The sequence below is a fragment of the Oryx dammah genome, unplaced genomic scaffold (assembly GCF_014754425.2).
Source record: "Oryx dammah isolate SB20612 unplaced genomic scaffold, SCBI_Odam_1.1 HiC_scaffold_23, whole genome shotgun sequence".
In the NCBI taxonomy this organism is placed as follows: domain Eukaryota; kingdom Metazoa; phylum Chordata; class Mammalia; order Artiodactyla; family Bovidae; genus Oryx; species Oryx dammah.
Window position 1 is genome coordinate 69,392,443 of NW_024070207.1, and position 72,089 is coordinate 69,464,531.

The 72,089-nt window shown below is 38.5% G+C and overlaps 1 protein-coding gene across 3 annotated transcripts; it reads left to right on the forward strand.

Moving 5' to 3' along the window:
* The first annotated feature begins 26,232 nt into the window (after positions 1-26,232).
* RLIM (ring finger protein, LIM domain interacting) lies at positions 26,233-51,887 on the forward strand. 3 transcript variants are annotated; one of them, XM_040265666.1, is made up of 5 exons: positions 26,233-26,460; positions 28,260-28,322; positions 41,967-42,159; positions 43,094-43,177; positions 44,695-51,887. In XM_040265666.1, the coding sequence occupies exons 3-5, from the start codon at positions 41,991-41,993 to the stop codon at positions 46,275-46,277; spliced, it is 1,836 nt and encodes a 611-aa protein (XP_040121600.1). In that variant the 5' UTR covers positions 26,233-26,460; positions 28,260-28,322; positions 41,967-41,990; the 3' UTR covers positions 46,278-51,887. The 3 variants fall into 3 exon arrangements, with proteins under 3 accessions (XP_040121600.1, XP_040121602.1, XP_040121601.1); XM_040265668.1 differs by lacking the exon at positions 28,260-28,322 and having other exon boundaries at positions 26,236-26,460; XM_040265667.1 differs by lacking the exon at positions 26,233-26,460 and having other exon boundaries at positions 26,487-28,322.
* Positions 51,888-72,089: the final 20,202 nt, after the last annotated feature.

Consider the following 72,089-nt stretch of genomic DNA (forward strand, 5'->3'; position numbering starts at 1 on the left):
TGGATACATGTATATGTATGGCTGAGTCCCTTCATTGTTCACCTGAAACTATCACAACATTGTTAATCAGTTATACCCCAGTATAAAATGTTTTTTGTGCTTAAAGAAAAGTAAAAATAAAATTAGGATACATGATAAAGTGCTGATGCATGCTACAAAATGGATGGACCTGGAAAACATGCTAAGTGAAAGAAAGACCATGTATTGTAGGATTCCATGTACATTAAATGAGCAAGCAAATCCATGAAAAGAGAAAGCAGATTAATGTTTGCCTAAAACGAAGATCATGGCATCCAGTCCCATCGCTTCATGGAAAATAGATGGAGAAACAGTGGAAACAGTGTTAGACTTTATTTTGGGGGGCTCCAAAATCACTGCAGATGGTGACTGCAGCCATGAAATTAAAAGACGCTTACTCCTTGGAAGAAAAGCTATGACCAACCTAAATAGCATATTCAAAAGCAGAGAGATTACTTTGCCGACTAAGGTCCGTCTAGTCAAGGCTATGGTTTTTCCAGTAGTCATGTATGGATGTGAGAGTTGGACTGTGAAGAAGGCTCAGCGCTGAAGAATTGATGCTTTTGAACTGTGGTGTTGGAGAAGATTCTTGAGAGTCCCTTGGACTGCAAGGGGATCCAACCAGTCCATTCTGAAGGAGATCAGCCCTGGGATTTCTTTGGAAGGAATGATGCTAAAACTGAAACTCCAGTACTTTGGCCAGCTCATGTGAAGAGTTGACTCATTGGAAAAGACTTTGATGCTGGGAGGGATTGGGGGCAGGAGGAGAAGGGGACGACAGAGGATGAGATGGCTAGATGGCATCACGGACTCGATGGACATGAGTCTGAGTGAACTCCGGGAGTTGGTGATGGACAGGGAGGCCTGGCGTGCTGCGATTCATGGGGTCGCAAAGAGTCGGACACGACTGAGCGACTGAACTGAACTGAACTGAAGGCTGGAAAAAGGGAATGAGAGGAAAGTAGGAGGGAACATGCTAATTGGTATGAGGGTATTTTATTAGGGTGATAAAAATGTTCTGGAATTAGTGATGAAGGTTGCACAACTTTGTTAATATACTAAAAACTACTGAAACTAATAACTACTAAAAGGGTGAATTTTATCTCAAGCTATTAAGAACACACACATAAAATGAAGTGTCAATTGTGGTAGGCTAAATAATGCTTCCTCTCCCCCAATTTGCCTACATCATAATCCCTGAAACCTGTGACTGTTACCTAACATTGTAAAAGGTGCTTTCCAGATACAAGCAGGTCAAGGATCTTGAGCTGGGGAGATCATCCAACATTATCTGTATGGACCCAAAATAACCACCAGAATCCTGTTTATGGAGAAGCTGGAGTATCTATTGAAAGAAAAGGATGTGAAAACAGAAACAAAGATTGGAGTGATATGCTTTGGAGATGGAGAAAAAAACCAGGCATGAGCCAAGGAATGTATGTGGCCTCTAGAAGATGGAAAAGGTAAGGGAAAGGAGTTTCTCTTGCAGTTTCCAGAAGGAATACAGTCTGTCTTGTGCTTTGATTTTAGTCTTATGATACTCATTTCAAACTTCAGGCTTTCAGAATTGTACAATAAATAAATTTCTGCTGTTTTAAGGCATTAAATTCATGTTAGTTTGTACAGCAGCAATAGGAAACTAATATAACATTTCATAGCCAATAGATAAATAAATGGCTAAAACAAAAAATGTTAACCACACTAAATGTTTTTTCTTGAAGAATAGCTGATGTACAATGTTATGTTTCAGGTGTACAACATAGTAATTTACAATTTTTAAAGGTTATACTCCATTTATAGTTATTATAAAATATTGCCTATATTTCCCATGTTGTACAATATATCCTTGTAGCTAAATTATTTTATCATAGTAGTTTGCACCTTTTAATCCCCTACCCCTAACTGGCCCCTCCCACCTTCCTTCTCTCCACTTGTAACCCCTAGTTTGTTCTCTGTATCTGTGAGTCTGCTTCATTTTTGTTATATTCAATAGTTTCTTTTAGTTTTAAAATTTCATATATAAGTGATATCACACAGTATTTTCTTTCTGTGTCTGATTTATTTCACTTAGTGTAATACCCTCCAAGTCCTCAATGTTGTTGCAAATGCAAAATTTCATCCTTTTTATGACTGAGTAGTATTCCATATATACTGAGTTGGCCAATATACATATCACATTTTTTTTGTACTGAGGTGGTTTTTAAAACAAAAAATACAATTGTTTTACAATGCTGTGTTAGTTTTAGCAAAGTGATCAGTTACACATACATATATATCTATTTTTTTGAGATTCTTTTTCCATGGAGTTTATTACAAACTATTAAGCATAGTACCCTGTACTATACAGTAAGTTCTTGTTGGTTATCTGTTTTATATATAATAAAGTGTATAAGTCAATCCAAAACTCCTTATTTATCCCTCTCCCTTCCCCAACTTTTATAAATTTTATTTATTTATCTGTGCTGGGTATTCGTTGCTGTGAGTGAGTTTTTTTTTAGTTGAAGCAAGTGGGGGATATTCTCTATTTGCTGTGCATGGGCTTCTCTTTGCAGTGACTTTTCTTATTGTGGAACATGGGCTCTAGGGCACGTGGGCTTCAATAGTTGTGGTGCATAGGCTCAGCAGTTGTGGTTCATGGGTTCTAGAGCACAGGCTCAATGGTTATGGTGCACAGGCTCAGTTCCTCCATAGTATGTGGAATCTTTCCAGACCAGGGATTGAACCTGTGTCCCCTGAATTGGCAGATAGATTCTTAACCACTGGACCCCAGAGAAGTTCCCCTCTTCCCCTTTGATAAACATATTTGTTTTCTATGTTTATGAGTCTGTTTCCACTTTGTATAGAAATTCATTCCTATCAAATTTTTTTTTACATTCTATATATAGGTGATATAATATGATATTTGTCTTTCTCTGGCTTACTTCACCTAGTATGATAATCTCTAGATCTATCCATATTGCTGCAAATGGCATTATTTCATTCTTTTTCTAGCTGAATAATATTCCATTAAATGAATACACCACACCTTCTTTACCCATTCCTGTTGATGGATATTTAGGTTGCTTCCATGTCTTGGCTATTATAAATAGTATTGCAATGAACACTGAGGTGCATGTATCTTTTCTAATTATAGTGTTGTCTGGATATATGCCCAGGAGTGGGATTGCAGGATCATATAGCAGCTCTGTTTTAAGTTTTTTAAAGAACCTCCACTCTGTTCTCTGGGGCTTCCCTGGTGGCTCAGCAGTAAAGAATCTGCCTGCAATGCAGGAGACGCAGGAGGAATGGACTAGATCTCTAGGTCGAGTTAGATGCCTTAGAGTTAGATGGGTTAGATGCCCTGGAGGAAGGAATGCCAATCCACTCCAGTATTCTTGCCAGGAAAATCCCACGGACAGAGAAGCCTGGCAGGCTACAGTCCATGGGGTTGCAAAGAGTCAGACACAACTGAAACAACTGAGCACAAACACAGCACACACACAAACACAGTTCTTTATAGGATATCACATCTTCTTTATCCATTCATCTGTTGATGGACATTTAGGTTGTTTCCATAAATTGGCAATAGTGAATAATTAATGCTGCTATGAACATTTGGGTGCATTTATCTTTTCAAACTAGTGTTTTTTGTTGCTGTTGTTTTTTAAGATATATACTCAGGGGTGGAATTGATTGTTGGGTTAAATGGTAGTTCTGGGCTTCCCTGGTAGCTCAGCTGGTAAAGAATTCACCTACAATGCAGAAGACCTTAGTTCAATTCCTGGGTCAGGAAGATACCCTGGAGGAGGACATGGCAACCCACTCCAGCATTCTTGCTTGGAGAATCCCCATGGACAGAGCAGCCTGGTGGGCTACATACAGTCCACGGAGTCACAAAGAGTTGGACACGACTGAGTGACTAAGCACCACACAGCATGTAGTTCTATTTTTAGTTTTTGAGAAACCTTCATACTGCTTTCCACAATGGCTGTACCAATTTACATTCCCTCCAACTGTGAATGAAGGTATCCTTTGCTCCACATTTTTGTTCTTTTTGATGATAGCCACTCTGACAGGTATAAGGTGATAGCTCGCATTATTTTGATTTGCATTTCCCTGATAATTAGTGATGTTGAGCATCTTTTCATGTGCTTATTAGCCTATTTCCTCTTTGGAAAAATGTCTATTTGGGTCTCTGCTCATTTTTAAATTGGGTTTGTTTTTTGATATTGAATTGTATGATGGATGTATGCTGGATGTTAACCTCTTATATATCATATACTTTGCATAAGTCTCCCATTCAGTAGATTGTCTCTTTTTTTGGCAATAGTTTCTTTTGCTGTGCAAAAGCTTTAAGTTCTCCCACACTCTGGGAGATAGTGAAGAACAGAGAAGCCTGGTGTGCTGCAGTCCATGGGGTCACAAAGAATCAGACATGTTCAGTCGGTCAGTCGTGTCCGACTCTTTGCGACCCCATTGACTGCAGCATGCCAGGCTTCCCTGTCCAACACTAACTCCCGAAGCTTGCTCAAACTCATGTCCATCAAGTCAGTGATGCCATCCAACCATCTCATCTTCTATCTTCCCCTTCTCCACCTGTTGTCAATCTTTCCCAGCATCACGGTCTTTTCCAGTGAGTCAGCTCTTTGCATCAGGTGGCCAAAATATTGGAACTTCAACTTCAGCATCAGTCCTTCCAATGAATATGCAGGATTGACTTCTTTTAGGATTGACTGGTTAGATCTCCTTGAAGTCCAAGGGACTCTCAAGAGTCTTCTTCAACACCACAGTTCAAAAGCATCAACTTCTCGATGCTCAGCTTTCTTTATGGTCTAACTCTCACACCCACACATGACTACCAGAAAAACCATAGCTTTGACTGGATGGATCTCTGTTGGCAAACGAATGTCTCTGCTTTTTAATATGCTGTCTAGATTGATCATAGCTTTTCTTTCTTTTTTTTTAATACATTGAAGTAGTATCCATATTTGATCATAGCTTTTCTTCCAAGGAGCAAGCGTCTTTTAATTTCATGGCTGCAATCACCATCTGCAGTGATTTTGGAGCCCCCCAAAATAAAGTCTGACACTGTTTCCATTGTTTCCCCATCTATTTGCCATAAAGTGATGGGACCAGATGCCATGATCTTAGTTTTCTGAATGTTGAGTTTCAAGCCAACTTTTCCACTCTCCTCTTTCACTTTCATCAAGAGGCTCTTTAGTTCTTCACTTTCTGCCATAAGGGTGGTGTCATCTGCTTATCTGAGGTTATTGATATTTCTCCTGGCAATCTTGATTCCAGCTTGTGCTTCATCCACCCTGGCATTTGGCATGATATATACTCTGCATATAAGTTAAATAAGCAGGGTGACAATATACAACCTTGGCATACTCCTTTCCCTATTTGGAACCAGTCTATTGTTTCATGTCCAGTTCTAACTGTTGCTTCTTGACCTGCATACAGATTTCTCAGAAGGCAGGTAAGGTGGTTTGGTATTCCCATCTCTTGGAGAATTTTCCACAATTTGTTGTGATCTACACAGTCAAATGTTTGGTGCAGTCAACAAAGCAGAAGCAGATGTTTTTCTGGAACTCTCTTGCTTTTTCAATGATCCAACAAATGTTGGCCATTTGATCTCTGGTTTCTCTGCCTTTTCTAAATCCAGCTTGAACATCTGGAAGTTCTCAATTCACATACTGTTGAAGCCTGGCTTGGAGAATCTTGATCATTACTTTGCTACCATGTGAGATGAGTGCAATTGTGTGGTAGTTTGAATTCTTTGGCATTGCCTTCTGTGGGATTGGAATGAAAACTGACCTTTTTCATTCCTGTGGCCACTGCTGAGTTTTCCAAATTTGCTGGCATATTGAGCGCAGCACTTTCACAGCATCATCTTTTAGTATTTGAAATAGCTCAACTGGAATGCCATCACTTCCACTAGCTTTGTTTGTAGCAGTGCTTCCTAAGGCCCACTTGACTTTGCATTCCAGGATGTCTGGCTCTAGGTGAGTGATCACACCATCGTGGTTATCTGACTCATCAAGATCTTTTTTGTATGGTTTTTCTGTGTATTCTTGCCACCTCTTGTTAATATCTTCTGCTGAAAAACAACGTATTAACATAGTAATCCTTGTGTCAATCTTTTCTCAACAAAATATTTTTAAGAAAATAAATTTAAATGACTGATATAACATAGCTCTACCTCTGGACCATTCTCAGGATTACGAGAATGACCTGCTTACTTTTTATTTTGCACCCAATGAACAGCAGTTATATCAGGGTAACTGCCTGTTTGTGTTAACTCCTCCTCGTCCTCCTAATATTTAATTCTTATTTAAGTTAGCCTTACGTTTCTCAAGCTGAACTCCAGGTTCCCTAAGAAGAATTATTTGTTTCTCTGAATTTAGAGTGGAAACAATATCCTAATAATCAAAACATAAGGCAAATCTTTGATAAATTCAAATATGTTAAGATTAAGGATTTCTATTCAATATGAAGTTCCATGCAGAAAACTAATAGAGAGACGATAAGTTAGAGAAAAAATTTCAGTGTCTGAAACTGATGAAGGAATACCTGAAGTATACAAGAACTGGCAAATCAACAAAAAGTCAGCAACTTCATGTTATATATCTTGACTGTGCTATTGGTTACATGACAGTGTACATTGACAAAACTCTATACACTGAAAAGTGCAAATTTCATTGTGTGTAAATTATAACTAAATAAGCTTATTTTTAAAATAAAAAGATCAGCAACTTTAGTAGAAAAATAGGCAAGTGATATTTATAAGCAATTTACATAACAGAAAGCCCAGAAGACTAATAAAGCATATGTAGATATGCTGAAGCTCATTCATAATCAGAGAGATGTACATTTTAAAAACAATGAAATATCACTTTCTACCTATTAAACTGATAAAAATGAGAAAGTAGGGTCATGCCAAATGCTGGGGGAGACCTTCTCATGAAGGTAAGAGTGTAGATTTATACTGTCACTCTGAAGAATTAACTGAGAGGCAGTTAAATTTGCATGTCCCATGCCCTAGCATTTTTGCTCCTGAGTTCGTATCCCAGATTCTTACATGGGTTCATGCAGAGTTATGTTCACTGTAGTATGGTTTGTGGTAGTGGGAAGTTGAAGATGCTAGGAGAGTGAATACAGCAGATAAAAGCTATATGTTAGATGTGCACATAGAAACATGAATGGAACTTTTAAATAATGTTAAGGAAGAAATGAGATAAACAGAATGCCACTAACATCAGCTGAAAAAATATTCATATACACATTTTACAAGAATACCTATAAGTGAAAAGATACACACTAAACTAAAGATACACACTAAACAAGACTGGGGCCTGACTGTGGCTCAGATCATGAACTCCTTATTGCCAAATTCAGACTTAAATTGAAGAAAGTAGGGAAAACCACTAGACCATTCAGGTATGACCTAAATCAAATCCCTTATGATTATACAGTGGAAGTGAGAAATAGATTTAAGGGACTAGATCTGATAGATAGAGTGCCTGATGAACTATGGACAGAGGTTCATGACATTGTACAGGAGACAGGGATCAAGACCGTCCCCATGGAACAGAAATTAAAAAAAGCAAAATGGCTATCTGGGGAGGCCTTACAAATAGCTGAGAAAAGCAGAGAAGTGAAAAACAAAGGAGAAAAGGAAAGGTATAAGCATCTGAATGCAGAGTTTCAAAGAATAGCAAGAAGAGGTAAGAAAGCCTTCCTCAGCGATCAATGCAAAGAAATAGAGGAAAAGAACCGATTGGGAAAGACTAGAGATCTCTTCAAGAAAATTAGAGATACCAAGGGAACATTTCATGCAAAGATGGGCTCGATAAAGGACAGAAATGGTCTGGACCTAACAGAAGCACAAGATATTAAGAAGAGGCAGCAAGAATACACAGAAGAACTGTACAAAAAAGATCTTCATGACCAAGATAATCATGATGGTGTGATCACTCACCTAAGAGCCAGACATCCTAGAATGTGAAGTCAAGTGAGCCTTAGAAAGCATCACTATGAACAAAGCTAGTGGAGGTGATGGAATTCCAGTTGAGCTATTTTAAATCCTAAAAGATGGTGCTGTGAAAGTGCCGCACTCAATATGCCAGCAAATTTGGAAATCTCAGCAGTGGCCACAGGACTGGAGAAAGTCAGTTTTCATTCCAATCCCAAAGAAAAGCAATGCCAAAGAATGCTCAAACTCCTGCACAATTGCACTAATCTCACACACTAGTAAAGTAATGCTCAAAATTCTCCAAGCCAGGCTTCAGCAATACATGAACCATGAATTTCCAGATGTTCAAGCTGGTTGTAGAAAAGGCAGAGGAACTAGAGATCAAATAGCCAACATCTGCTGGATCATTGAAAAAGCAAGAGAGTTCCAGAAAAACATCTATTTCTGCTTTCTTGAATATGCCAAAACCTTTGACTGTGTGGATCACAATAAACTGTGGAAAATCATGAAAGAGATGAGAATACCAGACCACCTGACCTGCCTCTTGAGAAATCTGTATGCAGGTCAGGAAGCAACAGTTAGAACTGGACATGGAACAACAGACTGGTTCCAAATAGGAAAGGAGTAGTACGTCAAGGCTGTATATTGTCACCCTGCTTATTTAACTTATATGCAGAGTACATCATGAGAAATGCTGGGCTGGAAGAAGCACAGGCTGGGATCAAGATTGCCGGGAGAAATATCAATAACCTCAGATATGCAGATGACACCACCCTTATGGCAGAAAGTGAAGAGGAACTAAAAAGCCTCTTGATGAAAGTCAAAGAGGAGAGTGAAAAAGTTGGCTTAAAGCTCAACATTCAGAAAACAAGATCATGGCATCTGGTCCCATCACTTCATGGGAAGTAGATGGAGAAACAGTGGAAACAGTGTCAGACTTTATTTTTGGGGGGCTCCAAAATCACTGCAGATGGTGATTGTAGCCATGAAATTAAAAGATGCTTACTCCTTGGAAGGAACGTTATGACCAACCTAGATAGTATATTGAAAAGCAGAGACATTACTTTGCCAACAAATGTCCGTCTAGTCAAGGCTATGGTTTTTCCAGTAGTCATGTATGGTTGTGAGAGTTGGACTGTGAAGAAAGCTGAGTGCCAAAGAATTGATGCTTTTGAAGTGTGGTGTTGGAGAAGACTCTTGAGAGTCCCTTGGACTGCAAGGAGATCCAACCAGTCCATTCTAAAAGAGATCAGTCCTGGGTGTTCGTTGGAAGGAATGATGCTAAAGCTGAAACTCCAGTACTTTGGCCACCTCATGCGAAGAGCTGACTCACTGAAAAAGACTCTGATGCTGGGAGGGATTAGGGACAGGAGGAGAAAGGGGCAACAGAAGATGAGAGGGCTGGATGGCATCACCGACTCGATGGACGTGAGTCTGAGTTAACTCCAGGAGTTGGTGATGGACAGGGAGGCCTGGCGTGCTGTGATTCATGGGGTCACAAAGAGTCGGACATGACTGAACTGAAGTGAACTGAAACTAAAGTTAGGATAATTGTATATGGAGAGTGGGAAAGTGAGACAGGAGTCTTATATGAGGATGAAGAGGAATAAACAAGGAATGAGCATTGGCTAGACCAATGACAACATGGAAACACAATAACAGAATTTAAAAATATTCAGCCAGGAGGCAATAAAAGTAGCCAGTGTGCAGATTTCTACAAAGAACTGAAAAGGCCAGATTTCTGACTCTTCCAAAATCTGTAGGATAAGTAACAAAAAAGGCAAAGTGCATGGCTCAGCCTAGAAACTGAACTGCTTTATAAAAATATCTAGAACTGATGCTCAGTGGTCACTTTTAGTCAATCTCTCTTTTCAAGTGTCCACTCCCTACAACTGGTCACACATTTTATGATGGACTATATTTTGAAAGTGAAAGTGAAGTTGCTCAGTCGTGTCCAACTCGTTGAGACCCATGGACTATAGCCCATCAAGCTTCTCTGTCCATGGGATTCTCCAGGCAAGAATACTGGAGTGGGTTGCCATTTCCTTCTCCAGGGGATCTTCCCGACCCAGGGATCGAACTCAGGTCTCCCACATTGCAGGCAGACGCTTTAACCTCTGCACCACCAGGGAAGCCCATATTTTGAAAGTTCATTTATACACAATTTAACACTACTGGGCACTTTAAAAATACCACTTCTCTAGAGTCACTTATTTATTCATTGGGTGAAACTGAGGATGAGTCACTGAATTAGAGGCTGTGAGTATATTCTATAAGGGTACAGACCTTGCTGTGGTACAGAAGTTTCACAGGACAAGGGTGCGAGTGGGACCATAGCATCCTGCATTAGGAATGTTTCGCTTATAAACCTGTAATTCTCACTGACTCCTGTGCCAGTTCTCATGTTTTCATCAAAAGGGTATCCTCTGTATCTCCCCACAAAATGTCTGGTTGAGGGGCCTCAAAGTGGGTTAGAGTTTTAATTATTCACAAATTAACACTTCCTGGTTAATCTGAAAAAGGAGTACATCTGGGTCACATGAGACCTCACTAGTGCTCTCTGCTATTACATCTTTGCTGAGTGTAGGTATCCTACTGCCAGGTTTTGGGTGTGTGAGACTTAGAGGCAGTGGTATCCCACTCCAGTACTCTTGCTGGAAAATCCCATGGATGGAGAAGCCTGGTGGGCTGCAGTCCATGGGGTCGCTAAGTGTCAGACATGACTGAGAGACTTCACTTTCACTTTTTACTTTCATGCATTGGAGAAGCAAATGGCAGCTCACTCCAGTGTTCTTGCCTGGAGAACCCCAGGGATGGGGCAGCCTGGTGGGCTGCCGTCTATGGGGTCGCACAGAGTCGGACATGACTGAAGCAACTTAGCAGCAGCAGCAGCAGCAACAGCAGACTTATAGGGCTTGCTGATGAACAGAAAGAATATAAGGTCTGCTGAGTAGCATTTTGGATTTTCATAGGGACATTTTATACCTTGACAATGCATTAAATATGTAAGAAGACAGTGGTATTAGGGTGTCCTCCAGATACAGCCTCCAATGGGTTAACGTTGTTGTTCAGCTGCCCAGTCATGTCCGACTCTCTGTGACCCCATGGACTGCAGCACACCAGGCCACCATCTCCTGAAGTTTGCTCAAGTTCATATCCATTGCATCGGTGATGCCATCCAGCCTTCTCACCCTCTGACGACCTCTTCTTCTGCCCTCAATCTTCCCCAGCATCAGGGACTTTTCTAATGAGTCAGCTGTTCACATCAGGTGACCAAAATACTGGAGCTTCAGCTTCAGCATCAGTACTTCCAATGAGTAATCAGGGTTGATTTCCCTTAAGACCGACTGGTTTGATCTCCCTGCTGTCCAGGGGACTCTCAAGAGTCTTCTCCAGCATCACAGTTCGAAGGCATCAATTCTTCGGCACTCTGCCATCTTTGCAGTCCAGCTCTCACAACCATATGTGACCACTGGAAAGACCACAGCCTTGACTATACGGACCTTTGTCAGCAGAGTAATGTCTCTGCTAGGCAACACACTGTCTAGGTTTGTTATAGCTTTCCTGCCAAGAAGCAATCGTCTTCTGATTTCATGGCTGCTATCACCCTCCGCAGTGATTTTAGAGCCCAAGAAGAGGAAATCTGTCACTTTGTCAAATCCCTATTTGCCATGAAGTAATGGGGCCAGATGCCATGATGTTAGTTTTTTTAATATTTAGTTTTAAGCCAGCTCTTTCACTCTCTTCCTTCACCCTCATCAGAGGCTCTTTATTTCCTTTTCACTTTCTGCCATGAGAGTGATATCATCTGCATTATCTGAAGCTGTTGATGTTTCTCCCGCCTATCTTGATTCCAGCTTGTAACTCACCCAGCCCTGCATTTCTTATGATGTGCTCAGTGTATAGGTTAAATAAACGGGGTGACAGCAGACTGCCCTGTCGTACTCCTTTCTCAGTCCTGAACCAATCAGTTGGTTCCATACAGGGTTCTAACTGTTGCTTCTTTACCCACATACAGGTTTCACAGGGGACAGGTAAGATGGTCTGGTATTGCCATCTCTTTAAGAGCTTTCCACAGTTTGTTATGATCCACACAGTCAAAGGCTTTAGTGTAGTCCATGAAACCGAGGTAGATGTATCTGGGCTGTAACTCAGATATAGCCTCTAATGGGTTAACGTAATGAGGCAGTATAAATTCACAGATGGTCCATCTGCCCAGATTTCTAAACTCCCACCTCCGTAGTCACCACTTCCCTGTGTACAAACATCCTACAGGAGATTTTAGAATCAATAATTCTCTATCAGAGCATTAAAGAAAGCAGAACTACTACCCAGTTACCAGCTGTGTCTCTGAGGAAAGGCCTGAGCCATAATTAGGCCCCAACCCAAGTACTAGGCTCAGCTACAGCTATAATTAAGGATAAACCACAATCTACCTTTAAAATGTCCGTCACATTCCAAGCCTTCCTTGCATAGCCATAACTATTTTAAAAAAATCAAATCATCAAGGACTCAAATTGGGTCTTTATTCTGTCCTATTTCTAAGGTTAAATGTACAAATCCTTAAGCTCTGCTATCTGATTCTGCAGAACTTTAAGAAATCTTTTAAAATAATTTAGTGGTTTTAGGGATTTTAATATTAATTCTCTCTTGGGCACCTGCTGATAACCTAAAGCACAAACTTTTGTACTCTTGTCTCAGTTTTGATATGGAATATGAAGTTTTGGCGATGAGAAATGAAATGTGATTAAAGACATATACACCTGCTGCTTACCAGCCTCCCAACAGCTCAAAGCCCATATCACTTCAGCTGATTTAACACTTGCTTATAACTTGGAGCCCAGAGTGGGTACAGATCACCCATTTACCAGTTGGAGTTTTATTTAAATATTACAAATAAAATGCCCTGCTGCTGCTGCTGCTAAGTCGCTTCAGTCGTGTCTGACTCTGTGCGACCCCATAGATGGCAGCCCACTAGGCTCCCCCATCCCTGGGATTCTCTAGGCAAGAATACTGGAGTGGGTTGCCATTTCCTTCTCCAATGCATGAAAGTGAAAAGTCAAAGTGAAGGGACTGAGCGACCTCATGGACTGCAGCCTACCAGGCTCCTCCGTCCATGGGATTTTCCAGGCAAGAGTACTGGAGTGGGGTGCCATTGCCTTCTCCAAATAAAATGCCCAGATAAACTAATTAGTAGAATTATAGAAAACTGGAACTAGAGCAAATATTATCCAAAGTGAGATAGCACATGCTAAAAAATAACTGTTTGGGCTAAAACTGACAAGCTTCACTGGTATGCCCCCCAAATCTTTAATGGTCACTTTGTACTCTTAGCTTGGCAAGTATTTTCTTTTCCTAACATATGGCGAAACGTCAATAGAACTATGGCACTTAACAAACAAACAAACAAACAAACAAAAAAAACCTGTCACTATTTTTCTCATTATTGATGAGAAAGAAGTTGGCATATTTATGCATGCCTACATAGGTACACAGGCTTATATGTATGCACATGCATGAATGCAGTTAGTCAACATTTATTGAATGCAGAACTCTATATAGCAGGAAGAACCAAGGGAAATTAAAACAAAAAACACACCTAATCTCTGCCCACATGATAGTTATACTCTAATAGACAATTTGAGATGCACAGGAAGATGAACAAAAATTGATTACTCTAGAGATAAAAACCTCTTTCTCTTCCATAACATTTACTTTTTTTCCCTTCTGAGTACAAAAGTAATACATGTTTCTTTCAAAAACTTGGAGAAATAATCACCCGTAATGCCAGTATCCAGAAATATGTATGTATACATTTAAATATATATCCTTCCAGGCTTATTTTTCCTGTGCTTATAAAATGTCTTTAAAGGCTACATATGGTATGAGTCCAACTATATTACATTCTGGAAAAGGAAAAACTATGGAGATAATAACAGGATAAGTGGTTTCCAGAGGTTGAGGGAGAAGGATGGAGGGATGAATAGAGCACAAAGAAGTCAGAGCACAGAGAATTTCAGGGAGTGAAAACACTTTTTATAATGCTATAACAATGGATATATGTCATTATACATTTGCCCAAAACCACAGATTGTACAACATGAGAAGTGAATCCTAATGTAAACAATGCACTTTAGGTGATAATGATGCCAGTTCATCATTTATAACAAAAGTACCACTCTGGTGAGTGATGTTGAAGTGGGAAAGGTTAGCCATGTGTGCAGACAAGGGGGTATATGGGAAAGATCTATATCTTCTCCTAATTTTCCTATGAAACTAAAACTAAAACCAAAATGTAAACTTTTTTAAAAGCTTGTTTTACAGAAACAAAATCACAGACATAGAAAGCAGACTGGTGGTTGACAAGGGGGAGGGTGTTATGGGAGGGTTGGAGTGGGAAGCTGGAGTTAGTAGATATAGGCTTTTATATGTAGAATGGATAAGCAGCAAGGTCCTACTGTATGGCACAGAGAACTATGTTCATATCTTATGATAAAGCATAATGGAAAATAATTTTTTTTTAATGTATAGGACTTCCCTGGTGGTCCAGTAGTTAAGACTTCATGTTACCAATGCAGGGGGCATGGGTTCGAATCCTGGTTGGGAAAGATCCCGCACATCATGTGGCATGGCCAAAAAGAAGAAAAAAGAATATGTGTGTGTGTGTGTGTGTATGTGTGTCTGTGTCTAACTGAATCATTTTGTTGTATAGCAGTAATTAACATAACATTGTTAAATACTTCAATAATACTTCAATAAAAAATTGTTTTAAATGTCTTTAAAACAAAATAGAATCATATTATGCATACCTTGCTATGAAATAATTTTTTAACCTGACATTATGTCACAGCTTTCCATGTCAATAATATTTCATCATAAAGTGTGCCATAATTTATTAACAAATATCATAATTCACAACAATGTGAACATACTTAACACTACTAAACTATATACTTAAAAATAGTTAAGATGGTTAAAATAACTTTAAAAACAAACCAAAAAACCCTAATTATTGAAGAGAGGGTATTTTAACTTTTCAATATTATGAATAATTCCATAGTGAACAATCTTTGAGTGTTATTTTTGTGCATGTGCGTATATCTCTGATTATTTCTATAGGAAAAATTCCTAGATTAGAACTGCTAAGCTAAAGGGAATGTGAAAAAATAGAAATATCTTTATTGTTTTTCCTAATTTTAAAAATAATTTGTGCTTGTCATTTTTTTTCAGAAAATGTCCAAAAATATTTAAAAAAAACCAAAACTTACTTTTAACTGCACTATCCAGAGACAAAGACTATTAATATTTTAGAGACTATCCAGGCTTTTTCTTTGAATATATAACTATATATATTTTAAAATAAGCATATTGTATTTGGTAACCTGGATTTTCATATTAGAACATATCATGTGTCTTTCCATACCAATAAATAGGCATAATCATATTTCATTCTTGAAATACATTTCACTGTACAAGTGTACCATAAGTTTTGTAACCAAGCCATATCTCTGAATATTTTGTTTCTAGTTTTGCATTATTATTAACAGTGTTTTCTGAGAATTCTACAACTTTGTGCACTTATGTGATTATTTCCTCAAGATAAATTTCTAAATGCAGAATTGCTAAGTAAAAGTATTTGTAAGGTTTGGGGGATATAATGTCGAATATTACTTCAAAAAAGATGGACAAATGTATACTTTCACTAATTGCGTGTTTCACTTTTCAGGAATTTCATTTTTTATACATAAAATGGTTTCATCCATACAGATATTATTTTTCTAACATTTTGTTCAAAGTTAATTATCTCAAAATCACTGATTAAAAAGTAGTCTATCATTCAGTTGATTTGAAATTCCATCTTTATCAGATATTTACTCGGAATATTTGCATATGGCTCAGGCTGTCTATACCCCCTACCTCAAACTTGTATCTGGCACTACTTTGAAATTCTCTTAATAAAATATTGTAATAAGAATATACCTCATTTGATTCCAATTAAATTCTTCCTTAGGTACTGAAGTCTACAGAATTAACCTTGTCTGTAGTCACTGTGATTTGACAAATATCATCAAGCACTCCCATAAGAAAATATCTTCCCCATCAACTTGTTATTTCTCCCCCAAAAGGCTTCTCTTTCGGTTATTCCAAATTTCCCAAACAGGTTGCACATTCAAATTACTTGGGGAGGTTTAATTGATTGTTTTTTAAGTACAGATATCTGGACTCCACCTTAGTTCTACTGGAATCAGACTCAACAGGGTAGGCTCTGGCCCCAGTGATTTGGAGGTTTGGCAATCATAGGTTTCTAGAAAAAAGATAACAGTTATTTCAAGAAGGCAAGAGTTAAAACCCATATGTATTATCTGGAGAGAATCTCTTCTGATCCTTCTCCTATGTTATAAATTGGTTTATTCAATTTGAGCTAATTATCCCCTTGGAATACACCACTAGAGGCTTAAGCCCTGAAAGGAAAAATATAGAACTGGCTTAATTTGGAAGGGAAGGAAGGAACATAATGCAGTAATAGCATCTGGACAGCACTGGGTTCCAGGCTAGGAATACCAGTCCATAGACAAAGTTTCTCTTGCTTATGTTAGTCAGCATATTAAGTGCAATCAGCATGATCTTAGGTGATATTCTGGTGAACACTGTTTTACTAATTATGTACTGATTTTTCTGATTTTCTTCCATTTATAACAAGTGACACTGGTTTTCCATTTATAATAGTGATACAAAATATCTTTTAAATAAACATGCATTTTATTTATTTATTTTAATTTAATTTAATTTTATTTTTTTATTTTTTTTACTTTACAATCCTGTATTGGTTTTGGCATACATTGACATGAATCCACCATGGGTGTACATGCGTTCCCAAACATGAACCCCCCTCCCACCCCCCTCCCCACAACATCTCTCTGGGTCATCCCCGCGTACCAGCCCGAAGCGTGCCATATCCTGCATTGGACATAGACTGGCAATTCGATTCTTACATGATATTATACATATAAACATACATTTTAAAAGGTGGATAAGTTTAAAGGAAAACATCACTGATAGTAAGGGGATATAATAAACTTTTGACTATGATTAGAAATAACTGAAGTTCACTAAACTCTGACAATGAGATTCCTGGTATAGATGGTTGGAAATTTAGTTAGGGAGGAATGCCAAAGGGAAAACTAAAATGAACTTGTTTGTCTGGCAAGCTTTGCTCAGGGTTAGAGCTAATACCAACTGTATTGGTGTCTTTTAGGTTCCTCACCTCATCTTGTGCTGACTTCTACTACATTTACTCAATGGGCAACATGAACCAGTCAAACTGTACAATTCCAACTCTACACCAATGGAAAGTGACCAGTCAAGCTACACTGCTGCCTAAGTCTGATATTCTGTTTATGACTTTAGGATTCTTGCTCAACCAAGCCCTGGACCAAAGACGCAAGTGAGCACTGTTCAGGCCTTCTTGAAGTCAAAAACTGCACCCTTTCTGTAGGTATTTCCAAGTGCTTTATGTCCTGCCAAAAAAATAAAAAACAAACAAACAAAACCCACAAACACACACAAAACAAGGAATTAACCTAAGCCAAGAAATATGTGACTTTACCTGATTTCTGTAATTATCTGTGAGGGCGGGGTGGAGGGAGGTGAAACTTTTATTTGAAAAGACCATTCCCATTCAATATCTTTAGCATTGTAAGATATATAGACCTTCTGGGGAATATGATTTCCAGCAAAGTTACGTTTTCTGTCTTTCAATCATCTTTAAGAACACATTTTTAAATGTATTATTCACTTGATCTCTGGTTTAGGAGCTTGGAGGTCTGGGTTGTTAGAAGCAGCATGCACTTACATAATACAAATCTATCTTCATTATTTACCAGCTGTGTGATCTCATGCAAATTTTGGTTTTGCTGCTTTAAGCTTCATTTCCCTCAACTATAAAATGCTCGTAACATCTCTTAAGATTTTTTTGGTAAAAGTTAAATGAGATAATGTGCATAATGTTCTTGGCACATATTAGGGACACAGTATTGTTTTAACTAAAGCCCATCTTCCAAACACTTCTCTGCAGATAACCTGCATCTGAATTTCCTAGAGAGTTTCTTTAAAATGAAGATTCCTTGGATAAAGATGTGATATATATATATATATACACACACACACACACACACACATATACATATAATGGAATATTACTCAGCCATAAAAAAGAATGAAATTGTGCCATTTGCAGAGATGTGGATGGACCCAGAGACTGTCATACAGAGTGAAGTAAGTCAGAAAAAGAAAAACAAATATCATATAATATCACTTATATGTGAAATCTAGAAAAATGATATAGATGAACTTATTTGCAAAACAGAAATAAAGACACAGATGTAGGGAACAAACATATGGATATCAAGGGGGAAGGTGGGGTAGGATGAATTGGAAGATTGGGATTGACATATATACACTGCTGCTGCTGCTAAGTCACCTCAGTCATGTCCGACTCTGTGCGACCCCATAGACGGCAGCCCACCAGGCTCCTCCATCCCTGGGATTCTCCAGGCAAGAACACTGGAGTGGGTATATACACTACTATGTATTAATATAAGATGATAACTAATGAGAACCTACTGTATAGCATAGGGAACTCCACTTAATGCTCTGTGGTGACCTAAATGGGAAGGAAATTTAAAAAAAGAGGGGATATATGTATATATAGTTGATTCACTTTGCCGTATAGCAGTAACTAACACAATTATTGGAGTATAGTTGTAAATTCCAATAAAAATTAATAATAAATAAATAAAATGCAAAATAAAATAAAATGAAGATTCTTGGGTTCTATCCTAAAATTTCTGAATCAGATTATTAGAGTGAGGCCTAGGAATCTGTATTTTATCTAAGTGCCCTTCCCAACTCTCCTTCTGGGTTTGAGATATAAAGGCTTTGTGAGGAAAAACAAGTCTGCACTTGGTTTTTTATTTCTCAGTGAGTCTGGAGGGAAGAGGAGGTCTTTTGGAAGCTGGCACTTTTCAAAGTGCTGAGAAGGAGAGATCTTTCTATGAATAGACTGAGAAAGCAGGGGAGTGTGTTAGTATTGAGTGTGCAGTCCCAGAGGGCTCCGTGGAAAGTGTTGCTGCTGCTGCTGCTAAGTCGCTTCAGTCTTGTCCGACTCTGTGTGACCACATAGATGGCAGCCCACCAGGCTACCTGTCCCTGAGATTCTCCAGGCAAGAACAATGGAGTGGGTTGCCATTTCCTTCTCCAATGCATGAAACTGAAAAGTGAAAGTGAAGTCACTCAGTCATGTCCGACTGAGCGACCTCATGGACTGCAGCCTACCAGGCTCCTCCATCCATGGGATTTTCCAGGCAAGAGTACTGGAGTGGGTTGCCATTGCCTTCTCCAGCGGAAAGTGTTGAGAGGCTGTAAAACTGGACAGGTGGTAGTAGAAGTGTATTTACAGCTGATCTCTATGGAAATGAAAGTTTAAATGGGTGTAGGACCAGATGAGCTTGAAGCTTTCATGATGACTGAAGAGGACAGAGATAAGCATGGACAGAGTCATCTCTCTAAACAGAAACTTGGTATAAAGTTGCTTGATGCCAGGGAAAGTGCATAGTCAGCTTAATCTATTTAAAACATTTAGTTATTTGTCATTTTAAATAAGTGACAAAGTATTTATTAAAATACATTAATAATTGGAGATAAGATGAGTATTTCTTCTTTAAATCCAAGCTTTCTGTCTTCTCTCTGCTATACTGCACTTGATTTGTTACAGGAAGATCACTTCCTGGTTGTTTCTGGCATGAGCTGGAAAATTGCCCTGTGCTTTCTAAACCAGACATCTGAAACATTGATGTTTCAGTACATAAGGTGCTTGATATTGCTTCCTTAGGCAGGTTATTTTTTATACCCCCCAAAAGCATAGAATGGAAAGGGAACTCTTTGTTGCTGTAATAGCTGGGGAAAAAAGATATGACAGTGAATCTACTGAGTTACCCCACTACTAATGTAATTAACCAGGCATCAGTACATATTTTATTTCTACTATGTTTGAATATTTGCAATAACACTTATTTTTTTCTAGAGTATATTTTACTGGAGGAGAGCAACCTCAGTTAATTAACTTACAGGGCATTGGTTGGAGAAATCATACATATTACTATATACCTTTTCAAAGAGATGAACTGAGTTTTAGAGCAACTAGGCCTTAAATAGCAGTGCTGGTATAAACATGGCATTGTGCTGCTAGGAATGAAACCAATTGTAATCTTTTAACTAGTCTAAGGCGAATATACAAGATGTTCTTAAGGTTTTTAGGTTAAAAATATCTTCCACAGATGGTAAGGAATAAAGGGGATTTACTCTTACACTTTTTTTTACTCTCTTTCATTTATTTTTAAGACCTCAAACACTCTATAAATACAAACTTGTGGCTCACTTCCTAAAAAGTGTTGCTGGGGCCCCTATAATGGAACCAACAGATAAGCTTTAGCTTCCATATATTGGCACAAAATGGCTGCAGGTGAAATATATCCTCCCAGGATGCCTTTCTTCTAGATTGTGAACTTCCTCAAGACAGAGACTATATCTTTTATATCTGTAGCCCCAAGACCTAGCACAGTGCCATGGCACACAACAAATACTGTTGAATGAAAGACTTAACTGAATCAATGAATAAATGAATGAATGAGCTCAGCTTCCTATCCTGTTGCCCCTTTCTCAGGGCAAACTGAAGAGAACATTTAAAATCCATTCATGTTTTGAATATTATTATGAACTCCTAAAGGAATGAACTTAAGCAAAATGGAAGTGCTAAGAAGCAGATATTGGTTTTCTGGTTAACTGATTTTGTTTAGTAATTCCTGTGCAAAAAATTTTAACAAAGACATTAGAGGCAGTATCCAAACTAAATAAACAGATATTTGGGAGGATGCCACAAAGCCTGTTGAATTTCTTAAAAATAAAGGAGTTTGGACTCTTTAAATAGTAAATAAATCCACTATAAAGAAAATGCAAAAAAAAAATGAACACATAGCAGCCATAAAGATTGCTTTTAAGTAATCCTTTTAACGGAGAAGGCAATGGCACTCCACTCCAGTACTCTTGCCTGGAAAATCCCATGGACGGAGGGCTTGGTGGGCTGTAGTCCATGGGGTCTTGAAGAGTAGGACACGACTGAGTGACTTCACTTTCACTTTTCAGTTTCACACATTGGAGAAGGAAATGGCAACCCACTCCAGTGTTCTTGCCTGGAGAATCCCAGGGATGGAGGAGGGTGGTGGGCTGCCGTCTATGGGGTCACATAGAGTCAGACATGACTGAAGCGACTTAGCAGCAGCAGCAATCCTTTTAAAACTCTTCAACAACTAACTTCCCATTGCTCTGAGGATAAGATCCGAAATCTCTAATTTGAACTACAAGCTAATTCATTGATTTGGGCTTCCCTGGTGGCTTCGACTGTAAAGAATCTGCTTGCAATGTGGGAGACATGGGTTCAATCCTTGGGTTGGGAAGATCCCCTGAAGGAGGGGATGGCAACCCACTCAGCTGGACACAACTGAGCAACTAAGCACAGCACAGCAATTCATTGATTCAGTCCAGAAATACTGATGAATGTCTATTATGTATTTCCGGCTTGGAAAATACAGTGGTGAAGGAGTGGGACTAAGCCTCAGTTCCCACAGAACTTTACACTGGGAGCGGGCCAGTGGGAAAACTGACAGACTATAAACATAGAAATACAATCAGTAAACATCATAAGCAAATAGACAAAATAAACTCCAGTGTGATGAGTGCTATGAAGAAAATAGAATGATTTTCTAGAGAAAACAAGCTATTCTTTCAGTTTCCTAGTCTCCATTTTCTGACCCCAGGTAATTTGTATAGGTTATTCCCTCCCTTGGGGCTCCTCCCTTATCTTCCTTCCCTCTTTAACCATCATTTTTCCTTCAGCTCAAGTCGCAGCTAAAAATGGCAACTTCTCTGGGTTAAATGTTCCTTTTATATATCCCTCCTACTGTACCCATGTCTCCTTTGTAATGTTCATTACATTTATAAGTATCTGGTCAATGTCTGTCTTGCCACAAGTGCAGGGACTTGTGGTTTGTGATTCACTGATCTATTCCCAGCCACCATTTTATATCTGGGAGATATAGCAGATGGTCAATCTACTGTAGATGATCATCCTATAGTAGATGATCAAAACATTTTGTTGAATAAATGAACAAAAGGAAAATTGGAATATTCTTTTATTTTTCTCTGTTAAGGAAGTGATAAAAATTATGTGAACATCACACATATGTAAAAAGCACATGAGAGAGATGTAATTAGGCTGAAGAGAAACTCAATGAGAATTATTCAGTGGTTGCTTCCTTGGGTTCTAGTGTGGCACTGAATGCCATCATGGGATAAACTGTTGAGAATTCATTTCCTAGATGTTGGAAGTAAGCACTCTCTGGCTTATAAAAAGCTTGAAAGAATACACGGGGGAGAGAGAAGAAAGAAAGAAGAGAGTAGACTTGTTGAAACAGGGAAGGAATAAGTAGTTGGGGAGATATTCGTTTTTGTTTTTTTTCTGGATTCAAACAAACTTTCCTTTCAAAATAAAAATCGCCCCTCTCCCAATACCAAGTAATATATGCATATTGTAAATATTCAAGACAAAACAGAAAGAGGTAAAGAAGTCAAAATGTCTAATAATTCTTTCATTTTATTTGCATGCATACTCTAGACTTTTTTCTATGTATATATACAGGTATCTTAACATAAAAATAGAATATGTACTATTTTATAGATTGCCTATTTAAAAACATATTTCCAGATCTACCCATTTTTTTAGCTACTCATTTCTAATGGCTATGTAGTAGTCCATTATGTGGATGTACTGTATTTAACTAATTATTGTTGAATAGTTATTTTTCTGATTTTTCAGTATTTCAATACTATATAATTAATCAAGATTAACATCTTTATATATTTAGTAGGTACATTTTTACAAACTTGTCCACTTATTTTCCTTAAAATAAATTTCTATATGTGGACTTGGTCAAACAATATGGATGTTGAGGCTTCTGATACATGTTGCCAGATTACCTTAAAATGGTTATATCAATTTGTACCAGTTGCATACAAGTGTGCCCATTTCACACCATCTTCATCCACACTTAATATTATAAAATGTTTAATCTTTGACATTCTGCTAGGCAAAAAAGGAGGTATCATTGTTTTTATTTCTGATTACTCATGAGGTTGATTACTCACTCTGATTACTATTATTGTTATGTTTATCAGCCAAATGTTTTCTCCTTCTTTGAATGGAATTCATGTCTTTTGCATATTTTTTAATTGGGGCACTTACCTTTAAAAACATTTATAATAGCACTTCATAGACTACCAATCTTCCTCAATTGATGATGGATTATGTCCCAAAAAAATCCATCCTAAGTAGAAAATATCCTAAGTGTAAAATGCATCTGAGGCACATAACCTACCAAACAGCACAGTTTAACCTAGACTACCTCAAACATGCTCAGAGGATTTACATTAGCCTACAATTAGGCAAAATAATCTAACAAAAAGTCTGTTTTATCATAAAGTGATGAATATCTCATGTCATTTATTGAATACTGAAATACACAATGATTGTGTGGGTACAGAATTGTTACCAGTATCTGGGTTATTTACCCTCAAGATGTGGTTGACTGGGAACTGCAGCTCACTGCTGCTGCCCAGCATTACCAGCGTATCACTGCCCAGCATATCGCTAACCCAGAAAAAGATCAAAATTCAAAATTTGAAGTACTGAATAAGTATCACTTTATACTATCTTAAAGTGAAAAAAATTAAGTCAAACCATTATAAATTGGGCCCTATCCGTAGTAATATTAGCCATACATGCTTATATTTATCATATATGCAGCATTTTTGCCAATTCCCCTTTTTATTATAAACCAGTACTAATCCTTAGCTATCATATTGAAATTATTTTTCTCAATGTATCATTTGTCTTTTAATTTTATTAACATTGTTTGTTGATATTCAGAAGCTTTCATTTATGAAGTTGTATTTAACAATTATTGCTTTTGTGGATTTTGTGTCATATTTAGAAAGTCCTTCCACATCCTCAAAGCTATGGACATATACACTTACGTTTTCTACTTCTTTTATGATTTTATATTTTACATTAAGCCATGTTTGTCTCAAGAATATGTCAAGGAGTGGCTAATGTTATTGCCATAATCTCAATATCAAGCTTAACAGCAATTGCTGGCCACTGAATAATTCACTTTACACTAGGTAAAAGTTCTAGTATATGACTATGTAATATAAGACAAAAGCTGAGTAGAGACACAGTATCTAATCCACATTCCCATACTGTCAAAAATGGTAATATTAATATGCTTAAAAGTTGAGCAGGTAAGTATGAGGGATATTGTTGTAACTGCTTGGAGTGAAATACATGTCTGGCTGATGTAATGGCCATCATGCTGAGGCTGGCACTCTCTCAAATACTATTTGAGGGCCTACTATGAGCTTGTTGGGGGTTTAACAGTGAACAAGAGGCTTACTGTTAAGGGGGTGGGCGTAAACAAATATTTTCAGATGAATTTCTTTAAAGAAAATTAAGCTGGGAAGGGGATGTTGTTGTTGAGTTGCGAAGTCGTGTCCAGCTCTTTGAGACCCCATGGACTGGAGCCCACCAGAGTCCCCCGTCCATGAGATTTCCCCAGAAAGAATACTGGAGTCAGTTGCCATTTTCTTCTCCAGGGGAATCTTTCTGACCCAGGGATGGAACATGTGTCTCCTGCGTCGGCAGGTGGATTCTTTGCCATTAAGCCACCAGGGAAGCCCAGTAAGGGCATGGGGGAAGTTGTGATTTGATAGCGTGGTTAGGGAAGTGTTTTCTGGGGAGATGACAATTGAGAAAAGGTTTGGGTGATGAGAGCAAAGATATGAAGAAGAAAATGCCAGCCTAAGTAAAGTTGTAGAGGTGGGAACAAGTTTAGTTCGCTGAAGAATACTAAGAAAGCCAGTGTAGCTGGACTGTTACCTGAAAACACAGAAAGCAGAAAAATGAGAAAAGAAACGAGATAACACCCTAAAACTGTGGTTTTCTTAACTGTGAAAACGAGAGTTGTTGCTTGATAGCTCATACTGTACCTTCTTTCACGCATTACTATCTAAGAAAGGCCTTCCTTGGTGGTGGTGGTGGTTTAGTCGCTAAGTCGCGTCTGATTCTTGGGACTCCGTGGACTGTAGCCCGCCAGGCTCCTCTGTCTATGGGATTTTCCAGGCAAGGATTCTAGAGTGGATTGCAATTTCCTTCTCCAGGGGATCTTCCTGACCCAGGAATTGAACCCAGGTCTCCTGCATTGCAGAAAGATTATTTACCGACTGAGCTACAAGGGAAGCTCATGTGGTTGTTTTTCTTAACTGTGAAAACGAGAGTTGTTGCTTGCTAGCTCGTACTGTATCTTCTTTCATGCATTACTATCTACGAAAGGCCTTCCTTAACCGCCCTTAAATTCCAACGTTATCAGATTTTCCCACCCTTTTACAAACACTGCCCCTTCTCAAGAATTTCAGAATTACCGTCTGAGAGAGGCCACCTCGGACCACTCTTTTTAAAAACTGCAATTCCCATTTGCCGCCACCGAGCTCTCTCCCACCCACCTTCCCTCGCCTTATTTTTCTCCCTAGCATTTATCATTAATTTTATGTACTATATATATAAATTATTGTCCCTCCCCCCAAGAATATAAAGATACACAAGAACTGGGATTTTGGTCTGCTTTAATTTGCGCTGTATCCCCAACATCTATACTAGTGTCTGACACCTACAGTTGGCACTCGATAAATGTATTCGAATAAAAGTAGGATGCTGTATTAACCGGTCCTGACTGTGTGAATCGACGTCAGGTTAGACTAATATCGCGTTTCTCACTCTCTGAAAAGGGCTTCCAGCAGTGGTACGGTGACGTCCTCCAGTTTTCAAAATGGGAAAGGTTCTCACAGTTCTCAGAATTTCTCGCCACAATTCAAAATGGCGGAGGAGGGTGGGGCCTGTCACATGGTGGGCGGCACAGCAGCTTTCCTTTTCCAGGCCGCGGCCCGCCCTGCCGCGTCGTCAGCCGGCCACCTCCTCCTCTCACCGAGGGTTTTTCGAGGAATCGCTTGGGATTGGATAATCGGCTGGGACTGGATAATCGGCGGCGGCTGCGGCGCCAGGACGCGGCATCATCACTTCCTGTTGTGGGCAGGCATTTCCTGTCGCTGCTTGGTAACAATGGGGAAGGTAATGGCTGCCTGAGCAACGTCTCCGAGCAGGCGCTGGGCTAGAGGCGGGTCTCGACCAGCGACTCATCCCGGAGGCGGGCTTGAGAGCTGCGGCAGGGGAGGCGCGCAGGAGCCCCGGCGGCGGTGGCGGCGGCGGCGGCGGCGGCGGCGGCGGCGGCCGAACCGACCGAGTCGGATACCGACACCAAAACCGAGTAAGTGAAGCCTTGGGAAACGGATGGAGAGCGAGAGGAAGACAGCGAAGCCGCATCTGCTGCTTTCTCTCAAAATGGCCTGACTGGTGCATCGTGGCGGAGGCTCAACGCCGCCTCCGGACCCCAGGCACCGGTTGCTGCGGGGGGCTCCGTGGCGTAATCTCCGCTGCCATTTTAGCTGGGTGTATAGTCGACAGGCTTTTTGAAGAAGGGGAAGGAGGTAGGTAGTACTTCCTCTCCGTGGCCGCGCGAGCCGCAGCTGGGCCCCTCCAGAACCTTAAGAATTTGGGGGAGGCGATTTTCGAGTTTTGGCCTCAGGCATGAGAATCTTTGATCGTCTCAGGTTTTCCTCTCCTCTCTGGAGACTTCCTTCGCCTCCTCCTTCTCCCCCTCTCTTTTACATGGCGGGCTTGGGTTTAGGAAATGGGGAAAAAATCAGGCTGCTCTAAGTTAGATGCTGGGAACTCTTGGGCCTTTAGATTTCCCAGGATTTGCAAAACCCCATTTTGAGCCTTCTGCTTCTGCAGGGCACTATCAATTAGGTGCCCCCTGAGGCCACCATGACATCTTCCCGGAGGATCTAAGACAAATGTGGTTTACTCCTTTGCTTGAATAACCCTGGCGTATCCTTTGCCGGATACCACTGCACGGATTCCCCCCAAAAGGGAGGGAAAAGCCGTTGCGTGTTTGTTGTTTTTCCCTGGCTGAGGGTGGGAATTGGGCCAAATGATTTTGAAGTTAATTTCCGTTCAATCCGTGCACAACCCAACCCCTCCCCCCTCAAAAAATGCCTAAGGGTCTCGGCTTCTGCGGGCGGTACCTGCCACGTACGCCATAGCTTTAGTAACTAGTATTAACCGGTTGGGCTTCTGCTTCCTGAATACTCCGTCCCTTTTTCCCTTATGCTGATTAATTTCAAGATGGAGGAGACAGCCACGTTCCTTCCCTAGACAGTTTCACCATACTTATTCCACAGGTTAGTCCGGGAATCTGAGGCCTAGCAGGCTTGTCTATTTAGGTCGTTCTTTCGTTTTGCAGAAAGAGGAAGCATTTATATTAGGTTGTCATTCAGTCTTAGCAAGGCCCCACAGTAATTATTTTTTTGCTGGAAATAAGGAGTCCGCATTTCCTGAATCAGAATTAACCGCAGTGGCTTTGGATGATTGAAAGGAGGAAGAAATAAACTACTACTAATCATTTTCTTAAAATTCTTGTCATTATTGAAGACAAAATACACTTATCACCCCATCAGGTACATTATGTCTGTCCTGGATGACTTGCGAGCAGGCTGGCACAGTTATCGCTGCCCCAGAATCAGTTTTCTAAGTTGTAGAAATAAAATACCCAGGAAGACCAATCTAAATATTTTTAAAATTTTATTTTAGGATACTCTTTTGTTACTGAAAAAGTGTTTTTCTTTAGCCTAAGATGTCCTGATGATTTTTCATACTTTAGTTCCTGCCTTAGGCTAGTGTAGTACCAAATAAGTTCTTGAAAGTAACTGTGAGAATCTGAAAATAATCACTGATCTGATGCGTAAAAGCCCATTTTAAGTAAGTTTATATTAAAAGGTAGATGGGTTGTTAGCCTTTAAAAGATCTTCTATCTAACATATAAGATTGTTGGTTCCCTCTGACCTTAGTCTCCCCAAATATCCTAATACTAATGTGGAATTAGGTTGAATTATGGTGGGTGTGTAGCTAAAATACATAGGATATGTAATTTTTAGGATGTGTCTGTTTCGAAGAAAATGTCTATCTTATAAAAGAGGAAGAATAATGGATTCTTTTTTTTTCTAGAGCAGAGAGTGAAGAAAACTAAAATCCAGTTTATTGTATACAATACTATGTCATAACAGTCAGGTAATTTTATTTTTTGTTGCGTCTCCTGATGATTTATGTGTAGAATGCATGTTTTAAAATATTTATTCTGTTTTGGGGTCCCTGTAATTGAATGGGCTTCTTTGATATATGTTAGTTGGTGTCGGGCATTCTTAATGGTCAGAATGGGTGTTTTTCACTGGGAATTCAAAGGGTAGTGTTTCTGAGTAGCTGGAACCTCATTAGTGCTCTGTCAATTTTCTTCTTTTAAAATAATGTCTGAAATTTACCAGTACCTGTATAGAATGGAAAGAACAAATAGAAATTTGCTTCCTTTAATCACTGTTGGAATGGGATGAGTATAAATAAATAGTATTTAAATGTTTATTGAATAACTAAATGAACTAACAGTAGACTATATTACAGGAATATAATCTCAAGTTATTTTGTGTGACATTTGAAATTTTTGCTTCAAGATCCGAAAAGTCATAATATATAATACTCTAATTGATATCAACCTCTTTCATCATCATTGTTAAGGTAACCACATAATTTATTGCCCTAGCTAGGATGCTTTTAAGAGAAAAAGGAACATTATTTTCCTGGACAACAGGTGGAAACCAGGATTGTCCCATGCAAATTAGGATGGATAATTAGCCCAAATTCATAATTAATCTGTATTGAATACTTATGTGCTTCACATGTGTGATTTTGTAATCCTTACAGCCAAGCTTCATGAGGATGTTACCTGTTTTACAGAGTAACTGAGACTCAGAGGAGAGATTAGGCAATTTGTTCTCTATTAGATAATTTGTTCTCAAAAAGCTAATAAGTGGTGGGAGCCCCCATTTTAACCCAGGTCTGTCTGATGCCAAAGTCAATAAACTTTTATGTCCTTAGACTTGTTATTAGAAATGCAAAGAAAATGAAAGGTTGTAATGAAAAAAATCTATAGGTTAAGTTGCATCTAAAACTTCTGTTAACACTCGAAGGAAATTTGCTTCATGAAGCAAGTGAGACTTATCTAACGATTGCACTCTCTTTTTCAGTCTGTCAGGGTTCTTGTTTCAGCTGTTACTGCCTGTAATATAATTTGATAAACAATTTAACATTAAAAGTGGTTTTAAGAAGTAGCTTAATAATGAAGTGATATCTAGAAGTGTTAGGCTGGTTGGATATATTTTTCATGTTAGTGAACATGTAGTGAGGCCTTATATACAGTAGATCAAATGGGACATTTGCATTTATCAAATTACAGTGCGTGTATTTCTTTTTCTGTAGCTCTAGTGGATTGGGAAATAGCAAACCACTCACCAACCTCCTGGTCCCTTGATTTACCATAGAGTGGATAACAAATTAGAACATGAAAAGTCCTCTGTCAAAACCAGACCAATGAGATGGTAGAATTTTGGGCCAGTGCCTAGGACTGCGACATGTTTTTCTTTTGTAAATCTATTTCCATAACATTTCTTTGTTATACAGACATTTCCAAACCTTATAGCTCATTGATTTTTAAAAGTATCCAGTTTACATGATCCTTTGACATTTTGTGTAAGAAAGCAATAACACTTCTATTTTTTTCTTTCATTTTTTTGAAATAGAAGTTTCCCAGATAATAAAGCAATTTATTTTAGAGGTAAAAATCTTGACAGTCTTAAACAGTTTGGGAGTATATTTGTGAACTTGAGGCTTTGCTGTACATAGTCTTATATTTTGGGTTTCCCTGGTGGCTCAGTGGTAAAAAAAAAAAAAAAATCTGCCTGCCAGTGAAGAAGTAGTTCAGTGTGTGGGGTCGGGAAGATCCCCTGGAGAAGGAAGTGCCCACTCCAGTATTCTTGCCTTGGAAGTCCCATGGACAGAGGATCCTGGCAGGCTGCAGTCCGTGGGGTTGCAAAAGAGTCGGACATGACTTAGAGACTGAACAACAAATTCTTGTATTTTAGTGCTTCAACTCAAGGGTTTAATTTCATTAGTCAAAATATCACATACATAAGTTTGGAAGACTAATATCTTTAGATAGTACATGTGTGTATATAGATTTGTGGACTTACTGCAGTAATTTCACAGCAGCAGTTTGGACTGCTATTACAGCATTTGCATGATGATGAACATGATCCATTCTGTGGTGGGAAGGAGATATTTGTGTTCAGTGTTTTCAGATTTTTCTGAAATGAAAAATGCTCTCTCTCCTCTTGCTCTACATTTGATTGTGTGAAGAAAGGGTTTAACTCGTAATTACATTTTTCATTTTGTATTGACCAAAGTTCCTGTTTGTGTCAGTTACCATTTGAGGTCACCTTATAATTTATCCAAACTGGAACACTTTTAAGAGTGAAAGAAGGCCATATTAATAATCACTATAAGACAGCAGTTGTAGACTGCTGCTCATATGGACAAACTGGGTATATATGGTCACCTTTGTCATCATTTCTCTGTAGGAGCTCTGGTTCAGAAATCACAGTTGTCAGTGTGTTTGGTTCTGTAACAATTATTTTCCTCAGACAGTATAGGAGTCATTTGTGTAGATATTTTTCAGTCACGTGATTTTAAAATAGTTCATTTTTGGTGGAAAACTTCTATCTTAAAAATAGTACTTATTTACTAACACCAGAAGTGCCAGTAATCAATGACTTTTGCATTAAAACATTTTAAAAATAAGCACATGAGCCTTTTGGGTTTTTGAGTCATTGACTTCTTGCAAATAATGAGAAATCAGAATTGAGTTAGTGTGCATAAGACCAAATGCTAATTTAGTGGCATAGCTTGATACTAAAAGAACATGAACTGGGTAATCGAAGATTAAATTCCGTCTTAAGTACTTGAGTGAATTGAAATGTCATAATGGGTTCCTTTTTAAACTAACTTGTTCCTGTGAATTGGCAGTATTTGGCTTGGTCTCCATCCTTTGATTTGTTGACGTTCTTAATATTCTTTTGATTTAGCTGTTTTAGAAGGTTGTTGTCATTAGAATTGTTTGTGAGCTGCAGAATTCCTGCCTAGAGATTAAACACATGCTGAATCCTTTTTTTTCCTGATGTCCTTTTCAAGTGATAAAGATAGAATACAAGTGAGGCTAAGCTAACATTGCTATGCAGGTATTTTATGATCTCATACTGCTCTAGTAGTATCAGCAGTGGCAGAAGTTTTAGTACCATCCTCCAATAGGCCAATAATGGAAATAAATTGTGTAGGTGGTGAGAGGTACTGTGCAGTAAGGCAGTGAAATGTAAACCCTACCTTATTTTTTAAAGAGGAATGCTTTGTATTTGTTTTTTAAAAATAGATAGTCATAGAGAGAGAGAGAAGTGTACAAGTGAAATAGCAGTGAGAAAAGCACAGCTTTTAAGCTTACATCCTAGTTATTCATGTTTCTTGACCTTTATTTTTCCAACCTATATTGTAATGTGATGTGGGTTATATCATCGTCTGGATTCTTAGAATTGGAAAGGTATCTTGTAGATAGCTTAATCCAGTACACTAATACTGATGGAGATCCTGAGATGCAAAAGGTTAAATAATTGGCCAAATTCACATAGTTAATTTTACAGCCAAGACTAGAACCTAGTGTCTCTTTTTTCATTTTCACAGAGCTGAATTCCACCCTGCTACTCAGTCAACCTTTGATTTGTTGGCTGCAAATGCTATAAAGTTTTAATCATTCTGTATAGGAAAAATTCCCAACACTTCTGCTAACTACATATACAATGGTATTTTATATCCAGACCTCAAAATCAGTAGTTCTTTGTGACTTGGCTTTTTTTGTTGTTTTTAACTATATTAAGTATTTTTCATTTTGATGATGGTATTATTGACCTGACATTTTCTTTATACACAAGACTTGGGTGTCATTAATTCTCATAGGCTCTATGAGGTTCTTAATGAAGAAAGAAACTGTTGCAAACAGAATAATGCCTGCCCTTTTTTCAGTATGACACATTTTTATGTTGATACCTATGATTTTTTTTTTTTTTGGTGTGTTGTACTTTAGGACACTGTTGAATTTTGGAGCTTGTTTGAACACATCCAAAAGGTGACAATGCCCAAGATAACTTCAGTAGTTGGTTGACATTAGTTATCTTGATTCCTCCTTCCTGTACTTCCTGATTTTTAAAAAGAAGTGATTTCTTCCAGACTTAATAGATGTGGTTTATTTTAAAATTGATACTCATACAACCTTTTGAATTTCAGAATTCATTTTTTAATGTCTGTTGTTTCTTTCACTCTATATTTTGGTGCTTTAAATCTTAATTGATGGAGTATGTCCATTGAATACAGTATGTGTGCTTATATTTAGCACCAGGTCTCCTGACCCATTAATACTGAACAGTATGTTTTAAGTGACTTTTTGCCCTAACATCATAACAGAAATACATGTTTTAAAGATTAGTGTATGTGGGTTTGGAGAATTAAATACTTATAGCAGTGGTCAGAAACATAGTAATGTGCATAGTTTATATTAATATATGATAATTACTATAGAAGAATTGAAATCATTAAAAATGCTTTAAAATTCTCAAGGTGAATAAAATCTGCTTTAAACTCCCTAATTATAGAATAAATCTCAAGTTTGGTTTTCTTGCTAGCTTTTCCTCCCCGGAATTAAATTTACCTGACACAGTCATACAGTTACTGACCAGATGAGTAGTTTTTGAAATGACTGGGCAAATTTTCTAATTTGGCTACTTACTTTCCAGGAATGGATTTGGCTGTATTGGCACACAGTACCCTGACAGAAATAAGGTTAATAAAATATGCTATGCATCTGAGGGGCAACTGTATTTAAAACAAAAATACTAAAAGTTGACTTGTTTAAAAAGAAGCCCTGCTGGGTTCATACTGCTTATAAAAGATGTTTTGTCTTTGGAAGTTTTCATACCAGAAGTGAACATGAACTAAGTAAAAGTAATGAAGTTGGTCAGTCATGTCCAACTCTTTGTGACCCTATGGACTGTAGCCTGCCAGGCTCCTCTGTCCATGCCTCAAGCAAGAATACTGGAGTGGGTTCCCATTTCCTTCTCCAGAGGATCTTCCCAACCTAGGGATCGAACCCGGGTCTCACATCGCGCAGAGAGACGCGCAGAGAGACTCTCTACCCTCTGAGCCACCAGGGAAGCCCCAAACATCAACTAAAAAGCTGATAGTGAGGTTGAATACATTGGACATGCCTGTGAGGATTGAAGGAATGTATTTTTAAGGTATATGGTCTTAGGATATATTGGGAGGCAGTTGACCATTTATTGAAAAGTTGACTGGATTTGGAATCAGGAGACCTGGATTTAATTGCTGGCTCTTACCATTTACTAGCTTCATGGCCTTTGGTAAATCACTTCCTCTCTCTGTGCTTCTGTTTCCTATCTGTAAAATAGAGTTTGTGATTCCTACTTCATAGAATTGTTGGAAGGCTTAAATGAAATATAGGTGAAAGGGCTGTATGAATAGGGCAATGGATATTGCTTTTAACTAGGAAGAGACCTAAGTGATTTAAAAACAGTTACACAGTTTTTCTCTTAAGTTTTATTGGTTAAGTTTTCATAAAAATATTTAAGTTTAAAGTTGACTGATAACTGTATATTTAATCCAAAATTTCTGACTGTGCGCATGAATATTATAACTCAGTATAAGGCAACTGAATGAAAAGATTTAAAATTTTCTCATTTATGATGATAGAAGGAGCCCAGAGGGTATGGGAATTCTTTTTTTCTCATACCTAATTTAGACTGGAAGTGTACCACAATGTTGTTCATCACAGAGTGGAATCTATAAATGGTAGACCCATTTTATTAACATGATCTTTTCACACCAAAATGGAAACAGATCTGTATTTGATCATTTGAACTGCAGTCTCCTGACATCTTTGGCATGTTTTAACTTTCTGAACTTGTGATTTAGAATTATTACATTTTTTCATTTTTTTACCGCTTAGGTAGTGAAGGCACTGCTTAAAATGAGACCAGACTCACTGGGTATATGTTCATAAGATGATTTTACAAAGCATTTGAAGGGATTACTTACATTCAAGATTTCCTTTTTTTTTTCCAAAATGTAATTAATTTCTAGTCCAGTGGACCTTGACAGGTGTTAAAGCTATAACTCTCTAAAGCTGTAACATCTGTCTTGCCAGTGCTGGAATCTCTTGACCTCTACTCCCAACCCAGGCAAATGCAGAATAAAGCAGAAAGAATGAATGCTTTGGGCAAAAGTAGGGAAGCAAATAGGCTTTTTCTCTCCCTGTGCCTTAATCAACTGCAAGAAACGAACAGCATTTTAAATGGAAATCTATACCTTAGCAAAAAACATGGTGTGTTCTGTTTAATGAAGCCTTGCCAGTTTGATTGCAGTTTTGAAATAAATGAGTGTGTTGCAAGGATGCCATGAGGGGAAAATAATTTCCTTTATTTTCTCTGGTGTAGGCAGGGGGAAGGGAGAGCAGCATGTTACTATGGAAGTAATAGTAATTTGGATTTGTTTACATGTTACTTTGTGTGTCTCATTGTTGAAATTTTGAATTAAAAAATAAACCAAAATAAAAATCCCTCTTGAATAACCCAACTTCTAAACTCATCAGGCAGGAGCTATTTAGGATTTAGCAGTCTCCAAAATCACAGTGTTGAGACGGTTTTGAATAGAGGTATGATTTTTTTTTTTTTTTTGGTCCCTAGTTTCCATGTAGGAAATATTAGAATTTCTAGGTCAAGGGTGATTGTAATTAAAAATCATCTATTCCGTGTGTTTTTGTAGAGTATTCACCATTATCTTCCCTAGTGACTCAGATGGTAAAGAGAGTCTGTTTGCAATGAAGGAGACCCATGTTCGATCCCTGGGTGGGGAAGATCCCCTGGAGAAGGGAATGGCAACCCACTCTAGTATTCTTGCCTGGAAAATCCCGTGGACTGAGGAGCCTGGCGGGCCCCAATCCATGGGGTCACAGAGAGTCAGATATGACTGACTGACCAACACTCACCTCACCCTCACCGTTATTATTTTACTTTTGAAAAGTGTAAAGGGGATTCATAAATAGTGGGTTTATAGAGCAGAAACAATATATTGGGAACACTTTAGAGCTGTTTCCATATGTGGAGTTTCTCTAGCTTATGAACAAGTTCTTTAAAGCAGCATGCATTGTCCAATGTGGTAACCTCTAAGCACATGTGGCTCCTGGACACTTGAAATGTCATTAACTGGAACTGAACTTTTAATTTTCTTTTTTTCATTTTAATTAAGCTAATAATGTAAATTTTTTCCATTAAACATGACTTTTGTTTCATTAGGACTACATTTCACCTTAACCATTGAAAATTTAACATCCAATTTGAGATGTGCTGTAAGTATAAAATACATACCAAATTTCTGAGACTTAGAATTTTAAAGAATATAATACATCTCAATATTTTTTATATTGATAATATGTTGAAATGATCTTTTGGATCTGTTGGGTAAATAAGATATTGAAAGTGAAAGTAGAGACTGAAAAAGTTGGCTTAAAGCTTCAGAAAACAAAGATCATGGCGTCCGGTCCCATCACCTCATGGGAAATAGATCGGGAAACAGTGTCAGACTTTATTGTTTTGGGCTCCAAAATCACTGCAGATGGTGACTGCAGCCATGAAATTAAAAGATGCTTACTCCTTGGAAGAAAAGTTATGACCAACCTAGATAGCATATTCAAAAGCAGAGACATTACTTTGCTGACTAAGGTCCGTCTAGTCAAGGCTATGGTTTTTCCTTTGGTCATGTATGGATGTGAGTGTTGGACTGTGAAGAAGGCTGAGCACCGAAGAATTGATGCTTTTGAACTGTGGTGTTGGAGAAGACTCTTGAGAGTCTCTTGGACTGCAAGGAGATCCAGCCAGTCCATTCTGAAGGAGATCAGCCCTGGGATTTCTTTGGAGGGAATGATGCTAAAGCTGAAACTCCAGTACTTTGGCCAGCTCATGTGAAGAGTTGACTCATTGGAAAAGACTCTGATGCTGGGGGGATTGGGGGCAGGAGGAGAAGGGGACGACAGAGGATGAGATGGCTGGATGGCATCAGGGACTCGATGGACGTGAGTCTGAGTGAACTCCGGGAGACGGGGATGGACAGGGAGGCCTGGCGTGCTGTGATTCATGGGGTCGCAAAGAGTTGGACATGACTGAGCGACTGAACTAAACTGAAAATCAGTATTTTAAAAATGTAAAAGACGTTGTGAGGCAGGAAGTGACACTAGTGGCACAGGCAAATGCTGTGTGCAGAGACAGTTGAAAAAAATTGCTACCTGAGGTAGTCAGTAATAGCTTCTTAGGTGGTAAGATTTCATTGAACCTTGAGGGGTGAGTGAAACTGGGGAGAGATTAAACGGAGGGCTGAAGGGAGAGCATTAGAAGTGTGAAGGTAGTAAAGTATAAGATGTGTTGGAGGGAAAGGATGGGGCAATATAAGTGGATTGGTCTTGTTAAGAAAATGTTATAACAAAATTGTGTCACTGGGAATATGTGGCTTAGTATGACCCTAGACCCAGAATTGGAGAAGGCAGTGGCACCCCACTCCAGTGCTCTTGCCTGGAAAATCCCATGGATGGAGGAGCCTGGTAGGCTGCAGTCCAAAGGGTCACAAAGTTGGGCACGACTGAGCAACTTCACTTTCACTTTTTCCTTTCATGCATTGGAGAAGGAAATGGCAATCCACTCCAGTGTTCTTGCCTGGAGAATCCCAGGGATGAGGGAGCCTGGTGGGCTGCCGTCTGTGGGGTCGCACAGAGTTGGACACAACTGAAGTGACTTAGCAGCAGCAGCAGCCCCAGAATAAGGAAACCAAGGGACTGTCTATCCTTAATGACATTTTAGTCCAAAGGGTCTTTTGAAATCAGTCTGTTCAAACTCCTACCTAATATCTAGCCTCTACTTGAATACTTCCAGAAATTGGTAGTAGCTTACTTCAAGAGACTGGTTGCATCTCTACTTTTGGACAGTCTTATTTGTTTGACGATTAAAAGACAGAATTATTTGCTTTATATTTCTTCCAACTCTTGGCTCTAATTTGACCCTGTGGTTTGCTCTCTTATATGTTATAACTCCAAATATTTGAAGGTGGTAATCATGTCCATTTTTAGTGTTGTCTTTGGGGTAGACATTTTCAAGTAATTCAGCCATTTATTTTATGGTATTCCCTGGCTTCTCACCATCTTAGTCACTCTAGATATTTTCTTGTGTTTGTCAGTGCCCTTTTGGATGTATTTTTAATGTTTCCAATACTCTACATATAGTCTGAACAGCAAGTAGCATTGACACTACTACCTATTTTTATCTGAATACTGTGACCTAGGAAAGGTTTGTCAACCTGTGACTCCAAGGTTTCTTAACGGTCAAGTCAAACATGCTTTTAACTGAGCTTTTGTTAACTAAAAATTTCAGGTCATCTTCATGTTGCCAGGACAGGTCCCCCTCTCCCCATCAGCTTGATAACCTTTAAAGTGTTTAAAGTAGCACATTTACCATCATTTTTGTTGATTTCCACTCATCCTCACAGCCCACTGAGAATTCAGGATTTTTTTTTTTTTATTATATACATCTTCATTACTAACTCTCAGCGTTGAGTTGTCTGTAGATTTGGCTGGCATGTCTTTGACTTGGTTCTTTTCAAAATGCTTAAGACTGGGCTCAGTCTTTGAGAGTGGTATTCAGCAACTGTGAATCTGTTAAATTGTATTGTCATCAAGCTCCTTGCTGCTCAAACTGATTCTAGGATTAGCAGCGTCAGCATTACGTGAAGGCTTACTTAAAATGCATGCTCTCAGGCCTCACCCCCAATCTACTGAATCAGAACCTGTATTTTTACAAGATTTCCAGGTGTTTCGTTTGTATGTTGAAGTTTGAGAAGCATGGATCTAGCCTATATTTCTCCATAAAATAGGATGCAGAAACTTTGCAGACTCTGTACAAAAACCAAGCCAGACGTTTCAGCAGTATTATCCTGATGCCTATATCAAAAAGTTTCTCAACCTTGACTGTGCAGTGGAATTACCTGCGGAATTTTTAAAATGTCGCTGTCTGATTGGCCCCAGAGAAAGCTCCTCAGGTGATTTTAATGTGAGAATCTTGTAAAGCAAGTTGTGTGTGAAAGAAGACTATGTAATGCAAATGAGTCCACTTCTGGTGAACATGTTTTTCTACATGTTTGCAATATATCTGATAGTCTATAGCAGAATTCCATGTGCCACCCCCCCCCCCAGGTTTTGTGCCAGATTTTGCTGTGTTATAGTTTATAGACGTCACTTTCTTTGCAGATTAGATCATCTGGTATCCCCTGTTCTCTGATTTCTCAAAGATTGGGAATTTTGCAGTTTGGATTTTGATTTTTTTTTTTTTCTTTGAGAAACTTGTTTTTTTCCACTACTTGCAGTTGGAAGATGATTCTCCTTGCTGAATAAGATAGAAGTTGAGTGCCTCTACCTACCATCTTCTATTAATATACCATCTGTACCAAAGGCTTAGTAAAAGATCTCATTCTTATTTCAGGTTTGTTTTTCAAAGCCATTTAAACGCTCTTTCCCATACTTTTGAAAGTTTCTGTTCCTTGTGGGCTTTAACCTCTGACGCTATTTTTAAGACTTTGTGCCATTCCTGTAACAGTCCTTGGTATGTGATTTTTCTGTTATCTTTGGTTCCTGTCCTTCAGATGTCAGAACTTATCAGAAATTTTTGCCTTCTTTGAAAGCTTTACATTCTTAAAGCCTTTCAACTCTACTGAGTTTTCAGTTTTTAGAAATTATTTTCAGAACTATTTATTGATCTATTCCTTCATAAGTGGACTTGGTCCTTTCATGTTACTACTATTCAGAATATTAACTGCTTAATAGCCAAGTGTGATTTTCTTTGGTTTGGGAAATTATGGCTGAACTTTCTTTGTGCTTTTCTGTATTTTTTTTAATTAACTGTGTGCTATTTATTACGAATACTAAGTTGTAGAAAATTTTGGCTTCTTGTTGTTTTTCATTGCCTGGTCCATATAGCGTTAATGGGTGTTTTATTTAACCTGTTGGCTTCTAGTCTTACAGTAAAAAACAGCATCTTTCAGAAATTTATATAGTTTAGTCTTACCAAAATTAAGAAATCTTAGTTATGAAATTAGGAAACTCCAAAAATATTAAGGTCTCTCTCCCTTTCCCTTTCCTTGAGATAATTCATCTTGTTTCTTTAAAGAATGATGGACCTAAGAATAATGATAAGAAAAACAGTGGAGAGCCAGATGTGCCCATGTATAGACTAAAATTTGTTTAGACTCATCAGACAGGTAGACAGTCTTCTTTATTTTTTTAATATCTGAAAGATGGCTTGTTTTTTTCTCAAGTATTGACATAAACATCCAGATACTTCGTGTTTTGTGTGTTGGATTAAATCGTAGTACCAACATAGATTACTGCTTTTCCACAAGTCAGATTTTCACATGTTTCTGAGTTAACTTTTATTTTGTCATTGTGAACTTGAGTCAATCTGGGGTTGGAAGGAAAAGAATATTCTATATATATATATTTCCTAGGGCTGTACAAATAGTGAGTGACAATTAAGTTTTGGCTAATTTTGTGTACTATCCAGAGTAGGGGTTGACAAACTTTTTCTGTAAAAGGCCAGATAGTAAATTTTTTTCACTTTGCTAATCAGAATTGAGCATATTACATAGTTATTTATATAAAAAGAGAGAAGCCAAATTTCCACAGAGTTTTTCTTGATGTAATAATAAATTAGTACAATGTTTTATAATACAGGTCTACTAGTGAGAAGAATGGTATTCTTTTGGGTAGGATAACATTTTGCTTAATTGGGGCTTAACATTCTTTATCATCAGAATCATTTGCAAAAAAAAAAAATCATTTGCAGATGTCCATTTAGTGTTTTCTGATTTGAAATGAGATTTTACATATTTCGTTGTTGAAAATGTCTTCACACATACAAGTACGCTATCTAATCAATGTACAAGTGTATGATTTTAATTGTAAATTTGCCCAACTTGATATATTTTTGCTCTACGCATATTTTTTTTTAACCACCATTTCAGTTGTAACACATCTTCACAGATTCCACCTCAGGTTGTGCTGAATTAGTGTTTCTCAGCTTCTTTGAAAATGTTATCACCTGTAGTTAGTTTTTCCATGCAAACTATTCAGAGACTACTTCTTTAGTTAGTTCAAACTCCTCAAATAACTTGACTCCTTGAATAAGCAACTGAATAGCATCAGTTATATTTGTCAGCTCATCAAGAACCAAAGGCGACTACTCATTTGCTTCCTTGTTTTTCACTTGATGATTGATATATCCCAGTATCGTCACTTTTTGAGCAACTGTTCTCATTAAAAGGCTAATAATCTTAAACTAGTTTATTTTCTGTGGACTATTTGTTTAGCTTCTGCAGTCAAACACAGTTTAGCTAACATATCATTGATAAATGTCTTTCCTTGCTTAGCCAACAAATGAGCCGCTTAGAAACTTACTCTGGTTGAAGCTTCATTTTTTATTTTTATGAGGAAATATTTTGTGATATTTGTTTTAAATTTTCTATTTTTTCAGACCATAGGTTTCCTGTGAATTGGAAATACTATGATGAGTGCTTAGTCTAATAATATTAATGTATATTTTATTATTTTAGCATAGGCACAGTTTCAGTGTCATTGCATTATAAATAAAATACTTGCCATCTACTCTACTAAAATAATCCATATCCACTGTGCCTTTAGCGATGGTACTCAGTGTTCATCAAGTTTTACTGGAATACAGCTGTACACATCCATTTACATATTGTCTGTGGGCTGCTTTCTTCCTGTAATGGCAGAGTTGAGTAGTTGTGACAGACTATGTGGCACTGTCACTGCTTTGCACTGGTGATCTGTGCACTGCAAGTCACGGTGATGCAATTATAACTTGACAGCATTTCAAGTGCCATGCTTATACTGTAACATTTTTCTAAATTACCAGTGCACACTCATAGTATTAAATGGAGAAAGTGGGCTTGACCATTAGCATTTTTAGAACTTCTATTCTACATGTCATATCTCTGTGAGAGGCAGTAGAGCATAGAGAAACCTGAATTCAGATTGTCCAGATTCAGCTTCTGGCCCTGTCACTTGTTAGTTGTGTAACCCTGATTAAGTTATATAACCTCTCTATACTTTAGTTTCTTCATCTGTAAAAAAGGAATAATGACAACAACAGTGTTTGTGCACAGTGTCATTGTGAGGACTAAAAAACAAAAGCAATTATAGTGCCAAGAATTCAGTAAGCTGCTTGGGTCTAACCTTGTTGAATAGACACCGTTCAATTCTTGCTACACTGCTGAGTTCTTATCTGTATTTCTCTAACCAAACTTTTCTCTGGACAAGTAGCTAAGAACTTATTTATTTGATCTCGTATAATTTTCACACATCACAAAATACTCTCTTAGAAAAACATTTAAAAGTATAATAATCATTCTTAGATCTCAAGGAGAAAAAATAGTCACCAGGGCTGTTTGGTCTATGGGCCATAGTTTGCCAACCCCTGACCTAGTCTTTTCCTAGTATAACAGTGCTTTTCAGTGTTTGTATTAGGAAGTTTCCATTCATATGAGGTCTTAAAATTCATGTCTCAACCTGAATTCTGGATTTTCACATAATTAAAACTGTTCTATAGAAGATATACTGACTTTTGTTTTCAAGAGTGATCTCCTTTCTCCTTTTAGATAATTTTCCACTTGTTCATCAAGATGGAAAGCTCAGATTGTAACGATAAAGGAAGTGGTGATCAGTCTGCAGCACAGCGCAGAAGTCAGATGGACCGATTGGATCGGGAAGAAGCTTTCTATCAATTTGTAAATAACCTCAGTGAAGAAGATTATAGGCTTATGAGGGATAACAATTTGCTAGGCACCCCAGGTATGCAATGTGTAGTTTAAAGATTTACATATATATAAATTGCTGGTCTTTAAAAAAACAACTGTTTTTTTAAAAAATGTTTTGTTTACCATTGTGAAGTATGATTTTAATACCAGGGATATAGAATGAAATCTACTGCTGTACTTATTACTTGATTTTGTTCACTCATTTGGAATTATCCTATGTCAGGATTTTTAGTGAGGAATTATATTATGAATTTATAGTAAGCTGAATTGAAAAGAGTGGAGCTGAACAATCTTTTTGTTATTTATCTTTATTTAACTCTACTAGACAGTGGTCTGGAAGAGCTAATGGGAACTTTGGTTCTTAGGACAGACTTAACTCTGTTTTGTCATCCCTCATTCTCTGAATATGTCCCAATCATAATCAACCAGAGCTAGCCTTGGGTAAAATAGTCAGTTATTCAGAAATTTGTGCTTGGTTGTTATTTTTTGCCTCATTAGGTCCCATTTGATTCTAGTTAAAATTCATTATATCACTTCCTCCTCATTTCTATTTAATTCTATTAACGTTTGAGTGATTGCTTAAATTTTAAAAGGTAAGGTGTTAGCGTGGTTATTATGAGATGGAGTGCATTTTGAGCCAGGAGTACCAGACTTGAGTCAGAATGCCAGAGTTGGCATTCTTGCACTACTATATATCTATATATTAACGAATCAGCTTACTCACTCTGAGTTTCTTTGTCTTAAAATACAGATAATATCTATCTCCCAGAGTTGCATTTTTAAAGAATGAGATATTGTATGCAAAAGCATATTGTAAACTGGAAAGGAATACAAATAAATATAAGTTGTAATGTCATGCTCTCAAATAGGTGAATTTTACTCAGGTTCCTACTCTTTGGTTGTCATCTCAGATGGATAAGTCATTGGATTTTATTTATAATTTTGCAAATATTTTAAACTGTTTTCAGGTGAAAGTACTGAGGAAGAGTTGCTGAGGAGACTACAACAAATTAAAGAGGGCCCACCACCACAAAACTCAGATGAAAATAGAGGTAAGTTTTTTTTGGGAGAGGGGTGTAAAGGATGAAATGGATAAGGAGCTTCCTATGATAAATGTCAGCAAAGATAAATCCATATCAGTAGCACAAATTAATTTGGTGTTAAGTAACTGCTCATAAAAAGAACTGGCATTTTCTTGATATTTGGTGAGAATGTTAACTTTTTTTTCCTGCTTCACCTGTGGGATTATTTTGAGTGTTAATTGGGATATAGGAATGTCCTGTCTTAAATGTGATCATTTTTCTTTATTTTCTACCTTCATTGAAATTTCCCTGTACCCACTGAATTAGTCCTTCCTTATAAACCTGACTTCCTCACCAGCAGAAAGGTTGTATTCTCTAATCTGATGGTTCTCAGTGGGGTATAATCTCTGGAGACATTTTTGGTTGGGAGTTTGCTGTTTGCTCTAGTGGGTGGAGGTAAGGGATGCTGCTACTGCTAAGTCACTTCAGTCCTGTCCGACTCTGTGTGACCCCATAGATGGCAGCCCACCAGGCTCCCCCATCCCTGGGATTCTCCAGGCAAGAACACTGGAGTGGGTTGCCATTTCCTTCTCCAATGCATGAAAGTGAAAAGTGAAAGTGAAGTTGCTCAGTCGTGTCCGACTCTTTGCGACCCCATGGACTGCAGCCTACCAGGCTCCTCTGTCCATGGGATTTTCCAAGCAAGAGTACTGGAGTGGGGTGCCATCGCCTTCTCCGAGGGATACTGCTAAACATCCTAAAATGCACAACACAGCCTCCACAACAAAGAATTATTTGGCTCAAAATGTAAATAGTCACACTGTTAAGAAATCTTGTTCTTACCTCAGGTCTGGTGTTTTTTCTTAAGAAATCTTGTTCTTACCTCAGGTCTGGTGTTTCTCCTTCAGTGTGAAATATGATAACAATTAGGTTGTTGAATGTGCTGTATATGTACTATGCTAGGTTCAGACTCTTTACTTGTTCTGATCTCTAATTTCATGTTAATTTAAAATCTTGGTAACATGAAGTAACCTGTAAATCTTGTTTATATTTTTGCAATGTCTAAAGCAGTCCTACAGTTTTTAAATGTCTTGTATTATCCAAGGCACTTAAGTCAAGAGCCCAAAGAAATGTTGTAGGCTGATAAAAATCTAACTAAAAAAATGTAATTTGAACTAAAATACTAGCCCTGTACCTTAACTGGTGTTTTACCTTATTTGATTATGTTAGTGTTTTGACAGTGGACTGAAAAAAATGTCTTCTGACAGTCCCCAGTGGTACACTAGGCTCTGTATACAATGCTAAAAATAGACTTCCTCCCAATTCCCTTTTTAAAAAAATGATTTAAATTTCTCTAGGATTCGCTTGCTGTTTTAAAATGGAATTGAAAGTTTCCTGCTTTTACTTGCCAATCAGTGCAATATAGTTTAAAAAAATCTGTAAATTGAAATTTGTTCAGAATGTTTTTCTGTTAATAATATGAAGTTTCAGAGTATGGTTTCTTATTTTTAATAGTTCCTTTTCTCCCCTCCCTGTTTAAAAAACAGGTGGAGACTCTTCAGATGATGTATCTAATGGTGACTCTATAATAGACTGGCTTAACTCAGTCAGACAAACTGGAAATACGACAAGAAGTGGGCAAAGAGGAAACCAATCTTGGAGAGCAGTGAGCCGGACTAATCCAAACAGTGGTGATTTCAGATTCAGTTTAGAGATCAATGTTAACCGTAATAATGGGAGCCAAAATCCAGAGAATGAAAATGAACCATCTACAAGACGTTCTAGTGGAGAAAGTATGGACAACAACAGCCAAAGACAAATGGAAAATCCACGATCTGAATCAACATCTGCAAGGCCACCCAGATCAGAACGAAGTTCAACTGAAGCATTAACTGGAGAAGCCCCACCTACCAGAGGTCAGAGAAGGGCAAGAAGTAGGAGCCCAGACCATCGGAGAACCCGAGCAAGAGCTGAAAGAAGTAGATCACCTCTACATCCAATGAGTGAAATTCCACGACGATCTCATCATAGTATCTCATCTCAGACTTTTGAGCATCCTTTGGTAAATGAGACAGAAGGAAGTTCTAGAACCCGGCACCACGTGACATTAAGACAGCAAATAAGTGGACCTGACTTACTAACTAGAGGTCTTTTTGCAGCTTCTGGAACAAGAAATGCCTCACAAGGAGCAGGATCTTCAGACACAACTGGCAATGGTGAATCCACAGGATCAGGCCAGAGACCTCCAACCATAGTCCTTGATCTTCAAGTAAGAAGAGTTCGTCCTGGAGAATATCGGCAGAGAGATAGCATAGCTAGCAGAACTCGGTCAAGGTCTCAGACGCCAAACAACACCGTCACTTATGAAAGTGAACGAGGAGGTTTTAGGCGTACGTTTTCACGTTCTGAGCGAGCAGGTGTGAGAACCTATGTCAGTACCATCAGAATTCCAATTCGTAGAATCTTAAATACTGGTTTAAGTGAGACTACATCTGTTGCAATTCAGACCATGTTAAGGCAGATAATGACTGGTTTTGGCGAGTTAAGCTACTTTATGTACAGTGATAGTGATTCAGAGCCTAGTGGCTCAGTCTCGAGTCGAAATATGGAAAGGTCAGAGTCACGGAATGGAAGAGGGGGTTCTGGTGGTAGTAGCAGTTCTGGTTCAAGTTCCAGTTCGAGTCCTAGTTCCAGTTCCAATGGTGAAAGTTCAGAGACTAGCTCAGAGGTATTTGAAGGCAGTAATGAAGGAAGCTCACCATCAGGCTCATCAGGTGCCAGGCGAGAGGGTCGACACAGGGCCCCGGTAACATTTGATGAAAGTGGCTCTCTGCCCTTCCTTAGTCTCGCTCAGTTTTTCCTCTTAAATGAGGATGATGATGACCAACCTAGAGGACTCACCAAAGAACAGATTGACAACTTGGCAATGAGAAGTTTTGGTGAAAACGATGCATTAAAAACCTGTAGTGTTTGCATTACAGAATACACAGAAGGCAACAAACTTCGTAAACTACCTTGTTCCCATGAGTACCATGTCCACTGCATCGATCGCTGGTTGTCTGAGAATTCTACTTGTCCTATTTGTCGTAGAGCAGTCTTAGCTTCTGGTAACAGAGAAAGTGTTGTGTGATTAAGGTGTGAACTCTCAGCTATGTAGCTGGTATAGTGATGGGCAAACAGGAATCACTTGCTTTCTGTCCACTTTTTGAGTGGTGCTTAAATGTAAAGTAGCAACCAGAATTGAGTCATTGCTTTCTGAATGAGTCATTGTCCTTTCTCTAATTTCTGTTCCAAAATAAAAGGAAATATTTAAAAGCAACATATTAGGACATAAAAATCTGACTTCAGTATCAGTAATTGTTATTACTGATGATTTATCATATACTTGTCAGTTTCTCCTTTGTTATCTTAAAAGGTCTGCCTTAGCAATGACTCTTACCTGTTTCATATTGATCTTTAAAGTTTCATTTGCCATAGGAAAGAGGGGTGAAGGAAATTGCTAGTTTAGACTCAGTTACAGTACATGTTTCCTAAGTGACTGCTTAAAGCTATACCATTCCCAGTTATTAGTTGGCACACATTCAGCTACATTCTGAATATCATTTGTTCACCTTTCAGACAAGGTGATATTGGACTTATCAGTGTAAATAACACTAAGATTAGGATCTTCTAAGTGTATAACTGTCTTCTAAGCCCATCACTGTGGCACACTGTAGAGTGAGCTTATAGTTTAATTGAGATATTTATCTTGTGGAAATATTAAAAAAAAAAGCCTATGCTTGTGTAAGTGAAAAAATCACATTCATTTGTTTAAAAATGTAAAGCTATTTTGTAGAGGCTCAGTACTTTTTCCAATGCACTGTTGTATTAATGCATTAAAAATTGTAAAGTACCATGCTTAGAAATGAAAAAACTGCTTTTTGTGAGCCAACATAGTAAAAAAAAGAAAAGAAAAAACACACCAAACAAAGTACAAAGCTGCTTTTGTAAGTGTGTAGATGTAAGAGCAGAACATATCTATAATATTTAATGTATGTGAACAGCTACTGTGACCTGCAAAGGAAAGGACAGAGTATGGATTTAGGCAGGAAGTGAAAGAGGGAGTATAGAGAAAAGCGCTTGGAAGAACTTAAACTTTTCATGAAGACAGTAATTCCACAGACGTGAACTGTGAGATCATATGGTGAGATCCTTGGCACAGTATTCTACTTGAGCAGATGAAGCAAATTTGGCAGAGTTTTGGTTTAAGAAAAACAAACCACTACCCCCTAGCACAAGTTAAATTTATGTTTTTACAAGTTTGCTTCTTAAAAACAAAAGAATGGAGGAAAGAGACTGTAAACCACTTATTTAGCATAAGAATTGAAGTTGGCACAGATGTGTATACTAGTAGGAAAGTCTCAAATTTGCCTTGTTTTTGGTATTTGTTATTCAAGGTACCAGTGCACACTTGTTACTATCTCTAATACAGACCTAATATTTCATATCTAAAGACAAGATGAAGAACTAAGGGAGTTTTACTTTTTGTGGAAAGTGAGTCGTGTTGGGTTATTTGAAATTCAAATTTTAATTGTGCTGCCCATATTTGAAGATGAGAAGGCTGACTGGGATATGCACTTTATGTTGTTTCCTTAGTAAGCTTTGTGAAGAACCCCAGTACTCTTGCCGACTTTCTCTTGAGGCTGGTTGGGGTTAGGATTAGTCTGACTGTGGAGGACTGTCTTTTTCTGGGAAATGCTAGTGGGCCCAAAGAGGGATTGAACACATCCTTGGCTCTTAACAAAGTGAGCTGATTACCCAGGTGTGCATAGTCAGATGCTCTACACAGTAAACAAATCTGCTTTAGAAATTATCTGGCTACCTTAACTGTTACCAGCTCAGCTGTAAAGATTATTTCAAAGCTCATTCTTTTATATTTTCCTCTGGCTTTCAATCCTACCTAAGTATCAAGGAAATTGTAAATATGGTAGTTGTTTACTAAGGATATGTACTGCTCTTGCAAGAAAATAATGTCCAAACAAAGCTTCACTTATTTTTTTTTAATATAAGCAGATTTTACTGTTTATGGCGCTTATGTAATACATTTTATCTTTCTAAAAAAATTGTCCATGTAAAAGTCAGGATTCGTTTATATTTGTGAGCCTCCTTGTATCCTTTACTAAGGGTGTAATCTACGGTTTTCAGATCTGCAGGGTAGTCCTGATTGGCTAAAAACAAACTCATTTTCCTCTTGGTATAAAATGTCCCATTATAATAGGGATGTTTATTTTAAATAGTTTAAAAACAACTGCATCACATTCTAAGCATAAAAGAAAGTTATTAACAGGTACCTTCCTAACCTCCCAAGATGTATTATTACTCATTTGTGAAGTATTAAGAGGTAACTCATGCAGAATGCTGGTTATGAATGTAGATACTGAAGCTATTCATAAACACTGGAAATAGGATTTTAAGTTTTTAGCCTTCAATGCACATATTGGACATGTGCATGTGAAAACCTTTTTCAATAGCACTCGTTAATTTCCATTGGACTGTGTAGAATGGATACAAATATTTTAGTGGAATTTGCTACTTGATTTTTTTTTTTTGCAAGGTCCATGACCAATATGTACTTGTTAGTATGGACATTGAAGACAAGGTCATTTGTAGGTTTCAGATGTACAATGGAGAACAAAAATGTTTTTTCTCACCTGCATCCAAACAACTATTCTCTTGAGGGAGTATTTTCTTGCAAAAGACTACATTTCATTTTGTACCTTTGCACTTTTTCTTTATTACAGAAAAGTTCTGTCTTGAAGACCTAGTTTGAACTTCATGCAATAATAGGAACAAGAAAAAACAATGTTGGGACATGACATTGTTCAAAGCATAGGGAAAAAGTACTAAAAACTGAATTTTCTTGAATATTTCAGATTTTTAAAAATTCATTTACTAGTCTGAAACGTTTGAGGTGTTTAACTGCAAGCAGCTGACGTGATTGAGATTTATTAGTACTAAAAACAAAATTGAACAAGTTAGCTTTAAAGTTTGCAGACTTCACCAACACTAGAAGATGAGCCAAACTGTAAATTTGGAATATTTGCTTAAAAAGTGGTGTTTATACCTTAGTGGTGTTAATAGAGGGTGGGGATTGACAAAAGTGTTCATGTTAGTGTTGGAGTATAAGTAATCAACTGTAAAAACAATTACAAAAAAACATTTAGCACCAAGATTGTGTGTGTGTGTGTATACATGAAATCTCTAAAAACATGGTCATGGGAGTTCATCCAAAATTTAAGGTTAGGAAACTGTTACAAGTGTTACCTCAAGTAATCCCCCCCCCCGAAAATATGTTCTTTCCCTGCCAAGTATTCTCTTCTAATGTCAATGTCTCAAATTATTTTTATGAAGGGTTATCACTTAATATGCTTTGTATTTAATCACCTGCTTCTCAGATGTCCATGACATGAAATGGGGCGGCATCAGCCCTAACTTTTCAGCAGTTCTCAAAATACCCACATAATAGGAAAGTAAATGTTGCAAAATGCTTTTTTAAGAAGCCATTTTTACAGCTTGGTAGAATACAGTGGCACCTTGTGGTTGTTTTTGATACTTTTAAAGATGGAAGATATTTTTATCCCCCCCTTTACTCCACCCCTTTTCTTTGCTGTTTGTGAACAAGAAACATTTGCAATCTGCCTTACTTGAGTTGTTAAGTTTTACCAGCTTCCCTGTCAGATATATTACCAATACTAAGTACGTAGAAGCCACATGTGTGGGCACTTTTGTCTTATAAGACTATGCTGATTGCTACTTACTACAGTATACTGTACCTTAGTAATGCAAGAGATTGATAAGGCACATGTTCAAATGTCAGGCATTTATTTTCCCTTAATATAATTCTTTAGTATGTGTAATATTCAATAATGGCTTCCCTGATACCTCTGTTGATAATGAATCCGCCTGCAATGCAGGAGACCCAGGTTTGATCCCTGGGTGGGGAAGATCCCTGGAGAAGGCAGTGGCAACCCACTCCAGTATTTTACCTGGAAAATCCTGTGGATTATTCAATAATTGTTATTCAGCAATATTCAGTAACTTGTAATTCATTAACGAGTAAATTGTTCACTTTTGAAAAAACATTTGAAAATGTAAACTTATGCTTCATTTGGAAAGTTAAAATGCAAGGTCCAAGTGACTAGTATTTCATTTATTTTAAAATTAGATTTTTAGAAAGCAGCTAAGAAACAGCTATGAGTTATATACCTACCCTTTACATTTTTAGCATTCTGAAAAGAGTGCTTAACTGGAACATTACTAAAATAGGAATATTGGAACAAGTAAGCAATCTCACTTGATTTGAGTAACTCCATTTTGTATCTAAAATGCAGTATATTTGAGCTGATGGAATGTTCAAGGAATAACAGTTTATATGTTTTATGATTATTTTCATGTCTACATAAGGTGTTCTAATTCAAATTTCAAGAAAATAGGCACACCCTCCAACAGTCTCAGAATCACCAAAATACTTATTTTTGGTTAGGATTTGTTTACTAAAGACCTCCAAGCTTAGATTGACTGATATCTTAAAGATATGCAGTGAAAGTGAACCCCATAATGTAGAACTGTGCCTCGTTATTTCAGGGTTCCTCTATCAGTTCCTCATATTGCAGACTTTTCTTAATACCAAGATATGGCTGAACTGGCTGCCCAGCCTTAACTCTTCTCAATGCCCCTTTGCTAACATTCTTTGAACTGAGTGATTTGTATGTGTTTTAACATCCAGTGTTTGGATTTTACCTCTTTACAGCTCCATTTGTTCCAGGTGCTGCTTTTAAAGTTGTAGGGCCGTGTGATCGGTATCAAGTTGAGTAGGTACGCAATTGGCCTGATTATGTATCTGTGCCTGTTTTGTCTTCTCCCAAGAAGAGCTGCTTTGGTCTAGATGTTTACTTAGATTCGGATAAAGAACTGGGCAGCGGTTTTGGAAAGCTTTCTGAAGCCTATAAGAATCTAAAGGGATTTGGAGGGGGAACAGTAACAAAGGCGGCCTTTATGTCTTTGAACATGAAGCACATAAATGTATGTTCTGTAAAGACTATAGTGATTGTTATACCAGGGCTTCCTGACCTCTGGGAGAGACTTTCAGAAAAGCAGAAAGGAGCACAAAAGTGAAGTGAATTTGGTTGTTTTACTTTATCTGGTTTCTCATTTTCTTTGAATTTAAAGCTGAACATAACACCCTTTTCCAATTTCTATCCAGCAGACTCCTGGTTGGGAAGCCCTGTATTAAATTTTGAGAATGTACCCAGTTTCCTTTTTTTTTTTTGTACAGTGCTTTCTTTACACCTGCTAAAAACTTGTTTAAAGCAAAACAAGACCTTGAAAGGTCATATTAAAGCTGGTTTGATTATTAATAGTTATCTTTTAGGAAGAAGCTTTTTCCCTATGTAAGATGTCATACTGCAGATTTAAAATATAGACTATCAATAAAATGCATGAAGTGATCATTTGTGCTTGATCATCTCTCCTTGGGTTTTTCTTTTAAAAGAGGAATCTGATAAAGATTCTGTTGCTTCACACCAGTGTCAGATAGACATGGTTTTAAAAATCATGTAGAATTTACAGTGCAACCTTGATTTTGGTTCCCCTCACTGTTTGAGTGTGGACAGGTACTGGTTTATGAAATAGAACTTCCATCCTGTATCGTGTAATGGCTTAATCTTTCAGTGGTAAAATAAAAGATTAAAATCTATTCGTATATACGAATCCTGGAAACATTTCTGTAAATGACATTTTAACTAGGTGCATCTTTGATTTTTCTTGTATTACTATTGACCCAATGACTCCCTTGCTTGACCTCTGTAAGTATAAAGACTTGTCTAGGTGTGCATGTGTACTCAGACAGCTTTTGTCTTCCATTCCTACTTCCAACCTTTCACACATGTTGCCTAAACCCCTAAGAGTCTTTGTTTTTAAGTCATCACATTTGGATATGTGGATTTGACTTCCCCTTGATACTGTTATTCGTTTAACTGATGGTGAATTTTAATCATAGCTTCATTTCCTCTAGTGCCTAACTGCAGAACCCTATCATTGGCATAGGAACACGGTTCCTTGAAATTTTGGAGTGGTCAATGCTACTTTGCCTCATACCCTCCCAGGGTTTTACTTTTAGTGTTGTTCACGATTCTATTCGTAGCTCAAGAATGCCACTGAAAAGTTCATATTCTAGATAACAAAGTAAGCCAATACACAGGCATCTTATTGAGGGAAATTTAATGAAAAGGACCATTATCTACAACAGAGAACCTGGTAGATCAGAGTGGATTATAAACTATATTGTTATGAGGGCTTCCCTCATAGCTCAGTCAGTAGAGAATCTGCCTGCAATGCAGGAGACCCTGGTTTGATTCCTGGGTCTGAAAGATACTCTGGAGAAGGGATGGGCTACCCACTCCAGTATTCTTGGGCTTCCCTTGTGGCTCAGCTGGTAAAGAATCTGCCTGCAGTGTGGGAGACCTGGATTCGATCCTTGGGTTGGGAAGATCCCCTGGAGAAGGGAAAGGCTACCCACTCTAGTATTCCAGCCTGGAGAATTCCATGGACTGTATAGTCCATGGGGGTCACAAATAGTTGGACATGACTGAGTGACTTTCATATTGTTAATGATCATTTAAAAAACAGGAAAGCTAGGGTCCAGTTTCTTTGAAATCTTTAAATTCATTCAATGTTTAAATCAGACTGTGCAAATGGACTACTAATAGCTATGATATTTTCTGATTGCTGTAAGGTATTTATTAAGTGTTATAAATTAATCCTCATATTGATTCTGAGGTATATTATTGCCACTCTATTTGATAATTTGCCCAAAGTCACATAGTGGCAGAGTATTTCCAAGTCAGATCTGATTTTCACATTGGGCTCTTAATTCTGATGCCATAATACAGCCCCTAATTAGTTTTTTTAAATACTTGTCTCAAGTCCTAGAATAATTACTTATGAAGTATCATTTCTTAGAATAAACACTGGGGAAGTTTGCCAAGGAAAATTTAACGGGCAAATCTGAGGAGGATTAAAGATCATATAGTGTAAATTCTGTAAATCACTTTGGCCACTGTATCAAGGGATTTCATTTCCAAAAGTTTGGAAGGAGACAGGAATGTGTTTTACAAATCTTTAATGTTAATGGTCATCTCAGTCTCATTAAATGTGCTTTTGGCCCTAGTTACAACGATTTGGAACAGGAAATGACTGGGAAAAAATTGAGCCTTTTCTCTTAGTATGCCAACTACTTGATTGGCATCCAAGTCAATGCCCTTTAAAGTTGCTTTGGGCAACCACAGGCATTCTAAGAATGTCATTGTTGCTCAGAAGATATTTGGAACTTGTGAATAACTGAGAGAAGCAGCCCTTATTCAGGTTTGTTCATGTTACTTCTATCCTTGAGATGAATCTTGGCTGTTTCAAAGAATTCTTTCTCTACGTGGAGATTTGCCACCAATAAGCAAATTCAGAAGAATACTATGTGCTCTGAAAACAACCAAGAACATGGCATTTCAAGTACTAGATTTAGACTAAGTTGCTGCCGAGGTGAGTGCTTAAAAATTATGATCATGTCTCACTCAACATTTAAACACGGAGAAATAGCATCCCTACTCACAGTTCAGTTCAGTTGCTCAGTCGTGTCTGACTCTGCAACCCCATGGACTGCAGCACCCCAGGTCTCCCTGTCCATCACCAACTCCCAGAATTTACTCAAAACTCATGTCCATTGAGTTGGTGATGCCATCCAACCATCTCATCCTCTGTCGTCCCCTTCTCTTCCTGCCCTCAATCTTTCCCAGCATCGGAGTCTTTTCAAATGAGTCAGCTCTTCGCCTCAGGTGGCCAAAGTACTGGAGTTTCAGCTTCAACATCAGTCCTTCCACTGAATATTCAAGACTGATTTTCTTTAGGATGGCCTGGTTGTATCTCCTTGCAGTCCAAGGGACTCTTAAGAGTCTTCTCCAAAACCATAGTTCAAAAGCATCAATTCTTTAGCGCTTGGCTTTCTTTATAGTCCCAACTCTCAAATCCATATATGACCACTGGAAAAACCATAGCCTTGACTAGACAGAACTTTGTTGGCAAAGTAATGTCTTTGCTTTTTAATATGCTGTTTAGGTTGGTCAACTTTTCTTCCAAAGAGCAATCATCTTTTAATTTCATGGGTGCAGTCACCATCTGCAGTGATTTTGGGACCCCCCAAAATAAAGTCTGTCACTGTTTCACTGTTTCCCCATCTATTTGCCATGAAGTGATGGGACCAGATGCCATGATCCTCATTTTCTGAATGTTGAGCTTTCAGCCAACTTTTTCACTCTTCACTTTCACTTTCATCAAGAGGCTTTTTAGTTCCTCTTCACTTTCTGCCATAAGGGTGGTGTCATCTGCATATCTGAGGTTATTGATACTTCTCCCAGCAATCTTGATTCCAGCTTGTGCTTCATCCAGCCTGGGATTTTGGATGATGTACTCTGCGTCTAAGTTAAATAAGCAGGGTGACAATATGCAGCCTTAACATACTCCTTTCCCGATCTGGAACCAGTCTGTTGTTCCATTTCCAGTTCTAACTTGCTTCCTGACCTGCATACAGATTTCTCAGGAGGCAGGTCAGGTGGTCTGGTATTCCCATCTCTTGAAGAATTTTCCACAGTTTCTTGTGATCCACACAGTCAAAGGCTTTGGCATAGTCAATAAAGCAGAAATAGATGTTTTTCTGGAACTCTCTTGCTTTTTCAATGATCCAGCGGATGTTGGCAATTTGATCTCTGGTTCCTCTGCCTTTTCTAAATCCAGCTTGAACATCTGGAAGTTCACGGTTCATGTACTATTGAAGCCTGGCTTGGAGAATTTTGAGCATTACTTTCCTAGAGTGTGAGATTAGTGCAATTGTGCAGGAGTTTGGGCATTCCTTGGCATTGCCTTTCTTTGGGACTGTAATGAAAACGGACCTTTTCCAGTCCTGTGGCCACTGCTAAGTGTTCCAAATTTGCTGGCATATTGAGTGCAGCACTTTCACAGCATCATCTTTTAGGATTTGAAATAGCTCAATAGGAATTCCATCACCTCCACTAGCTTTGTTCATAGTTATGCTTCCTAAGGCCCACTTGATTTCACATTCCAGGATGTCTGGCTCTAGGTGAGTGATCACACCATCATGGTTATCTGGGTGATGAAGATCTTTTTTGTACAGTTCTTCTGTGTATTCTTGCCACCTCTTCTTAATATCTTCTGCTTCTGTTAGATCCATACCATTTCTGTCCTTTATTGTGCCCATCTTTGCTTGAAATGTTTCCTTGGTATCTCTAATTTTCTTAAAGAGCTCTCTAGTCTTTCCCATTCTATTGTTTTCCTCTTTGCATTGATCACTGAGGAAGGCTTTCTTATCTCTCCTTGCTATTCTTTGGAACTCTGCATTCAAATGGGTATATCTTTCCTTTTCTCCTTTGCCTTTCACTTCACTTCTTTTCAGAGAAGGCAATGGCACCCAACTCCAGTACTCTTGCCTGGAAAATCCCATGGACGGAGGAGCCTGGTAGGCTGCAGTCCATAAGGTCGCAAAGAGTCGAACACGACTGAGCGACTTCACTTTCACTTTTCACTCATGCATTGGAGAAGGAAATGGCAACCCACTCCAGTGTTCTTGCCTGGAGAATCCCAGGGACGGGGGAGCCTGGTGGGCTGCAGTCCATGGGGTTGCTAAGAGTCGGACACGACTGAGCGTCACTTTCACTTCTTTTCTCAGCTATTTGTAAGTCCTCCTTAGACAACCATTTTGCCTTCTTGCATTTCTTTTCCTGGGGGATGGTCTTGATCCCTGTCTCCTGTACAATATCTGGAACCTCTGTCCACAGTTCTTCAGGCACTCTATCAGATCTAATCCCTTGAATATATTTCTCACTTCCACTTCTACTCTGAAAACAACCAAGAACATGGCATTTCAAGTACTAGATATAGAATAAGTAAATTGCTGCTGAGGTGAGTGCTTTAAAATAATGATCATGTCTCATTCAACATTTAAACGTAGAGAAATAGGATCCCTACTCACAAGGAGCAGGTATTTCAATGGGGAAACATCAAGTATTACAAAAACCTTAAAAGATACACATAACATAATTATCCATCCCCATGCAAATGATATTAGAGGGGAGCATTGAGGAGTAATGGAGTGAACAAGGGCCCATCTGAATTTAGAGTTTGTTTCTTCAGCTAATAGGTAAATGTATGTTGTGCTCCCACTATGTACTAGGCAACGTGCTGGTCCGAGGTTTCCCTTCCCCTTGTTTTTGGCGGACTCAAAGCCTCTGAAATATTGTTGAATTTCTCAGTGGATAGTGTTGCTGACTGATACAAAATGCAGTTTCCCCTATCTATACCAAATGTTCTAGAATAGTGCTGTCTAGTGGGAATAAAATGTAAGTCACATGTAATTTAAAAATCTCTAGCAGCTACATTGTTGTTGTTTAGTTGCTAAGTCATGTTCAACTCTGACGCCATGGACTGTAGCCTGCCCAGCTCCTCTGCCCATGAGATTTCTCAGGCAAGAATACTAGAGTGTGTTGCCATTTCCCTCTCCAGGGGATCTTCCTGACCCAGGGATTGAACCCATGTCTCCTGCATCGGCAGGCAGATTCTTTACCACTGAGCCACCTAGGAAGCTCCAGCAGCCCTGTTGCAAAAGGAATAAAGATAATAGTTGCAATTAATACAACATTAACAACATTAATACAACAAATAAACAATGGGTGTTTATTTCACCCATTAAATTAAAATATTTAAATGTGATCCATATAACAATTAAGATACTTACATTGGGTTTTTTTCATAGTGAGTCTTCAAAATCTGGTATTTTACACTTATAGTATGTCTCATTTTGGACAAGGCACATTCCAAATGCTCAACAGCAACAAGTGGCTAGTGGCTACCATATTGAACAGTGCAGTTCTAGAACAATATGGGAGAGATTGATTAAAGTACAAATGGTGTTAAGTTTTAAAAGTTCACCTGTAGATATGCACACTTCTGCTCATCTACACTACCTTAGAACTAAACAGACATTATGCTGCTAATTGTGTATCAAAACTGTGGCTTAGAAGGTCTATCCAAACTTACAAAACTACCATCTTTCTCCTCCCCTTCTGGGGTTAAAAGAATACACTGCCTACCAAAGCTTGGACATTAATAATTAGCAAAATGGACTTCCCCTGTGGTCCAGTGGTTAAGACTGAGCTTCCACTGTAGGGGGCATGGGTTCAGTCCTTGGTGGGGAACTAAGATCATGCATCCCACATGCCACGCAATAAGGAAAAAAAGTTTGAAATAAAATATTTAAACAATTAGCAAAAGACCTTAGCTGGTTGAGGGCTCTTATGATTAAAAGTTAGAGAGGCCCATCACAACTGTAGTATTGCATAGCAGCTAATAAACAGCAGGTGTTACATTTACTATATTTACTTATTGCAGAATAAGCACCCAAAGTTTCATGTTCTATGTTAAAGCAATACAAATAATTTCCAAGAAGTGCTCTATCATCTGCATGGGTGGCAAACCTATCTACAGCTCTTGAATCAGACTGCTTACTTGGAAGAAGCCAGAGGAGCACATCATTCAGCTTCTTTCAGAATCTTGGGTGTAGCCCCTCTAGATTAAAGGTGAAAATTAAGGAAGAGTCACTCTGTTTTGTCTTGGCCCTGCCCTTTCCTGGGAGAAGGAAAAGAACGGAAGAGTGTCTAAGGCTCTGTTAGCATGAAAGTATAGAATTATTCCTAAGGAGAGACCAACTTGGCAACTAAGCCCAAATTCTGCCCTCCTGTTCAAATTAAAAAGAAAACTTTCCTAATAATACTATATTCTCCAGCATCTGAGTTAATCCCTTTTCTCCACATGTGAGAACCAGTAGCATCTACATTTTTAAACAGGAAAATCATTCAGCCTAAATAGGAATATATTCCAAGATTCATTTTAGTGCTATTATCTAACAGCCCTTGTACAGATATTGACTTCCTAGGTGGTGCAGTGGGAAAGAATCTGCCTGCCAATGCAAGATGGTCCCTGGGTCGGGAAGATCCCCTAGTGGAGGAAATGCCAACCTGCTCCAATATTCTTACCTGGAGAATCCCGTGGACAGAGGAGCCTGACAGAGTCCATGGGGTTGCAAAGAAAAGAGTCAGACATGACTGAGCACAGAACAGCAGCATTATACAGATATAGGTACTGACTAAGCTCTTTCTCCGTTGTTTTTTAAGTCTGAGGTCAAAATCACCTGGAGAAAAAGATGGAGAAGCCATTCTTGTTCTTTCTCTCCATCCCACCCCAAAATGTTCCCTTCAGTTCACGCTATTGGTACATTTCATTTTGAATACCTTATAAGTTAACTATCCAGCATATATTAACTACGCCTGGCTTAGACCTTATTTTCTGTTTAAAATGCCAGTTTATAAATCAGCCTAGAAACTTGAGTGGGCAAGATTCCTGACCCTGACATCTTTAGATGACCTGAAATATCTACACACAACTGTTACAGAGAGGTACTGGGGAACCCACTTAAAGGCACACCGTGACTTATAGCACCCAGCCTTCAATCACCAGTATTGTATACACACTTTGATTTCACCGAAAGGTTAATGTAAAGTATCAGCATAGGCCTAAAAGGGAAAGGGAAGGAGAGATGGATATAGATTGAAGAACTGATAAATTCAGTTCAGTTCAGTCGCTCAGTCATGTCCAACTCTTTGTGACCCCATGAACCTCAGCACACCAGGCCTCCCTGTCCATCACCAACTCCCAGAGTTCACCCAAACCCATGTCCATTGTGTCGGTGATGCCGTCCAACCATCTCATCCTCTGTCGTCCCCTTCTCCTCCTGCCCTCAATCTTTCCCAGCATCAGGATCTTTTCCAATGAGTCAGCTCTCCTCATCAGGTGGCCAAAGTACTGGAGTTTCAGCTTCAACATCACTCCTTCCATTGAACACCCAGGACTGATCTCCTTTAGAATGGACTGGTTGGATCTCCTTGCAGTCCAAGGGACTCTCAAGAGTCTTCTCCAACACCACAGTTCAAAAGCATCAGCTCTTCGACACTCAGCTTTCTTTATAGTCCAACTCTCACATCCATACATGACCACTGGAAAAACCATAGCCTTAACTAGACAGACCTTTGTTGGCAAAGTAATGTCTCTGCTTTTTAATATGCTGTCTAGGTTGGTCATAACTTTCCTTCCAAGGAGTAAGCATCTTTTAATTTCATGGCTGCAATCACTATCTGTAATGATTTTGGAGCCCAGAAAAATAAAGTCAGCCACTGTTTCCACTGTTTCCCCATCTATTTGCCATGAAATGATGGGACCAGATGCCATGATCTTAGTTTTCTGAATGTTGAGCTTTAAGCCAACTTTTTCACTCTCCTCTTTCACTTTGTCAAGAGGCTCTTTAGTTCTTCTTCACTTTCTGCCATAAGGGTGGTGTCATCTGCATATCTGAGGTTATTGATATTTCTCCCGGCAATCTTGATTCAGCTTGTGCTTCTTCCAGCCCAGCGTTTCTCATGATGTACTCTGCATATAAGTTAAATAAGCAGGGTAACAATATACAGCCTTGATGTACTCCTTTTCTTATTTGGAACCAGTCTGTTGTTCCATGTCCAGTTCTAACTGTTGCTTCCTGACCTGCATATAGGTTTCTCAAGAGGCAGGTCAGGTGGTCCCATCTCTCTCAGAATTTTCCACAGTTTCTTGTGATCCACACAGTCAAAGGCTTTGGCATATAAAGCAGAAATAGATGTTTTTCTGGAACTCTCTTGCTTTTTCCATGATCCAGCGGATGTTGGCAATTTGATCTCTGGTTCCTCTGCCTTTTCTAAAATCAACTTGAACATCTGGAAGTTCATGGTTCACATATTGCTGAAGCCTACACATGTTGAATACCTACCTCTTTATTGGCCACTGAACTAAGCTTTTTTTCCCCTACACTTCCCCTCTTATTTGATACAACATTTGGGGGGCAATTGAATACTTGCCTTTCATGACTGAAATAGAATCATGGGTTAAATAATTTGCTCCAGGTCCCACTGCTAGTACTGATCGTCAAAAATTTTTTTTATTGGTATCTATATCCCAAGTACCATTCCAAGTGTAGAGGATACAATGGTGAACAAGACAAAGGCCCTTGCCTTCATGGAACTTACATTTTAGTAGGGAGGGGCAGATACATTCGTAAATGTAAATGAAGACAAAGACTAAATGCTGGGGAAAAATTAAATTGTATGATGTGATTGTGATTGAGATTGAATAGGGTGGTTGGCGAAGACCTCTCTGAGGAGGTGATACAAACCAATACCTGAATGAAAAGGATTAGGGTTATTCCAGTCCCAGAAAATGAGCTCTGCTCATTATTTGGAGGGAGGAAAAGGAGCAATGTTGGAGGATGGAAACCTGTAACAGATGAGTAAGGGACAATTCTTGAAGGTTTTATAGCCCAGGGAAGGGAGATAGGATTTTATTCTGAGATGAGAAGTTGTTGGAGTCTTGATCATGGGAGTGAAGTGCTCTGATTTTAACTCCTAAGTGGCAAAATCAAAGACAGACCTGACTCTAGCTTGGCTGCATGTTCCATAATACCACATAAGACTCTCTCTTCCCTGCCCCTTTACTTCCAAGTGTAAGTGCTGGAAAACTAAGTCCATACTACCCTGCTGAAGTACATTAACCTTTTGATTTATCTTTCTAGGTTTCTTTGTTTTCCTAACAATGTGGCTCTTATGTTATTTTATTCTAATCTGATTCAAACGACTGTTTTCTGCCGTTACTGAGAAATACTCAAGTATTAGAACCCAATGCCACAAATACAGTGTAACAAGCTCTTCTCGCTGAAAACTAGGCTAGCATTGCTGTTTTTCTTTGCTAGTACCTGTAGGGGGCAGGGTTGTCCATATAATGAGCCAAAGAGACATCTGAGTTTTAAATTTTGTGTAGGCTAAATTCAACAAGCTCAGGTGAATCCAGTAAATTTAACATACATTTATGGATTAGCTAATATGCCTTGGTATATTATGATTGACAGTCTCTCAGTTCAGCTGTCTGCATCTAGGCAGGTCTAAATTTAAACCATCCCAAGAGAATTGGTGGCTTAAAAACTGGGGACTCTGGATTGAAAGATTCCAGTTATTTATTGGACACAGGGCCCTAACCTAACCATGAGAAAAGGGGTCCCAACCTCAGTGTCCAAGTTACTAGTTCATCTTCTGGGTTTCAGATATAGAAGCCAAAGGAAAGGAAGTTCTGGGCTATAGCATAGGAAACAAGCCCAAATACACAGAAATTGGGTATTTTTCTACTTGTTATAGTGACATAAATTGCTTCATTAGTCTAGTTGGTAGGTCCATGTTGTAGTCCTACCACCTCATCTCTCTGCCATGCTATCACTAATTGATGGGATATTCCTCCTGGACCCAGCCAAGTCCAGAGACGTTTAGGGCTGTAGGTGAGTGCCATGGAGCCTGGCTCATTTGCAGGGGTATCTCCTTAGATTAAGCAACAAGTTTTGGGAAGAGGCCCTAGTTCAATTTCTGGTTCTAACCTTGACCTAAGTTTATGTGACAAAGGACACTGCAAATAGCATATTTGACATGGACCCTAGTCCTGTGCAAGAAAGACACTTGGCTAGGAATTTTACCTCCTGGCAGCTTTTGCCCCACTGAAACTTCCCTCTATCTTGGCTCCTTCAGAATAATCTATTCACCTAGAGATCCAACTGAATAATTAGAATTCAGTTCAGTTTAGTTCAGTTGCTCAGTCATGTCCGACTCTTTGCCACCCCATGAACTGCAGCACACCAGGCCTCCCTGTCCACCACCAACTCCCGGAGTTCACTCAAACTCACGTCCATCGAGTCAGGGTTGCCATCCAGCCATTTCATCCTCTGTCATCCCCTTCTCCTGTCCCCAATCCCTCCCAGCATCAGGGTCCTTTCCAATGAGTCAACTCTTCTCATGAGGTGGCCAAAGTACTGGAGTTTCAGCTTTAGCATCATTCCTTCCAAAGAAATCCCAGGACTGATCTCCTTTAGAATGGACTGGTTGGATCTCCTTGCAGTCCAAGGGACTCTCAAGAGTCTTCTCCAACGCCACAGTTCAAAAGCATCAATTCTTCGGTGCTCAGGTTTCTTCACAGTCCAACTCTCACATCCATACATGACTACTGGAAAAACCATATCCTTGACTAGACGGACCTTTGTTGGCATGTCTGGATAAATACACACAGCACTAGGAAATTTAAAAGGCAATACAAGTGTTCAGGCCCTTACTGACAATGAGCAGCAATGATCCTATTGAGCAAATGGCCCATGTGAGAGGTGATTTGAGGACTTAAAGGTGTAGTGAAAGAATGCATGTTTAAGAGCCAGTTAGATTCATATGCCTCTTACAAGCTGTGTGCTTTTAGATGACACATCTTCTCTGAGTCTCAATCTTCCTTTCTGCAAAGCAGGGATAATGATGCCTAACTTTGTTGGGAAGCTTAACAATCACATAGGTAAATTCCCTAGTATTTTAATGGGAGAGACATTCTATTGAGTTATTAATAGCACGGGAGAGGTGGCTGAGCCAACCTCCAATGACTGTGAAATCTGTACATTTAATTTTGAGACATTTAGAAAATGTTGAGCTTGTAGCCTGGAAAACAACTTCAATAAAGAAGAATGCATCTGCCCAATATTCTTTGGGTGCTCAAAAAAAAAAAAAAAGAAAAAACCTAGGTGTGTGTGAAAGAGACAGGCAGGGGACAGGTACAGTTGTTCTAGAATGAGATAGGACCTGTCCATTGTGAGACACTAGGGGGATAAACAGAGAAGGCGATGGCACCCCACTCCAGTACTCTTGCCTGGAAAATCCCATGGACGGAGGAGCCTGGTAGGCTGCAGTCCATGGGATCGCAAAGAGTCAGACACGACTGAGCGACTTCACTTTCACTTTTCACTTTCATGCATTGGAGAAGGAAATGGCAACCCACTCCAATGTTCTTGCCTGGAGAATCCCAGGGATGGAGGAGCCTGATGGGCTGCTGTCTATGGGGTCGCACAGAGTCGGACATGACTGAAGTGACAGCAGCAGCAGCAGCAGCAGGGAGATAAAGGCTTCCCTGGTAGCTCAGTTGGTAAAGAATCTGCCTGCAATGCAGGAGACCCTGGTTAGATTCCTGGGTCTGGAAGATCCCCTGGAGGAGGGCATGGCAACCCACTCCAGTATTCTTGCCTGGAGAATCCCCATGTACAGAGGAGCCTAGGGTGCTACAGTCCATGGGATGGCAGAGAGTCAGACACGACTGAGCGACTTTCACTTTCACTTTCAGGGAGAAAAAAGCCCATGTTACAGGTACCAGGTAAACCAGGATTACACCTAATTGCCTATGAAGCAACAAGTCAATGGCTAGAGATTTGTTGCTATGGCAACTTCTTATTTTTGCTTATTCACCACCTAGCCACTATTTACAGGCTACAGCAGGGTCTGGATAGGCAAAGAATTAGATACACCAGGTGCAAAACTAATGAACAATAAAACTGCCACAAGCTAAAAAAAAGAAAACCAGGGAGTTCCCTAGTGGTCCAGTGGTTAGGACTCTGTGCTCTCACTGTGGAAGGGCACAGGTTCAGTTCCTTGTCAGGGACCTAAAATCCTGCAAACCGAGGGCAGAGCAGAAAAAAAAAAAAAAAATCTGCTGGTAAAATAGGATAAGTGGCAAAACTTGTGTTCTTCTTTTAAAATTTCCATGTGAGTCAACAAAGATTCCACATGCGCTGTGTGATACTAAAAAAGAAATCTTTGCTACAGTTGTAAAAGGGTCAGGAACATCCCCTGGAAAAGGAAATGGCAACCCAGTCCAGTATTCTTATCTGGAGAATCCCCTGGACAGAGGAGACTGGCAACAGTTCACAGGGTTGCAAAGATTTGGACACGACTGAGAACACATGACATCGAATAAGTATATAATATATACTTAGTTTGTATTTCCCTAATGCAAGAAATGGTAAACATCTTTTCATGTGACTATTTGCCAAACATATATCCCCTTTGGTGAAATATCTCTTCACACGTTTTGCCTATTTTCAATTAGAAATTTTTTCGATTGAGTTTTACTTATATATTCTGGATATGAGTTCTTTGTTAGCTGTGTGGTTTGTAAATTTTTTTTTCTCCCAGTGTGTAGCTTGTCTCTTCATCCTCTTAAGAGTCTTCTGCAGAGCAAGTTTTTACTTTTCATAAAGTCCAATTTGTCCATTTTTCCCTCTGGATTGTGTTTTTTATGTCATGTGTAAAACTCCTCTCCCAGCTCTAGGTCCTGAAGATTTTCTCCTATGTTTTCTTCTAAAAGTGTTATAGTTTTGAAGTTTACATTTAAGTCTATGATCCAGATATTTAGTAGGGTTTTTTTTTTTTTTTGCCTATAGATGTCCAATTGCTCTGACATTATTTGTTAAACAGATTATAAATTGCTTTTGCACCTTTGTCAAAAATCAGTCGATCACACTTGTGTGGAACTATGTCAAGGTTTTCTATTCGATTCGATTGATTTATATAACTAGCCTACATAGCTAATACTACACACTTGTGATTACTATAGCTATATAATGTCTTGAAATCAGAGGAAGTGATTCTTCTCACTTTGTTATTGTTTTTCAAAGAAGTTATTTTAATTCCTTTACCTTTCCATGTACATTGTAGAATAATCTTGTCCATTTTCCAAAAAAGTAATCTTGTTAGGATTTTGATAGGAATTGAGTTTAAACTATCAGTTTGGGGAAAATAGACATCTTTACTGTGTTGAGTCTTTCAATCTGTGAACGGACTATGCCTTTTGGTTTTTTTTAGCTCTTCTTTCAACAGCATTTTGACATTTTCAGCATACAAATACAGTACATGTTTCATTAAATGTATACCTAAGTATTTAATTTTCTTTGTTGTTGTTCTGTTCTAAGTCATGTCAGACTCTTTGTGACCCCATGGACTGCAGTACGCCAGGCTTCCCTGTCCTTCACTATCTCCTGGAGTTTGCTCAGACTCATGTCCATTGAGTCAGTGATGCCATCCAGCCATCTCATCCTCTGTCACCCCCTTCTCTTCTGCCGTCAATCTTTCCAGGCATCAGGGTCTTTTCCAATGAGTCAGTTCTTTGTATACGTTACCAAAGTATTGGAGCTTCAGCTTCAGCATCAAACTTTCCAATGAGTATTCAGGGTTGACTTCCTTTAAGACTGACTAGTTTGATCTCTTTGCAGTCCAAGGGCCTCTCAAGAGTCTTCTCCAGAACCACAGTTCAAATGTATCAATTCTTCAATGTTCAGCCTTCTTTATGATCCAACTCTCACATCCATACATGACTACTGGAAAAATCATAGCTTTGACTATACAGACCTTTATCAGCAAAGTGATGCCTCTGCTTTTTAATGCGCTGTCTAGGTTTGTCATAGCTTTTCTTCCAAGGAGCAAGTGTCTTTTAATTTCATGGCTGCAGTCACCATCTGTAGTAATTTTGGAGCCCAAGAAAATAAAATCTGTCGCTGTTTCCACTTTCTGCCCATCTATTTGCCATGAAGTGATGGGACCAGATCTTAGTTTTTTGAATGTTGAGGTTTTAAGCCAGCTTTCCCCCTGTTTTCTTTGTAATGATTATAAATACTACTGTTTTCAACTTCAATGTCTGCATCTTCATGGATAGTATTAATATATAGAAATGTGATTGATTTATGTATGTTGGTCTTATCTACTGCGATGTTGCTGTACATATTAGTTCTGTAAGATTTTCGTAGATTCTTAGGATTTTCTATGTAGACAATCCTGTTATCTGCAAATACAATTTTGTTTCTTTCTTTCCAATCTGTATATATTTTTTCCTTGTTTTATTGCAGTGTCTAGAATTTCCAGTACTATGTTAAATAGCAGTGGTGAGAATGGGCATCTTTACCTTTTTCCTGATATTAGCAGGAAGGCATAGAATATTTCCTCATAAGTTTGATGTTGATTGTAGATGATCGTCATCAAATTGAATTAGTTCCTTTCCATTCTTAACTTTTGGAGAGCTCATAATCATGAATTACTGTTGGATTTTGTCAAATGCTTTTTCTGCACCAGCTGATATTATCATGATTATTCATCTTTAATTTATTGGTATGGTACATTATATTGATTGAATTTCAAAGATGGAAATAGTATTATATTGGTAGAATAAATCCCATTTGGGCATGGTGTACCATTCTTCATATTATTGGATTTGGCTTGCTAATATTTTGTTGAGGAATTTTGCCTCTATATTCATAAGGGAAACTGGTATATAGCTTTCATTTTTGGTTATTGTCTTTGGTTTTATTATCAAGGTAATGCTGGCCTCTTAAAATCAGTTGGGGAGTGTTTTTCATCTTAAGTTTTCTGGAAGAGAATGTGTAAAATTGCTGTTAATTCTTGTTTGGGTGTTTGGCAAAATTTTCCAATGAATCCATGTAGAATTTTCTTTTAGAGGAGCGTTTAAATTACAAATTCAATTTCTTTTTTAAAATATAAATTTATTTATTTTAATTGAAGGTTAATTATTTACAATATTGTATTGGTTTTGCCATACATCAACATGAATCCACCACAGGTATACACGTGTTCCCCATCCTGAACCCCCCTCCCTCCTCCCTCCTCGTACCATCCCTCTGGGTTGTCTCAGTGCACCAGCCCCAATTCAATTTCTTTAATAGGATTATTCAAGTAATATATTTCCTTTTGATTGAATTTTATTTTTTGTTTTGTTTTGATTGAATTCTTGATTGAGTTCTTGTGGGGTTTGAGGAGTTATTGAAGTTATAAGTGGAAAGTTGTTCAAGTATTCCATTATTACCTTTTTAACAGCTGTGTGGTTTGTAATATCTTGTTTCATTTCAGATAATGGTGATTTAGATTGTCTCTCTTTGTATTCAACCTTACTAGAAGTTTATAAGTATTATTGATGTGTTCAAAGAGCTAACTTTCTGTTTTATTGCTTTTATCTATTGTTCTATTTTTCAATTTTATTGATTTCTGCATTTTCTTTCCTTCTGCTTTCTTTGAGTTTATTTTGCACTTATTTTTCTAGTTTCTTGAGGTAGGAACTTAGATTATTGATTTGAGACCATTCCTAATTTATAAGATAAGCAATCAGTGCTATAAACTTCCCTCTCAATACTGCTTGAGCTCTGTCCCATGTATTTTGATGTGTTTTATTTTAATTTTCATTCAGTTGTCTGTATTTTTTTTTAATTTTCTTTGAGACTTCCTCTTTGATCTATGCATTGTTAAGAAGTTTGTTGTTTAATTTCTACTTATTTAGAGATTTTTCCTGTTGTCTTTCTGATTATGATTTCTACTTTGATTCCGTTACACTGGGAAAACACATTATGTATGATTTCAATTATTTTAAATTTGTTGAAGTTGGTTTTATGGTTTGAATATTGTCTATTTTGGTATATGTTCCATGAGTGCTTGAAAAAAATGTGTATTCTGCTGTTGTGATGTCGAGTGGTTTTTAAAGTTGATTAGATCTTACTGGTTGATAGTATTTTTAATTCTTCTATGTCCTTACTGATTTTTCTGTTTAGTTTTTCCTATCAATTTTTGAGATACAGTGTTGGAGTTTCCAACTATAAAATTTATTTCCCTTTTATTTTCTCAGCTTTTGCTTCAACAGTTTAGGATTGTTATATCTTCTTGGTAGACTAACCCTTTTATCATTATGTTTTGTCTTTTTCTCTTTTGATAATTTTACTTGGACTGACATCTACTGATATACTTTTTCCCATCCTTTTACTTTCAACCTACCTATCATTATGTATTTGAGATGAGTTGTGTCATTTAAAAAATAACTCTGCTAGCTGGTAAGCTCAGTTGGTTAGAGCACGGTGCTAAGAAATCCACTCTGCTAATCTCTATGCTGCTGCTGCTAAGTTGCTTCAGTCGTGTCTAGCTCTGTGTGACCCCATAGACGGCAGCCCACCAGGCTCCTCCGTCCCTGGGATTCTCCAGGCAAGAATATTGAAGTGGGTTGCCATTTCCTTCTCTAATGCATGCATGCAGCCTAGGTCACTTCAGTCGTGTCCGACTCTATGCGACCCCATGGACAGTAGCCCACCAGGCTCCTCTGTCCACAGGACTCTCCAGACAAGAATACTGGAGTGAGTTGCCATTTCCCTCTCTGCTAATCTCTATAGTTGATGTATTTTCACCATTTATATTTCATATAATTATTGATATATTATGGCCTAGGTCTGACATTCATTGTTTGTTTTCTGTTTTATCTCTCTGTATTTTATTTATCACATTTATTCCTGCCTTCCTGTGGGTTAGAATTCTATTTGATTTATGAGAATATCTATTTGTATTGCTTCTTTAATGGTTGATGTGAGTATTACATTATATATGCATAACTTATCACAGTCAGTTGGCATCAGTATTTTACCAGTTTCAGTGAAGTGTAGAAACCTTACCTCCTTTTTTGTCTTTTCACTCTCTCCCATTTATAATATTTCCTTAAATAATTTCTCTGCATACACTGAGAGCCACATCAGATATTATTATAATTTTTGCTTCAATTGTTAATAATTTATTTTATTTTTAAAACATAATTTAGAAAAACTGAAGATGATATGAGAAACTTGTTGTATTTACTTATTTTTTGCTCTTTTCATTGTGTTTCCTTCCTTCCTGACATTTCAGATTTCTTCTTTTGTCACTTCTTTTCTATGGGAAGAGTTTCCTTGACCATTCTTTTAGGGTAGTTCTGCTGGCAACAGATTTTCTTAGTTTTCTGTCATCTGAGAATGTCTTCAGTTCTTTTTAATTACTCAATGATTTTTTGCTGGATATACAATTCTGAGTTGGTAGTTCTTTTTTTTCAGCACTTGAAAAAATTTATGACTTCTTCTATCTCCCCACCATGGTTTTGGATGAGAAATGTACTGTCATTCTAATTGTTTTTTCTCCTATAATTATGGTGTCATTTTTCTCTTACTGCTTTCAAGATCTTTTTTTGCTTGTGTTTAGTTTTCACATTTGATATGATGTATTTTAGCATAGATTTCTTTGAGTTTCTCCTGTTTGGGGTTTGTTCAGTTTCTTGAACCTGTAAGAATATGTCCTTTACCCAATTTGGGGAGTTTTGACTGAAAACTTTTTCAGCCCCATCTACTTTCTCTTCTCCTGGAATTCTGATTACATGAATATTGGATCTTTGTTGTAGTTTCAGCAGGCCTCCTCTGGCAGTGTGCCAGTGAGAGAAAGGGTACACTGCATCATTACTGTCAAGTCGAGGTATTAACAGAAGTCCAAGTTTCCACTGGGCCTTCACTGATATGCAGATGGTGAAGGGCTTATCATTACTGCTTTTTGGGGTTCATTTCAGACACCCACTAGGCTACCTCTGATATCTGCATGGCTTCAAGGGACAGGGATGCCTCATTACTATTTCCCACATTTTTCTGCCTGACTGGGATGAAAATCTGGACTCTATATTTCGCTTTCTGTGACACCACCATGGTGATGGAAGGGAGCAGTGCTTTGTTATAGCATGATGAAGGTGGAAATCTAGACTTTCCACTTTGCCTTTTCTGGCTGTGGTGGGGCCACAATTTTTCCAATGGTGTTTGATGGTAGTAGAACAGTCATTATATAAAAATTTTCTATCTTTCTAGACTGTTGCTTTCCTGATTCTTTGGCTAGAGAGAAAAAAATTTTCATTGGGCTTTTTATGTCATGCCCATTGCCATTTATGGGTTTCTAGCTTCTCCATCACCAACTCTGGGATATTAAGGCAAAACAGAAACCTGCAGCACTCACTTCAAGTCAATCACCCCTCAGGTTCTGCCTCAGGTTCTTCACTCCTACCTGGTCTGTGTTCTTCTCTCCAACTTTCAGAGTCATCTTAGGTTTTATTTATATATGTGCTGTGCTTAGTTGCTCAGTCGTGTCCAACTCTTTGCGACTCCATGGACTGTAGCCTGCCAGGCTTCTCTGTCCATGGGGATTCTCCAGGCAAGAACACTAGAGTGGGTTGCCATGCCCTGCTCCAGGGGATCTTCCAAAGCTAGGGATTGAACCCAGGCCTTCAGCATTGCAGGCGGATTCTTTACCAACTGAGCCACCAGGGAAGCCCTTTTTTATGTATAATACCCAGCAATTAAGCTGTTCTTCACTGGAGGAATAGGGAAAACCAGACCCAGAAATTTTAGTAGTCTTTGAGGTACCTCTGTAAATCCCCCAAAGAGTCATAGAGTACAGTATAAAAACTACTCGATCAGAAGCTCTCCACTATTTCACTTCTGATCTTTGGGTCTTTGATTTCCTCATGGTAGAACAGTCCTTAACTATGTTGACCAATTATTGTGAAGAAAGTACTTGGTTGACTGGAAATAGGGAATTAAAAGTTTGTTTATAGCCCCTGTGTTCTATCATTATAATGTTTAAGGTGCTCCTGAAGTTTACTAGTTACAGCTATATACACAGCTACTGAACTGGAACTAGCTTTGCCTAGAACTTGACTTTCTATGAAACTTGCCTTTCTCTGATTTCCAGGCCCAGTCATTGTGGCTGACAGGTGAGTCCTAACCTTGAAGGGATCTGATTTGGATGCTTGAAGCTATTTACCTTGAAGGAAAGGCTTAGGCTAGGATTTATCAGGATCTGGGAATTTAGAGCCCACCAAAAATATGGTACTGAGAGGTGGAGGCTGCTGGATGACAAAAACCTCTCTTGCAGATACCGGGAATCCCTCAGCTGGGGGCAGGGGAGATGAAGAGGAGAGTAAAGGCCACAGTTGCTGAGAGGCATATATAGGACAAGTCCACTTCACTGAGGTTTGTGGTCAGGTTTTTAGCCATGTTCTCCACTTTTCCTTTCCCTGGGTGCTACCTTGTGAGCTCCCTTACTCTTAATTGCAGGATATTTGCTACCCCTGCTCCACTCCTGTCCACACTGAGTCCCCTCTCTATAGCTTGGCAAAGTGCTAGAAGTTGAGAAGAGAAGGAGCCTCTGAGCTAGTTGCGCTGACTACTTAGAGACATGAATCCTTTTCCAAGAAAGCAAGGCCTCCCAGGAACTGGTCCTTTCCTCCTCTTCCCTCATAACTAGACCAGACAAAGGGTCCTTTGGGGGTCTATGGGAAGTTAGAAAGGCCATGGAAATTAGCCCTCACTGATGATAATTTTATTGAATAATAAGAGAAAGAATGAGGGAGTAAGGCATAGGAGAGCTGTTTGGAGTTTTATCCCATTTTGACCCATTCATGGATCACAGCCTTGTCATGGAAAAGGGGCTTGTGTAATTCAACGAAACTATGAGCTCTGCTGGTCAGGGTCACTCAAGATGGTTGGGTCATAGTGAAGAGTTCTGACAAAATGTGATCCACTGTATGAGGAAATGGCAACCCACTCCAGTATTCTTGCCACGAGAACTCCATGAACACTATGAAAAGGCAAACAGATATGACATGAGAAGATGAACACCTGCCCACTGCCCAATTTGGAAGCTGTCCAGTTTTTTACTGTGGATGATTAGAGGGCAACTACTAATAGTTTCAGAATTAATGAAGTGGCTGGGCCAAAGCAGAAACGATGCTCAGCTATGGATATGTCTGGTGGTGAAAGTAAAGTCCGATGCTGTAAAGAACAATATTGTATAGGAATCTGGAATTAGGTCCATGAATCAAGGTAAACTGAATGTAGTCAAGAAGGAAATGGAAAGAGTGAACATTGACATCTTAGGAATCAGTGAACTAAAATGGACTAGAAGGGTGAGTTTAATTCAGATGACCATTATATCTACTACTGTGGGCAAGAATCCCTTAGAAGAAATGGAGTAGCCCTCATAGTCAACAAAAGAGTCCAAAATGCAGAACTTGGGTGCAATTGCAAAAATGGCAG

Excerpts from the sequence above, each read along its gene's own strand:
- RLIM (XM_040265666.1), top strand. The coding sequence starts at position 41,991 with ATGGAAAGCTCAGATTGTAACGATAAAGGAAGTGGTGATCAGTCTGCA. Across the intron at positions 42,160-43,093 it reads CAATTTGCTAGGCACCCCAG|GTGAAAGTACTGAGGAAGAG; the intron begins GTATGCAATGTG and ends AACTGTTTTCAG. Across the intron at positions 43,178-44,694 it reads AAACTCAGATGAAAATAGAG|GTGGAGACTCTTCAGATGAT; the intron begins GTAAGTTTTTTT and ends TTTAAAAAACAG.